The sequence below is a fragment of the Heteronotia binoei genome, chromosome 2 (genome assembly GCF_032191835.1).
Source record: "Heteronotia binoei isolate CCM8104 ecotype False Entrance Well chromosome 2, APGP_CSIRO_Hbin_v1, whole genome shotgun sequence".
Classification (NCBI taxonomy): Eukaryota; Metazoa; Chordata; class Lepidosauria; order Squamata; family Gekkonidae; genus Heteronotia; species Heteronotia binoei.
Genome location: NC_083224.1, coordinates 69,875,218 through 69,947,306, shown reverse-complemented (window position 1 = coordinate 69,947,306; position 72,089 = coordinate 69,875,218).

Here is a 72,089-nt window from a genome sequence, read left to right as displayed (position 1 = left end):
GAAACTAAGAAATGCAATCACATGAAGGCATCTTTTGAAGGCAGCATCCCCCTATTTGCACTGCAGCAGAACAAGCCTGTTCAGACCTGCAGGCCCTATTCCACCCTTCCCTCCAAGGTTCTCCCAACATCTGGAGAGGTTCTACTCTCTCCAGCAGGGCTTTTTCTGACCAGGAATACAGAGGAACACAGTTCCAGTTGGCTTGGCATCAGGAGGTGTGGCCTAATATACAAATGAGTTCCTGTTGGACTTCATCTTTAAAAAAAAGCCTTGTGTGAAACAATGATGGATGTGTCCTAATATTCAAATGAGTTACTGCTGGGCTTTTTCTACCAAAAACCCCCTGCTCTCCAGTAGCTGGCCACTACCACCTGACTATTGTATGAATTGCCCACTGGGAGGGTCAGGACTCCCAGCTTCCCTTCCAAATTCTGAGGCCTTGCCTCTGTGTCTCCCACTGCCCAATACCTGGTCACCATGGGGACAGTTTACTGCCTTGTGTGCCCTTGGAGGAATAGCTACTTGCCAATTGCCTGCCTTCCACCAGTGCTCCTTTTAAAATAGTGAGTTCAAGATGGTGGAATTCTATGTGGTACAGAGAACCACTCCCAGCATCAAAAGTTATATAGTATTTATTTAAAAGAAAATGTTCACAAGCATGCATTTAGAACAGCACTAGATTGAGCAACATGCTCAAAAGAAATGAGTAAAATGCAAGTCCTCTGTCCCTCTCCCTATACATGCCCTATCAGATGTTAAAATATAGGACAGGCTCTTTAGTTTAGAAGCTGCTACAGAATCCATTACCTTGACACTCTCTCCTGCTCTTCAGAAGATCACATGGTCAAATAGCTGTCTCAGTTAAGAGTTCTGTCTGCTTTGATGGCCTCAGCACAAAGAGGCCTCTTCCTTGCTCCTCTGAGTTTTATCACTTCTCTTTCCCACATACACTGACCGGGTCAAGCCAGGTCAAAGAAGCCTTTCCTTTTATTTGTCAGCTTCTTTGACCAATGGTCTTAAACTCAAGATAAAACAAGACAGTAAATAGAAAACAAATTACAAATAATTTAAAACCAAAATAGATTAACAACAGAAGGGAAAACCAATAATCATAATCACAAAACATTATTAAATAATCTGAAAGACTACCTAATATTAATATAAAATTCCATAAAACTCTTTAATATTATAAAACATTATAACAATATAAAATTAGAATTAAAATCTTAGTACATATTAGCAGCACAACCAGGGCTTCGTTTTAGAGAGAGCACTATTGACAAATATTCTGCAACTGAATGAGTTATTTCAGAGTCCACATCTGCCAGCAGTAGGGTTGTCACCCAAGATTCCACAAGTAGTCAATGTTTATGTAAAATAGGGATAATCCAAAAGGATCTGGGCATAGTCCACTGATGGCAGAACAACATAAGGTGACCTAGTGTCTCTATTATACCTGATGCACAGTCATACAATCGGTCTGAGTATGGAATTTTAGCAAAACATCCCCTTAGCTCTGCAGCTGGAAAAGTGGGAGGACAAAATGCAAAGGTAGCCTCCCAATTTTTATATGGGGCTGCCTTTTGGATAAAGGAAATATCTGAATCATTGGATCAGAGGTCAAAGAAGCATTTCCTGGAGCATCTTCCTGGAGATTATTCCTGGAACCTTTCTAGTCTAAAGTCCTCCAAATTTCTGTTCCCTGCTTGGAGATGGCCACTCAGTCAGTTGTCGCATTCCCTTCCAACCAGGTGTAACTGCAATTCCCAAACAGGTGTGGCTGCAACTGGACCACTGCTTCCATCCACTTTTGGAGTTAAGGAGAAAGTATGCTTTCTCTCTTTAACCATATCCTTACTCTCCTCTGTCACCTCAGGATCATGGAAGAGTAATGAGAATACATGTACATATTCACCCTTCCATATCTTTAGCTTAGTGGCTAGCAGGAGGTGATGCCCAAGTGGCAATGACCGCTTGGCATATGGGTAATGTTTGGATAGTTCTTGCTGTTTACTTAACTTAGAAAGTAGTCCTGTTAAGAGACTTGGCACAATGGACTTTGAATAAAAGCTGAGGCACAACTGGGACAGGGTGAGTATGGGAGGCAACTGTGCACGTTAGTCGTACTGTTTTGGTCCACCCGCATCCTGTCCCCATGCTGATGTAAAATGCTGATCTGGACCCAGCTGATAACAGGATAATCGAATACACAGACACACATCTTTTCATTTAACAACCAAGAGAGAAGCAAAGTTCCCTCTATGCTGTTCCATCTTGTGAGCAGAGATTCTGCCTCATGAGCTGAAAAATCTGCTACTAGCCTTAAAGTTGTGAGTGGGCATATATGATTCCCTAAATGCTAGAGGGAAAAAAGCAATACAGAGATCCAGACCAAGTATTGCCTTCAGAGTGTCCTAAAACAAGATTTACATGTTTTCCTTTTCTGTTTATCAAACCAGAGAACTCAAAGGTATGAATAACTCCGTGAAGGTTTTAACTAATACATATATTTAAAGCAAAATATCACCACAGTATTTTTCACATATCAATTTAGAGATATTTTACAGTCCATTTTACGAAGTGCAATGTTTTTTCTTTGTTTGTAGGACTTCCTAAGTCCAATAATTCCCAACCAGGTGTGACTGCAATTCCCAAACAGGTGTGGCTGCAACTGGACCACTGCTTCCATCCAGTTTTGGAGTTAATCCTTTCTCAGGCAGCTCACCAAGGGACTGGCATGTCATAAAATAAAATTTAATTTAACAGTATATTAAATTGCATTTTTATCAAGAGCAGGAGTGGCCAATAGTAGCTCTCCAGATGTTTTTTGCCTTTAACTCCCATCAGCCCCAGCTATTGGCCATGCTGGCTGATGGGAGTTGTAGGCAAAAAACATCTGGAGAGCTACCGTTGGCCACCCCTGATCTAGAGTCTTATTCAAGGTACTCCCATATGTACACTCATATATACTCACTACAGTATTTCAATTGGCACTGCTCTGTATCTCTAATGGATCTAGCACAGCTCCACATTTCTATTGTCCTAGGCTATCTTTCTTTGAAAGAGCAGCCAATTAGAGAAAATGAATTATAGCAACTACTCTAAGGCAATATCTAAGTTCCATTCTTGGGTCAATATGCAAGATCTACAAGAGAATATGCAATGGGTAAATCAAAACCATTTTTATTGGCAATCATATATGTAAATGTGTCTCTGTGTGTGTCATATCTACATTCTGATGTAACTACTGAATTACTCGAAGTTCGGGCTTGGATAGACATGCTGTGCTTTGCTAATGATGGGGAAATAGGGTGGTGTCCCCACAAGACATCTTTGAGGAACTTGATTCATTTGTTCCTACATTTAAGCATGCTGATTCATTTTCTTTGTACATCAATAGCCCTTTTCATTCAGCTAAGCAAACAATCTCTTTCCAAGTCCATCACGTGCCGAATGTCTTTGATAATCACTTCAAGAACTCCCAGTTAATAAATTACTACATTCAAATATGGCTCTCAAGAAAAATGTATGAGTTTCTATTCATCCCTCTCCCCTATTTGTCTTTATATATCTCACAGCATTTGCCAGTAATTATATCCCTCTTTATAATCTGTACTCCCCAGTTAAGGTAGGTAATTGATAGCTCCTGAAAAAAAATCATTAATCCCAGAATGGATCCAAAGTGTTTTTCCATGCTGGGCTATTTCATATACATATATTGTTGGATTTTTCCACCTATAGCCTGGGTTCTTAAATTATTATGAAGCTTCCCAGTTCACAGCAGATCTAACTACAGGATGAAGCAGAGAATTCAAATAAAACCCATCTACTTATATTGTCGCCAGAGGACACACAATAAGCAGAAGTGAACATTACCCAAGCCCAGCCTTCTACAATCTTGATGAATCCTTTGACTTTCACTGCTAAGCTGTTATGACAAGTGCCTGCTGTGATGGAAAATTAGTGGGGGTGGAAGAAGAAGAAAAGTGTTCCATGCTTGAAATTCAACCTTCACACCTACAGTGCTGTGTAGGTTAAGAACTGGCTTTCAAAGAAAAGTCATGGCCTCAGTTTTGCAAACTGCGTGGTGCTGCCCCTCTGCAAAATGTTACAGCTAATAAAGAACTAGCAACTGAGAGAATTTTTAAAAAATAAAATAAAATTGAAAAGGAAAAATGGTCAAAAAGCAAGTACAATATATAATAGTGTCGATACAGGAGTATTCAGGGACAATGGGCATAGGAGGTGGATGTAAGGAGAAATTCTAGGTTTCAGGAGAAGACTCACAGTCAAAGAGTGGAGACAGGTCCAGGGAGGGGGGGGGGATCCAGTATAGCTTCCACAAAACAAAAAATAGCTCTGATGGATCAGAGGAGTGGTCCATTTAGTTCAGCATTCTGTATCATGCAGTGGCCAACCAGTTATCCTGAATGGTCAACAGACTTTTCTGAGGTGGCATGGTGATATTAACATTTCTCATACCCAACAAAAGATTCATAATTGGCTCAGGTGTGACCACTCTGTTCTTTACTCTGTCCTGAGTTGTAGCATTTTGGGAAAGGGGGGAAAAGTTCTCCTTGTCAGATGTCTCCATCCCATGCATAATGTCTGGGGAAGGAATTCCAAAGTTTTGAAGCCATGATGGAAAAGATTCTTTCTCAGGTTGCCACTTGTCAAGCCTCATATGGCAGAAGCAACTGAAATATGGCCACCAAAGATGCCTGGAGTGAGCAGGTAGGTTTATATGGGAGAAGGTGGTCCTTAAGGTTCATATGGGAGAAGGTGGCCCCAGGCAGTATGGACCTTTAAAGTCAATACCAGCATCTTGAATTGAGGCCAGAAGTAAATTGGAAGCCAGCGTAGGTGCAGCAAGACTGGTCCCTATGAACCACTCCAGTCAATACTCTGGTTGCAGCATTCTGTATCAAACTATAACTTCTGGACAGTCTTCAAGGGCAGCCCCACACAGTGCATATTGCAATAATCTATTCTATATGTTTCCACTTTCTTTTCACTCCAGGGAAGAAGACCATAGCTAGCAAAGCTGATGGGAAAGGAAGTGGTACAGCAAGGCTTTATGATATTCTTTTTGTTCCTGCTAGTGTGGGTTTATTACTCTCCTTAGTAATTCCAGCCAGTTGCAGGCTTCCTGTTGGCTATAAGCCATTGGCACCTGGTCTGCCAGCACAACTTAGTAATGTCTAGAAAAGAACCCTCAACATTTGTAAAGTAACAGTTCAGATGAAGAAACAGTTTCTCCCCAAAATTCAGCCTAGGTCAGGTTTGGAGAAGAAGCTGGTGGTGTCCTGAACATAAAATGAGCAAGCCACATTGAATAGTAGAATTCTGAGCAGACCTGCTTAAAATGACTCTGAAAAGGAGCAAATGTAAAGAGATCTACTTAGAATTAAGTTCCACTGTATTCAGTAGGGCTGATTTCCAGGATAACCTCTGAAATTGTAGCCTATACAGGCTTTCCCTCCACACTTTGATAATATTCTAAGATTGCCTCCATAGGGGTTGTGATGTAATGACATGAAATGGAAAAATAAAAAAACATGCCCTATTTCTATCTCTTAACACTACCCCAGGTTAATAGTACCATGATCGAGAAAATTCTCTTGTACTTTCCAAAGAAGACAATCACTCTAGAGGTGATTGTTCTTACTGTGTTTATTAAGCAGCTGAGCATGCTTTAGCCATATGGTGGATATCCATGGATGCTCCTAGACTTTAATTTAACCTAGTAGAAGCACATTCCATTTGCATGTAGTTCTTTAATACACATTGATAGAGTTAATCCTTATGGCCACAATTATTGCTCCTATTCAAGAACTTTTGCTTTTACTATACCATAAAGATAGAGCAAATTCACTCTTAGAAGAAAATTCCCCATAATTCATTTTCCTGGTCCTAGCTATGTGCAATGCAAAGGCATTCCATGTTTCACTTAATGCCACTCTTGTCTCTGTTCTAATCTCTTCTCAAGGACTGACCCAAAATCTACAGAGTACACCATTCCCTCTGGCAATAGACCTCCACACTTGAAGGTAAGCTATTTCAATGATCGCCTATTCCTCAAGCTTCACTTGCAGCTCATTAACTGCTTCTTCTAAGCAGGAAAAAAAAATCACTGAACATAGATACCCCGAACTGTTCACATCCCAGATCTTGCTTTATATACAGTTGGGGGATCTTTTTAAATTAAGGCTTTGCGTCTTTAATGCAGCATCAAAAAACTGGGATTTCAGAAGAATGTTTTTTCTTATTATAGTATTTCTGGTTTTCAGAACTCATTCATGTTCCGCTCTTTTGTAAACATAGCTTAAGGTTACACAATAGGAACTGCCTGTGTGGATGGGTCCTTTCTGTTTGTGTTCCTGTGTTAGATACTATGTGTTTGAAATTTGGATTCAAACACCAAAATGCCATAAACACACTCATTGTGTGCTCAGACTCAGTAGGACTTATCTTTAAGTAAGCATACACAGGATGTATCAGACTATAAGAACCTAATCATGAAGGCCTAAGGTTCCCAAATACAATAAGTCCTTTGATACCTAACGGTGGCAATTGTTATTCAATTTCCAAGGATGAACACATTGGCCCTTAACATAAGTTCTTCAAAATGGTGACTAGTTGAACTGCCAGGGCTTGCAGGCAATATTCTCTCATACATTCACTACAGGACAGGGTGGTGGAAAGCATTTGCTTGTGCAGTGCTTCTGTTCCTCTGATGGGGTCATGACAGGCAGAAATTCAACAAATAAAGAGGCTCTGTGTCCACCTGATGTTTGTTCATTTCCATAAGTGCTATGTATAGTCTTGCTTCAGTTTTGAGGTAGTGCAGTTCAGTGTGCTGTCCATTTTCTATCACGCACACACCCACCCCGAGCTTTGCGCACCACTGCGATAATTCCCTGAAGCTATCAGAAATCCTGGTTACACATTTTCTTCCCCATCACCACTCCCACATGGTTGGGAAAAAAACAAAATTGTGCTTGCTGGTTCGTTCAAATATCCCCAAGTTCAATATCACTATTCCTTGTGAGAAGAAAACTTGTGACTATATCTGTACTACTTTTGGTTTCCTTACACTTAATTTTTCTCATTGAAATGTATTATTTATTTATTTATATCATATAAATGGAAGCCCTAGTTAATGTTTAAAGTGAGAAGTGCTGAACTTCAAGACACCCAGAAAGTCAACCCCTCTCTTCTGAAAAATCACCTGCTAATTTCAGATATTTGGAAAAAATGGGCTGTGATTACTCAGAAGTGAGGAGATGCACTTTGCACATACTCAGGGGCACTGTCCTTTGATTGTCACTTCATACTACCCAGGATTTCTGCCAATTCTCCCATCTGGGTGCAGATTCTGTCTCCTCCTCAAGCTGATCCTGGGCATCCCCTGTTCTTAGCAGCAATATTTTGGGCTGCAACCAATAGGGAAAATGAGAAAGTCCCTCTAAACTTCGAACAGCAGAGCTCTTCCATGGAATCCTGGTGCATGACAGTTTTCAGAAAGTGAGCCTAAACAGAAACATAACCCTTCCTTCCATCTACAAATATTCTCACCTAACAGCAATTTCAGCTATTTGTGATCTGGCTGAGATTGGTCAGAGGTGAAGGAAGTGCTTTCTGTACAATGTCAGGGATACTTTCTTTGATGATTACATCGTTTCATGCTGGAGCGTGCATTTGCAAATAGGAAGGCTAATTTCTATTGAGCCATAGTATTATTTTTGCTTTCCATGCATCCTGCTCTTCTCTCCCTCGCTCCCTCCCTTGCATCCTGCTCTTCCCTCCCTCTAATCATCTCAGCAATATTCCCACTCTCCACAGAAAGAAGTCTTGAAATCTTCAGAGTGCCAGTGTTCTTTCCTGTGCTATTTTTTTTTCTTTGCAAAGCTGTTAAATGCACAGAGGGGAGCTTCTGAGCGCAATAAACACAGACATCACACATTGCAGTATCAGACCGAGAGCTTGTCCAGTTGCTTTGCTGCTGCTTCTGGCAGGATTTCTGTGATTCCTCCCCCCCTTCATTTCTGAACTGACATTATTACTCTTGAGGATATATCTGAAACATTATCACGACCCTTTCAATCTTTGTGATGAAGTTGCTTTGAGGGGAAAGAGGCAAACTTAATGTACGTTTTTCTCCAGTCCCTTCCACCCCATAACTTTGAGCTGCTGTAATAAATTAAAGCAGGAGGTTTCTCACCCTTCTTGGCTGTCTAGAAGCATTCTGGACCACAGCCAGAAAACTGCATCCACTGGCTGAAAACTCAGATGACCTGACCTTTTCATATTTTGTTTCTTTATCTCAAATTTTACTGTATTGTTGAATAAATTGGATCGCTGCAAAAATACTTGCTCCCAGCAGCAATAGCGGGGCTCAGTTTTGATGGGACACCACAGCCAAAAAGGATTAGGCCTATCCATCTGGTAAACCTGTTGCCCCTAGTGTACAACAAAACAGTTTTTTTTTAAAAAAAAATGCAATGGCTACAAATAAGGAAGCCTCCTCATTGATCCATGTCTGCTTCATGAGTCATTTATGTGCACCAGCATATATTTAAATCCATAGTGCCATTAAAATGTGTTGAGTTGTGGCACATCCAATTAATAATTGGCTAGTTTAAAAACGATTCATTAAGAGGAAGTCCGTCTGCTGGTTGTCTATATTTAACAGATCTGTGACAAATACAGTAAAGATTTCAGACCGTCGTACATTCCTGATGAGATCATTGAAAGAATACTGGTACAGACAAACTTTTCAGAACTTTTAAGGCTTCTTTTGGAGTCCATAGTCCTCACATAGGCTGTAATCCTACAGACACTTTCCTGGGACCAAGCCCTATTGCATAATATGACACTTACTTCTGAAAAGGACTGCTTAGACATGAAATGAGCTCCCAAAAGAGCAGACTCTCAGATTTAGCTAGTGAATATGGAATGGGTTCAAATCTGTCTCATTGCAAGAGACAGCTGGACCATTTAAATCTCCTTGTGACAGCTGATGTGTAAATTGTTCCTGTGATGGATGTGAGAAGGATTATTTGCATGCATTCTTGACTTGAGCTAGTTTATGTGTTGCCTCACACTATTTCTTCTGTAAACATCTTGATGCACAGGTCTTTTCCTAGGACTCTCTGTGGCTTAACAGTATATATTTTTCCTACCTGTCCAGTAGTACTGTTTATATAATGTTATTGTTTGCTATATAATGTCTGTAGTTGTACAACTACTGTTTAAACTGGCACTTGCATCATGACGGGTTTGGAATTCACTTCTCAGTGAAAAGTCTCAGTGAAAAGTCAAACAGCCATCAGTGCAAGAAATACAAAAACAGAGCATGTTTGTGCGATATATATATATATATATATATGAGAGAGAGAAAGAGGTTGTATATAATTAGTATTCTCCAGAAAGGATTTATAAATCTGGGAGCCCATAATGAAGCTTAACACAGGTAGCATGGAAAAGCAGATTGGGGAAGTTATACTTGTCCAACAAAGCAGTATGCTTTAGATAAAACTAAAATGAATTATTTACATTTATATGTTAAATTCACTGTGGAGGATACTAAAGTTGATTGGAGTTAGCAGAGAATTTGATGTTAGATTATGGCTACCAACTCCAATTTGGGAAATTCCTGGAGATTTGGGGGTGAAGCCTAGGAGGGTAGAATTTGGGGAAGAGGGACATAACACATGAAGTCCACCATGAAGATTAGCTATTTTCTCCTGAGGAATTGAGCTCTGTAGTCTGGAGATCATTCCAGGAGACCTCCAGCCCTGCCTGGAGGTTAGCAACCCTGTTAGTTTTTGTTGCCAAAACTCAAATGTCATTTTTGACGATGACTGCAGGTTCATACCCTGCCCTTCTCTCAGAATCAGAGACTCAGAGTGACTTACTATCTCCTGTATCTTCTCCCCACACAACAGACACCCTGTGGGGTGGGTGGGGCTGAGAGAGCTCTCACAGCAGCTGCCCTTTCAAGGACAACTCCTGTGATAGCTACAGCTAACCGAAGGCCATTTCAGCAGCTGCAAGTGGAGGAGTGGGGAATCAAACCCGGTTCTCCCAGATAAGAGTCCGCACAGTTAACCACTACACCAAACTGACTTTCAGAAAGTAAGGCCTATTTTTGGAGCTGACATTTGATTCTCAAAATGGAAATATAGCTGTATTCCATGGGGATTGCAGTCAGATATAATTAAAATGCAAAAGTGCAATCTGTCCTTTAATATAGTCAGGGGTCATTTCATAGAAAAAGTTTTCCAGGAACTCATTAGCATAATGTATTTGCATAAATTATTTGCATATGCCACACCCCCTGACATCATCAGAAGTGTGTCAGAAGGCAACACCCACCACTCAGGCTCCAGGTATTTCCTAACTCAGAGCTGGCAATCTGGAGAAAAAATGCCTGAGCTACAGAAAGCATCTCAATCTTCAAAGTCCTCAATATCTCAGTGCCGTGATACAGCAGTGTGCATCACACAGAAAACAGCAAGAAAAGACTTCCATCAAAACTACATCCCACAGCAAAAATTCAACTTTCCCTTACTTTCCTGAAGTTTTTGAACCGTGTATGTTCCCGAGATCCTATTCTGACATACAAGATCCAGAAGCAGTCACTGGAAAACCAAAAACAGCTAACCTGTCACAAACAGTCTGGTTCCCATTGTATTCATTCAACAGCCACCACTACAAACTCTTTCACAGAGAGATGCATTTGACAAGCAATAGTTTCCTCATTTTGAGACAAATAGAGGAGGGGAGGGAGAGAGACAGATGGGAGGAAAGAGTGAAAGAGGTGGGAATAGAGAGAGAGAATAGATGGAGGAAGGAAGGAGAGACTTGAGGCAGCTTGAAGGGAGGGAGCCTTGGCCACAACTGACTGGCTCTTTGCCTCCTGTGGAGGGGGGTGGGGAGGAATTCCCATGAGAAGACAAAGGATGCATGTCAGCCAGAGGGCATGCATGGCCTATCAAGTTACTTTTGAGGGGGGTGAGATGGGGGACAGAAAGCAGGGAGGGATAGAGAAAGGAATGAGGGGGGGGGGGTGAGAGAGTCTTCTCCCTCTGCACTCCAAACTTTTGTGACCCGTCAGGGAGATTAAGTTTGCTGTTTGTAACAGCTCTTGAAAACAACCCTTTTCTGGAGAGTCTTTTAGAAGTCCAGAAAGTCAAGGCTGGTTTCTCTGAATGGGACTTGCCACTTCTTTCTGGCTTACACCCTTTTTCTTTCATGGTTAATTTTATTTTGCACTAATTTGATTGGTCCAGTAAAAGGCCTTACATTGATTTTGTTCTTGCCCCGGAGGCAAGTATAGGCACCCATGGTGCAGGAGGAGACCTTGGCAGGTAGAGAGGTCCCTGGCCAGGCTTTCTTGCACTTCCAGGAGGTGTTGCTGAGCCCAGGGGTCTTGGGCCTGGCTGACCTGGATGTCTGCAGCCAAGGTTGGGTGAGTCATGGTGGCAGCGAAGACCAAGGGTGCAAGGATGAGCCCAGTTGGGATCCCCTCCATTAGAGGCACAGTGTACTCCGGTTTTTGGGAGAAGTGTCTGCTTTCCAGTTCTGGTTCTGTGGGATGTAGGTGATCTGGAAGTCAAACCGGGAAAAGAAGAGAGCCCACCAAATCTGATGCTGGGTGGGTGTCGAGCAGTCTATAGATGCTCCAGGTTCCAGTGGTCAGTCAGGACCTGGTCGGGGTGGCGGGCCCCTTCAAGGTGATGCCTCCAAACCTCGAAGGCGGTCTTGTTGGCCAGGAGTTCCCACTCCCAGATGGTGTAGTTGCGCTCTGTGGGCATCGGCTGCTGCAAGTAGTGTGCACAGGGTTGTAGCTGCTGGGAGGGATTCTCCTGCTTGGATAGCACTGCACCGAGGGCCACGCTGGAGGCGTCGGTCTCTACTGTGAACAGCAGCTGCGGGTCTGAGTAATGCAGGAGCAGCTTGGTGGTGAAGCAGGTTTTCAGGATGGTGAAGGCATGGTCTGCCTCTGGAGTCCAGTGAAATGGCTCTTTGAGCCAGAGGAGCTTGGACAGAGATGTGGTTACGTCAGCATAGGCAGGGTTAATTGGAAAAGCCAAGGAACTGCTGTATGTCCTTGCAGTTCCACGGCGTCTGCCAGGTCAGGACTGCCTTGACTTTGTTCGGGTCCATCCAAGTCCCATGGGGTGAAACGATGTGGCCAAGGAACTCGACTGCTGTTTAGTCGAAGGCACACTTCACTAGCTTGGTGTAGAGACCATGCTTGCGCAGGCATTGCAGGACCTGGAGGATGTGCCCTGCGTGCTGGGCAGGGCTTTGGGAATAAATTAAAATGTCATCTAAATAAATGATCAGAAAGCGGTTGAGCAGGACGCGGAAGATGTCATTCATCAGCCTTTGGAAGACAGCGAGGGCATTGGTCAGGCCAAAGGGCATCATGAGATACTTGTACTGGCCATAGCAGGTCCCAAAAGCTGTCTTCCATTTGTCTCCTATGCGGATCCGCACCAAGTTGTACGCGTCCCAGAGGTCCAGCTTGGTATAGACCTGGGCCCCCTTAAGGCAATCCAGTAGTTCTGGGATCAGTGGCAAAGTGTAATGGTCCCGGACGGTGATTTTGTTCAGGGCCCGGTAGTCATTGCAGGGCCGGAGCTCACCACCTTTCTTCTTGACAAAGAGAACAGGGGTGGACAGCGGGGATGTATATGGCCAGACGTTTCCGGTTTTTGTCAAGGAAGACCCGCAGGGCTGCTAGCTCCGGTTCGGACATGGGGTAGAGCTGCCCGGGCCTGGTGAGGACAAGGGTCCTTGAAGCTCAGCTTTCCCTGTGCCCAGTCCACAAGGGAGTTGTGCTGTACGAGCCAGGAGAGTCCCAGAATGAGGGGAAAGCAGGGAATGCAAGCAAAATCAAATTGTACTTGCTTGTGATGGTGTTGGATCTGGAGCGTGACCAGGTGGGTCACCTGGGTTACCGGACCGGAGCGTAGGAGGTGCCTATTGATGGCTTCGACCAAAGTCGAGGTGTCTTTGTCCTGCACCGGGATCTGGTGTTGCTTCACAAAGGCCACATCAGCGAAGCAGCGGGCGGCCCCAGAGTTGACCATGGTGTAGACGAACAGCCAGCACCTGTCCAGCAAGCCGAGTGTGACTGGTACTAGAAATGGGCCCTGGCCAGTAACATAGGGTTCAGGGGACCTGGCTAGGTTCCCCAAGTCAGAGGATCCACTCAGACTCAGGGCTGGTCTTTTACTGGCAGCGGTGGCACGGTACTGGGCTGGGTGTGCTTGGCAGGACAGCTGGAGGAGAAGTGTCCCACCCCTCCACAGTACAGGAAGAGATTCTGTGAGTGACGCCATGCTTTTTCCTCAGGGGTGAGCCACGGCCATGCTGCCCCGAGTTCCATAGGCTTGGGGTTGTAGGTCCTGGGGCTGGTGTGCATCGGGGTTGGCACCGTCGCTGGGCAGCGAGGCAACTGAGAGGGACGGATGCTGCTGAGCTCTTGGCGGTGGCTTTCCAGGTGGCCGTCAATGCAGAGACACAGCGTGATTAGGCCTTGCAGCGTGGTCGATTGGTCTTCTCGTGCCAGCTCATCAAGGACTTCATCAGCCAGCCCCTCCATATACTGGTCCATGAGGGCAGCCTCGTTCCAGGACAGATCTTGGGCCAGAAGCTTGAACTCAGTGGAGTACTGACAATGAAGCATACCTTGGTCTTGTCGTTGGGGAAGTCTCTGGCATGTAATTCAATATACACTGTGCCAGGAATGCAGGAGACTCCTCCACCTTCCCAGTGAACTTCTCTGGGGGAAGCACCGGGCATTTGGGTGGGGCAGCAGCAGTGGCTTGCAGCTGCTGCTGCTGTTGCAGATGAACCACCATTTGGGTGAGGTGCTGCACCTGTGTAAGCAAGGCTGCTAGCTGCCCAGAGCCTCCGCTTGCCTCCTCATCCATCTTGTGGAGTGAGTGTGTAGGGGTGGAAGCAATCTGTCATGTTCTCAGGGTGCAGGCAAGCAGGAGCCCAAAGCCAGTCCAAGGTCAAAGTCCAGGAAGTCAAGCAGGAGCCAGGTCACCAATGCAGAATTACAAACCAAAATCAGAAGTCAATGTCCAAAAGCCAAAAGGTCAGGGTGCCAAGGAAATCAAGCAGATCAGGAAGGAGCATGGATGCAAACCAGAGAATAAACTTGTTGCTTCCACAAGGTTACCAGGTCCTGGGTGGGAGCTATATGGGAGTCTCAATCAGCCTGTTCCCTGGGTGGCAATAACTCTGCTAGAACTCAGGGTTGAGAGATCTGAAGCATTGCCATGCCTTGTGTCTTCGCTCTGAACGTTCTTTCTGCAGCCTGCTTCAAACTCTTGAGATGGGAGGAAGAGAGCTTGGAGGAGATTGATCGTCAACAGCTGACACTGGTGCCTGGAGAGTCATTGATGGGCCAGCTGCTGTTTGTTCAGCTAAGGAACTGGCTGGCAACTCTTCCAGGTTTGTTAACCCTTCCACCTCCTCCTTGTCAGGGCTCATGACACCCTTCTCATTTGGTGGCCAAAGTATTTGAGCTTCAGCTTCAGCATCTCACTTTACAAAAAAAACCCCAGAGATCACTACCTGAATAAATGTGTGGTTTCAATCAAATGTTCAGCTGAGTGCTTGTTGAATATAACATAAGAATTACTAAATGCATGTGTAAAGAAAAATTGCATGTGCAATTTACACAGATTGTACATGCTCATGGTAACATGAACAGGGCTCATGGGAACAGTCATAAAGGATCCTTTTCTAAACCAATTTGAGATACCTCCCCAAATCATGCTCAGCCACTTAATAACCAGCTAATTCAACATTTCTCCTTTGAAGGTAGGAAAAGTGTAGCTTCATCAGCAAAAACAAATACTGAAGAGCAGGTTATTACATTGACCTTCCACAGTTAGGTGCAGTGGCTAAGTGTGCAGACTCTTATCTGGGAGAACTAGGTTTGATTCCCCACTCCTCCACTTGCAGATGCTGGAATGGCCTTGGGTTAGCCATAGCTCTCATATGAGTTGTCTTTGAAAGGGCAGCTGCTGTAAGAGCTCTCTCAGCCCCACCTACTTCACAGGGTGTCTGTTATGGTGGGGAGGTAAAGGAGATTGTGACCGCTCTGAGACTCTGAGATTCAGAGTATAGGGTGGGATATAAATCCAATACATGGGGATTCAGGGGTCTGCCCTTCAATGGCTCACTTCTTTTCTTCAAAGCCGGGGACAAAGGGTGGCTATAGGAGAGCAATCATCCCAGAGACACCCACTTGTATGTGGTGTGTCTCAGGAGGCGGTTCTCTCCTTGATGTTTTTAATATCTACATGCATCCCCTTGCCCAGATTGTCCAGAGAAATGGGCTGGGTTGTCACCAGTATGCTGATGACACCCAGCTCTATCTATTGATGGGAGGCCAGTCCAGTTGCACCCTGGAAGATCTGGACCTGGAATTGCAAGCTGTAGTGAAATGGCTCAGGCAGAGTTGATTGAAATTGAATTCAGCGAAGACAGAGGTCCTGTGCCTAGGTCACGGCAGTCTGGGTAGAGAGATCCCTCTGCCAGTCTTTGATGGGACACCTATGGCACCAGCTCCAAAGGTCAAGAGCTGAGGGGTGTTCCTGGAGCCTTTGCTGACAATGGAGGCCCAGGTAGCAGCCACTGCCAAATCCACATTTTACAACCTTAGGCGGATAAGATAAGATAAGATAAGATAAATTTATTCTTATATCCCGCCCTCCCCTGCCAAAGGCGGGCTCAGGGAGGCTCACAGACATGGAAGACCATGATATAAATAAAATACAATATAAAACAAGCAATTTTAAAATACTATTCAGTTGCGATGCAATTACATAGTTAATTAAATAGATAAAACGGGTGCTATAAAGTGCTATTGATCACAATCATGCACAAGATGGCTGGATGGCTACAGATCCATTTAGCCAGGTTCTGTCCCAAAAGCAAGCTGAAACAGAGAGGTTTTGCAAGCCCTGTGGAACTGGCTCAGGTCCCGCAGGGCTCGCACCGTCTCTGGAAGTTGATTCCACCATCAAGGGGCCATTGCTGAAAAGGCTTGCTCTCTGGTTGTCTTCAGTCTAGCCTCTCTTGGCCCAGGGATTTTTAAAAGGTTTTGAGAGCTAGATCTCAGTGCTCTCTGGGGGACATATGGATTAATTAAGATTATGGATTATGGACATATGGATTAATAAAGATTAATAACCTGGATTAATAACTGGATTAATAAGGAAGATTAATAACTTGGATTAATAAGGAAGTTGGCTCTATACCTGGAGCACAACGACTTGGCAACAGTGATATATGAGATGGTAACCTCGAGATTAGACTACATGGGGCTGCCCTTGGTTCAAATTCAGAGGCTGCAACTGCTACAAAACACAACAGCCAGGTTGTTAATGGAGCTACCTGTATGGGAGCACATTCAACCTGTGCTGGAAATGTTATACTGGTTGCCTGTGGCATTCTGGATTCGCTTTAAGGTGCTGGTCATAACCTTTAAAGCCCTATATGGCCTGGGGCCTGACTACCTTTGGGACTGCCTCTCCCCATACATACCCCAGAGAGCACTACGTTCAGGTCCCAAAATTTTCTTAAGATTCCCAGACCAAAAGATGCTCAATTGTCCACCACCAGATCCAGAGAGTTCTCGGTAATAGCCTCCGCTCTGTGGAATGTCCTCCCCGAAAACATCAGGGCCCTGCAGGAGCTGCCACAGTTCCGCAGAGCCTATAAGATCGAACTGTTCAAACTTGCCTTCAATGGTTAAGTGAAGGTGGCTATTATTCCACAGCACTGACAATCTCACTGAACTAACATAATTGAAACCAGAAACATCAGAATAACCAGAACTGCAATCTTGGACTTTTAATGACTATGGAAATAATTTTATTGTATATTTTGTTTTTGTTTTTAATATTTTATGCTGTTTTTATTTATTAGCTGTCCTGAGCCCATCAAGGGAGGACAGGATATAAAACTGATTAAATAAATAAAGAAACATTTCTTCTTCTTCTTCTTCTTCTTCTTCTTCTTCTTCTTCTTCTTCTTCTTCTTCTTCTTCTTCTTCTTCTTCTTTCTCTGATTAGCTGGTTAGCACAGGGCAGCCAATCAGAGTCCTACTCTCCATTTCAAGCACATTCTTTCAAAAAGGAGGCATGTGGACAAAAGAGTCACCCTCTGCAAACAGAGTAGGAAACCATGTTTGTAATTAATTTGAACTGGGAAAAAAATAACAACAATTCAGATACTGCAAGGAAAGATTCCTAATCCTTGGCCATTCTTTAATTTTTTTTCCCCTTGCCATTCTTTAACTTTTCTAATGCTGTTTTAATTCAATGAAGGCAGAGGGTGAGGCAGCTGGTAATGAGAGTAACAGACAGGCACACTGACAAACCAGAAGAATGTATTATCAATCTCACCATGAAATAGAATTGTGCAGATAGGCTTCTGTGTGCAGTATTTCTGCCAATCATTGTTCTGACAGGGAGTGCCTATAAACACGGAGCCTTGTCCTGTTGGGTACATTCTTTTTGAAAGACTTTGAATATATGGATTCTCTGTCTTCTGCTTTGTATTGACATTCTCAGAAGGTTTCCAGCTGCTCTAGTTTCCCAAAACAATTCAGCTTAGATTCTGAACACTTTTGTATGTATGAATGATTAGGTCAGGTCTTGGATTAATAAAGATTAATAACTTGGATTAATAACTGTGCATCCCTCTTGCTTTGCAAAGATCTGTCACTTGTTCAAACAAGATTCAGGTGAGTAGCTATGTTGGACTGAAGCAGAAAAAGTTTGACTCCAGTGGCACCTTTAAGACCAACAAAGTTTTATTCAAGGTATAAGCTTTTGTGTGCATGCACACTTCTTCAGGTATATTGAAATGGAAGTTACTTGTTCATACATATAGGTAGAGGGTGAGCAGCAAATTAGTATATGGAATAATAAAGGCATTAACTGATGCAAGGATCAAAGTAGAATAAAATGCTGAGTTTATATGGTCACCATTTGTTTGGGTTCAAGCCAGGGCTTTTTTTTTTTTTTTTTTTAGAAATAGCCCAGCAGAAATTCATTGTATATTAGATCATACCCCCTGACACCAAGCCAGCCAGAACTGCTTTCCTGAGCATTCCTGCTTTTAAAAAAAGCCCTGGTTCAAACAAATGCACCACTGTTGAATACAGCAGGTTAAAAGAAGTTTACAGATATTTTCCAGGGCAAATATTGCAACATAGTCGCAAATGGTGGCAATGTTGAACATGTGTAATGTTTACCCTATGGCACTAGCCAGTCCCAAAGGATAAAATAACAGCTGGAAGCACAGGAGTGTAAAAAGGTTTCGTTCATGAAGCATTAGCTCCCAACATTTTAAAAGGGATTTTTTTTTACTTCCAAAGTGTATATTGCTTTGAATTTAAACTCAAAGTAATTAGTCAACAATTGTGATGCATGCCTGTCAAGTAAATAACCAAGTAAGATGTTTCCTCCCCCCATATTTCAGTCCTCCTTTCCACTTGACTTTTATAAAAATAGCAGGAGCCTGGAAGCCTTCCAATTATCTCTCACACTAATCTCTATCAGCAAACCCCAGGTGTGTATCTGTTTTCTTTATGGCAATGCTTGCAGAGAATCATGTGCCTCAGACAAATATTGCTCCCATCTCATTTGACACTGAACAAGAAGGAGAAATATGGTCCATCATGACAAATATCAGGATAATATTCCAATTTTCTACCATTTGACAGCAATCAAGTAGAGACTAATGGCTTTTCTCTGTGACTAAATCATTTAGAGACCAAGGTACTCTGTCTTCCTCTCATTAGAAAAAAAAAATACCCCAATAATCTCATTATCCCGGTGTGAATACCACTAAAAATGCTGCAAGACTAATGTATCCTTCAGCTCTCTCGCTTACTGATATCAGTGTTTTATGGATTTTGCCAGTGTAATGGGAGCTGTCATGCCACCCAACTCACATATCTGGAAGCAACCTGGTTTCTAGTGAGCTTTATGCTCATTTTGTATGCTAAGGACTTTTATGTACTATTTTTTGACTAAGTACAATAGAAAAAGACTGTGTCATGGAATGTTAAACTTTATGGAAATTCTTCTGGAGAATAACACTATTTCACAGTGCATTAGTCTAGTACAGATGGATATTTGAACAATTAATTTTTAAGGTGCAACCTTGCCATTCCTTGTTGTCTTTAGTTAACAACATTGAAATTCCATTCTCTATCATGTAACCTTTTTCCGATTCTCTGACCCCAAGAGGTATTTTAAAACACTCTTAGGACTGTATTACTTTTAAAACATATACTATAAAAGCACATAACACTACAGAATCTGTTTCCATTTTCCCAGCTTGGCTTATTTTCATCATTCAACTGTCTCCCATAATTCCCCAGAATATGTTTGAATTCAGAATAAAAGTGCTACTTACTGCTCGGTTTTCTGTTCATGTATATGCATTGGTTATCCAAGCTGGGTAGCTGTATTGGGTGTTATGGCTGAGGACATTCCCTCACTAAAACACACACTTTCCCATATGCCTGAAATAGGAAGTAGAGCTAGCCATCTCTGTGGAAAGGGTCTGCTTGGAATCTTCCTGAGAAGAAAACAGGAAACTGATCTCCTAATAGCAGAAATGTTTTGTATTCCATTAGAAGTCCAAATGAGAAAATACATGGAAATAAAGAACAGGCTGTGTCAAAGTGAATATGTTAGTGCCATTGCAGTGCGACACCTTTTCAGCTGAACTGACAGTCAACTATAGAAAACTGTAGTGCCTGACACACCACTGTGATGATCCAAAAGCTGAGCCATACAACATCTTCCCTTGTTAGTGGCAGGTCAACTCTTTATGCTGTAAAATGATGTGTTTTGTCAACTGTTTACAGCAAGCTTGCTGTTGTGAAGCTGGTTAACACGTTAATAAGGACCTGTTACATTCATAAAAAGGGGCTAGAAGCAATCTGAAGGTGGTTAATAATGTTTTCTTAGTATTGTACTGCTCTGGTTGTACTATCCCTAAAACTCTGCAAGTAACAGAGAATTCATTCTAGAGTTTCCCAAACACTCATTAGCTTGGTACATGTCCTGTTTGTCAGTTTCAAATAGAAAATCAATTTTTCAATAGACTGTTTGTCAATGCATATGTGGCCAGCATATTGCTTCACAGTGTAGTACAGTGCAGTCAGCTTTCCACATGCATGCTTTTCTCACACAGTCCAGTGAAGTTCTTCTTCCTTCCCTGCTTTCTGCTCCACTTACAGCAGACAACTATTTAAATAACCAATTTAATTAATCACAAATCATATCACAAATAAATGCTGTGTTTTTTTAAAAAAATGCTACAATTTGTTGTTTGAGTAGTCCTTCATGATATTAATGGCTGCTGATCTATTTGGATCAGCAGCATTTTTGTGCATGTATAGTTTTGTTGAAACCTGATGCAAAACTCTTCAACAAGCATTTGAGTGATTCACACCATTTCTGCAGTACAGTAAAACCTCTGCTTACCATTGAGTTGAATTCCCATCAGATGCTTTGAGTTTGCAGCACCCCTTCCACAATAGGGCCTTTCTTCATTTCTCCAGATCTGACCCATTGCATGCATTTTGCAATTACTTCAGAAGGTGGCCATGCTGCCTCCCCTCCCATCATGCACTTTGTTGCCAATAGAGCCTTTTAAATTTTTGCATGTGCAGTGACATAACAATGCAATTGCATTGTCAAAAAAAAGACTTGCAACATCAATAGATTGTTGAGAGAGTCATGTCTGCTAGCCTGGTCCTCTGTGCACAACTTCAACAAACTTCATCTTGAGATGCATGCTTGCATACTCATGTCATATGCGATCAAGCTGGTTGTAATATGGGCAAGTTGCTGAAGCATTCCCTGAATGGCTGTTGTGAGCAGCCACCCACTTGTACTCCTGTCTCATGGCCTTTGTCTTTGTCCTGCATTTTGTCATTGATCTTTTGTGGCCCAGAGAGTGCATCTGCCTAGAAATCTTTTCAAAAACATCTATGTTTCTGTGGCAGAAGGAAAGTACCTTCTGCACCTTTTCTCCCCCCCCCCCACACCCACCAGTTAGAGAAAAGATTATAGTGCAGGGGTGTCGAACTCATTTATTATGAGGGCCGGATTTGACATAAATGAGACCTTGTCGGCTGGCCCATGTGTATCGTAAAATGTAATGCCAGGTAGCAGACTTAAAATCTTTATAAAGGGCACAGACACACAATTAAAGATTTTTTAAACTTAAAATAAAACTGCTTAAAATATTAGCACACTTGCAATATTTTGTTTTACAGTCTCTGATAAATGCCACCTCTTGCTATGAATTATTGCATCAAAAACTTCAGACAATGTCTATGCTGTACCAGTCTTGAATATGTGCTGTTCAGGTGTGCTCATCTGTAAGTTGCAAACCTACTTTTGATTCATTGACATTCATTACAGATATCTCATGATCAGTAATTTGAGCCTTAAGACTCAGAGGAACATGAAGCAGCAGGACACTGTGAGCTTCTGTACAGAAGTTGCTTCATGCACTAGTCAGGAACATGTGAAGGCACCATGGCACAGACTGAGGGCTATGTGCTTGTCTACAAAACTATAATTTTCCCCAGAAAAATGACTACAACTAAAAAAAAATACAACTTCCCTCCAAAAAAACAACTACAAGAACAGAGAGATGGCCATGTACAGTGGTCAGTGTCAGCCTACTATCTGGGAAGTCTAAATTCAAGACCGCCAATCAAGGAAAATGTAAAAGAAAAATTAAGGAAAATTTGCTGGGTAAACCTGGGGTGGAACACACTCTCAGCCTAATTTTTATATTTCTCTTCTAAATAGTTCACATGCTTTCCTTTTGAGAAAGACCGGAGGGCATGAGTACAGTGAAAAAGAGGAGGGGAACTCAGTTACACCCATAACAAGCCCAACAAATCTCTCTCTCTTAGCAAGGCAAAAAGCTCATACCTTCACTAAAATGTTGCTAGTCTTAAAAGCACTCTTTGTAGCTCTCCTGATGGTGGGGACTGGCAAAGAAAGCTCTGGCTCTTTCTTTCCTTCCCTGGGGCATGAAGAGGGGGAGGATCCTCAGCCATTCATTAGAAGAAAGAGAGGCTTGTCTCAGTAGCTCTGCAGGGTGATTAATTGAGCCTGGCAAACTTAATCACTCAGCAGAGCTATAGAGCCAAGCTCCCTTATTCGCTGAGGCTGCTCCTCCCTTTGGAAAAAGGGAGGGGGAGAGGGAAAGGCTGCTTTGCTGCTCTGGCCTGTCCGAGGAGAAACACAAAATGGTGACTGAAAAAAGCAGGCAAAGGAAAATGAAGCAGATGGTAGCCAGTCGCTGGAGGGCCTGATCCGGTCCGCGGGCTGTATGTTTGACACCCCTGTTTTAGTGTTTCCAGGAAACCCTCCCTAACAATGCTAGCCTTGGAACTGGAAGCCATGTTGGCTCCTGTATAAACAAGCAAAACATGGAACTGATGCTGAGTGAAAGTGGTGGCTTACCTCTACCACCCAGTGCTCTTCAAACACCCCCCCCCCGGTTCTTTTTTTACAAATATTTTACAACGGTGTTTGTGACTGGTGGGAGCCTGAATTCTACCAGTGGATTGGAAATGTTCTGTGATGCTGAGATTCTCTGTTCTGTGCTTAGTTACCATACATGGCTGGACACTGAGGGGGATGGAATGACAGCTGCCATTGCCCCCCCCACACATACACACACCCTTTAGCACATAAGCACTAAATGACCTTGGAAGAGTCCCAGAAATTCCCATGGTTGTCATGCACAAAACCATAACAATGGAAAAAGTACAGGATTCAAATGAATAATGAAATGACTGCCTATAATGACAGAATGAATTTTTAATTCCTTCAAGTAATAGGAGGTCAAAATTGTAAATCATTTGCTTTGAATCTTGGAATATTTGAACATCCAACTTCTTGGCAAATCAAGGAGAACTGCACATTGCATCTGCCAATGAGGTGATTTTTATCTTGCAAACTGTACATAATTAATCCTTAGCATAAAGCCAATGGCTTCCTCAGATGAATTTGGCACACTTTGTATTGTATAATTGAACAGGTGTATTTAATCAATACTGTCCTTTCTCTGAAACAACAGTGGACCCTTGGGAACAATTGCAGTGTCTGTGGGGAAAAAGGTAACTAAGATGCTGCTGTTACCCTGAGATCATGGAAACAATAGTGTTTAATGGCTCCATCTGAGATCTTATGGTTGGTCTTGTCAATATATCCTCAGGGAGTCTTGATCTAAAGATGATTTACACTTTACACTGTATACATTGCCTTCAGAACTGTTATGGACATCTGTACTGCTAATGCATTGCTTTGGACTACTGCACTGGAGATGTAGCATTTCAACAAAATTAGTAATCATGTCATTGCCAACTAAAGCATTACACAATGAATCACACAAGCACTTCAGTGAATTCAGCTAAATGTCCTTGTATCCTGGCTGTGTTCCAGTTTAGATGACATTCATAATGCTTGTCTATTCACCTTCTGAACTCCCATCTCACAGCCACCTCCATTTCCATTTTCGTGTTGCAAATGTATGTGTAATTTTGCTGTTTCCTGTGTGCAAGTTGGGGATGAACTGCCATTTTGCTGGAGGTTGCAAGGAGGACCTCCATCTGGAATTTGGGTGCTTGCAAAGTGCTTTAGGCTGAAACAAATGTCACAAAGCTAAACTGACAATACAAATTTAAGTATTCAGTCTCAAAGATAAATACTTACATTAATATATAGATTTAAAAAATATTGTTTTAACTTAGCTTAAATTGACTGCATACAATACACATTTCCTTTTTCTAAGCAATTATTGTTATGTAATGCATCCAGAATACCCTATTAATTATGCCTTCTAAAAATGTGAGGAATTAGATTATTAGTCTTGCACATCCGCCATCACTACTGTAGTAGGCTGCCTTTTTCTTCTATATGCATTCACTTATTTCCATAATACATTTGTCCTTACTCTGAACCATACTGTCATAAGGCAACAGACACATGCACACAGACACCTGCAACCGCCTCTACAGCAGTTGAGTTCTGATTGTTGTATCTGCAGAAGGATATTGCTGAGCTGGAGGAAAAGTACACTTGAAGACAACCAATATGATTTTTGGGATTATGAGGAAAAGCTGAGGAGACTGGGGCTTTTCAGTTTAGATGGAGGGGGACATGCACTAAAGGAGACTGTGTTGCATCCAAATGATGTACTGCTAATGAAGAGAATGGGAAAGACTAGTCTTGCTTGATTCCCCTCCTAACCATGGCCCCACCCAATTTTTTTTTTAACCTACAAGGGTTCTACAGCTCACAACACCAGCTTGTGTGTGGGGAGGTGCAGATTTCACAGCATGTTGTTGGGGAATGAGGAAGGCAGAAACTAATTCACTTTCACCAATAAAAGCTGGTAGGATGGAACCAAGTGTTTGGGCTATCATTTACACACAAGGCAAGCCATCCATATAACTTTCTTCTGATTATTTGAATAAAAACTGATTAGAATTTAGAACAAAGTGAGTCCAGTGGCAACTTAAAGACCAACAAATTTTTTTTCAAGGTATAAGATTTCTGAAGAAGTAGTACCTTAAAAACTAACAAAATTTGTGGTAGGGTATGAGCTTTTATGAGTCACTGAATGTTGATAGTAAGTGCAAGCAGATTAGTAGTTGGCATCTGAAATCACTTGTTAATATATAGGATAGATGGACTCACATTCTAGCTATATCTGAAGAAGTGAGCAGTAACTCATGCGAGCTCATATCCTACCACAGGTTTTGATAGTCTTTAAGATGCTACTGGGCTCTTACACTTTTCTGCTGCTACAGACAAACACAGCTGCCCATATTGATCTTTCTGTAAATGTATGTTTGCACACAAAAGCTTATACTTTAAATAAAACTTTGTTAGTCTTAATAGTGTCACTGGACTCAAACTTTGTTCTGCTGCTTCAGTCCAACACAGCTACCTATCTGATTAAGATTTTATCAGTGTTAATACCCATTCATTAATATAGATGAAAATTACTGATCTGCTAGCACTTATTATCAACATTCAGTGATGATAAGAAACCTTTGGAGGTTAGTATTGTTCTGGTTTCTAACAGTCTGATTTCAGTTCACTAGGAAGCAAAGGGAGATAGGTGAATATGTGATAGGGTCATCAACAAATAAGAACAATTAGAAGAAGATGCTGCCACATAGGATCATCCCAGTTAACATTTCTGTGCACAGCGTTTCTACCAAACACTGTGCTGTCTCTGGCTTTAGGGCATTCCCAGTCAGCATCCATACCAACATATATATACTATTTTGCATAAGGTATTTTATTATGTGAATACATGACCTCAAGACAGGGCAAAGCTTCACAGCACAGCTAGCAGCAGGGACTGAGCACTTGCTGAGATTCATGGCTCAGCAGAAAGCATGTCACTGATACTTTCCCCATCTCCCAGTAGCAGAAAGTACCTTCAAGTAGTAAATGAAACAGAATACAAGGAGGGAGTATTCCCAGGGGTCATTTTATAGAAAAAATAGGTGGTGGAGCTCATCCAGGGATTGTTATGCAGCTGTACCTACTATTCAATGGACAAGGTAGGTAGGTGGGGAGAAAGAGGGGGAACCCTCAGAAAGGTTCAGGAGCTGTGCTCCTGTGAGCTCCTGCTGAATTAAAGGCCTGAGTATTCTACTTCTTTCTCCAAGAGTCCCTCCCATTCCTAAGACTCCTATACCATCATAGAGGCTTCTGGACTATATTGGTGATGTAGCAGCAATAATACCATCTCACCTGGATTGTAGAGTGGAAATCTGAGGCACTGGGTCACAGACTGTATGGGGAGACCCAAAAGTAGTCTGTAGTTTGCCATTTAAAACAGACAATACCATGTAAAGGGGCAAATGACCACTAAGTCCAGAAACTAAAATTACCCAATATGTAACAGTGTCAGACTCAAGGAGGAGCCAGGTAGTACCTTTAAGACCAACAAATGTAAGCGTTCATGTGCATGCACACTTCTTCAGACAAGGAATCAGGTAAAGTGAGCAGAGCTACATAAAACTCATTAGAATGCAAAATGGTACACATTTAAAATCCAATGAGAGTGTCAGACTCTTTTATTGTGAAAAGGAATTGGCACATAGAAGTCATTTCTTCCCTTCCATCTTTTGACTCCCCTAGCATTGGAGAGTATCATTGGTTTGGAAGAACTTGGCCTGATGTCCATGCTGCCTTTACACCCTGCCAGCACAACAACAGCTGAACTTTGATAATTGCAATGAAGTTACAACTGGAACTGCCATAAGACCAGGTGGGCTTCGACAGGCTCAGACATAACTGTTGCCAGAGGTACTGGACAATGAGCCAGAATTAACCATTGACAGTATACAGGAATTAAATTTGGAATCAGTAAGTAGCTGGGTATGCAAGGGAACTTGGTGGCTCATGAAGTTCCTTTCAGTATGGTTTTATGGTTCTGAAAAGTATAAAACTTATATTATAACCAATTTTCTGGCTATAGGGTTGCAAAATGGATTGATACTTCAATCCATCTATATATGATCCAGCATAAGTTGATTATATATGATCCAGCATAAGTTGATTCTTTACTGTCATCACAAAAACCTGTTAATAATTCTGCCTTTTCAATCTTCTGAGGTTTTGAAGTCTCTACTTAGTGCTAACAATAAAATAATTTTTATGTATGAATAAGAACAAAAAGCCAGCCTGATTACAAAGCAGGTCCAAGACCTTTGTGCTACAATTCACTATCAGCCGCTAGATAGCCCTTTTATGGCCTTATAATAACTGAAATTTTTGAACAATCATCAGCCAACAATAGAGCTGATCTTCAGGCAATTGAGCTTTGTACTACTGTATCCCTTTCAGGAAAAGCATTTTTCATTCTTAAAAATACATATAATAATCAGGATTTTCTCAGACAGTTATTACCAGCCTGAAGTAATTTTCACACCTCAGAAATGAAGACTTAATGAACAGGGAAATTAAAGACTGAAATTGGCTGGCATCTTCCTCCCTGGCTAAGCATATTCACAGGACAACTTTGGATCTTGATTCTACAGTAGAATTTTCAGGCTTTTCAGCTTAGCCTACAACAAGCTTTTCATTGTGCAAGTAATACTTAAAATTTTAGATTTACTTCATGTTAGGGTCACCAGCCAGTGGTTGTAATTCAGTGGGTGATGGGGAGATGGGACATGGGGCATCATCGTGTGAATGGCATGACATCATTTCCAGGGCAAACATAAGTGGTATCATGCCACTCTAGGAATCAATGGGAACTTTGTGGGTTTACTATAGAGTTTCCATTAAATCCCACAACAGCATATCACTTCTGGGGTTCACCCCCAAAATGGTGTCACAATGCCAATACAACAGCAATTTTTACCTTACTTTTTCCTCTGCCAGCCTCCTGAGCAGCAGTGGGAGTCAGGAGGCTTCTATAGGGGAAGAACTGGCAATTGTAGATCATGTATAAGCAGATCATTAAGCCTGCAATGCAATATTTAAAATAAAACATCAAGAAAAAGCACAAGGATCATAGCAGACTTTAAAATATAAACTAAAAATATAAAATGCTCCAAGCCTAGGAAAACATGAAATGGCTGGGCATTGCAAGTTTCTTCCACTGCCCCCCCCCCAATCTACTCAGATTGTCAATGGCTCCCCAGTGTAATATCCCTCTTTGGTTGTGGGTTCCCAGATAAGAGTACTCACTCAGATACCAGTTCTTAGGTCCATTCAGCAGAGGCAAGTTGGTGTTAACCAAACTGCCCTCTAGAGAGGTGTAGGGAATGTAATTAGGTGGGCAAAGGTGGCAAACCTATATGGGAGTAATAACCTATATATACAGGAGTCAGTCCTCCTTAGGAGCCCTTTTAAATAATGAGGAGATTTTTAACTAAAAATAGAATTTATTAGAAAACACTCAAATATACACCCCCCCCCCCCAGATTCTCATCACACATACAGATCTAGGAAAATGATAGGGACATTTGTATTAGCAGGAATTACATTGTCCTGTCTTGAAGAACAAAGAAGGGAGTTTCCTCAGTGAAGATGATGTAAGGGAAGGGGGGATCAAGAAACTACCAGCGTCGACCGCAATAAGGGACCAAAACTGATTGGGATTGGAGGTAACTCTGACAGCAAGGTAGGGGTACTGTCAAAGTCACACTTGAATGGCCAAAAAGCTGGCCTTATATAACCAATTTCATATCCCAAGACAGGGTCTCATGATGAGATTAGCCTGCTCGGAGATGGTTCCCAAGAGAGTTTAACAAAAGGTTTGATTGCTGATGATGTTCCGCCGAGTGCGCACCATATATTACACAAAAAGATTGGAGTGGTCAATTTAGGGTCTGATATTCATGTATTGTAACACCCCAGGTAGGAACAGTGGAAAGACAAATGAGAGGAGATGGGTGACAGGATGTAGCTGATGGTGGGTGATCATTCAAACAACATTCCATTGTTAGAGAGATTCTCCTTGATGGGTGGCAGGAAGATTCCTTTGTCTAGGGGAACAACTTACCATAGTTCTTTGTTGTCAATTAGCCAATCACATTTGCATTTCCAAAGCATAAGCACTACTTTGCAATGTGGTGCTTGAGGAAGAAACTTCTCTGCATGGCTGCTTGCAGGAGAGTGTGTTGTCTTCTTGAAACATCTCAGGAACATGGCTTCACTCAGGGCTGCTTCTTGTGCTGTCTTCTGAAGACAGAGGTGCAATTGCTGTTCTGCAGGGTTTGGGCAGCTGGTAGATGAAGCATGGTTCAGGGTGCACACAGTCTTAGAGGCATAGGCTACCCCTAATGCAGCAGGTTTAAGCTGGAACCTGTGAGGCCTGGCTTGGCTTAATAGCAGTATAGTCCATGAGGATTATGTGCCCCTAGCTGGTCTGGCATGGATGCCATTTAAACACAGTCCATAGCAGTTGGAGAGGGGGTCCAGGGCTAACACTAGCTCAAAGCATCAACCCTTTAATTGCAAGGAGACAACTCCAGCAAGCAACAGCCTCAACTGGCCATACAAACACTGGGATTGAGCTCCACTCCATTGAAATATATTGCAGAACATAAAAAGTTGCAAGGAAAACGAGGAATGGATTTTCCATTAAGATCTCTGGGCCCAGATAGACTACCCCCAGAGTAGTCTATTTGAGTGCAGAGACCTTAATGAAAAATCCATTCCACATTTTCTTTGCAGCTTTGCAAGCCCAGAAAACCTTCATGCTGAAGCAGGCAAAGACAAGGCAGAAGGAGCCAGTAACGTTGGCAGCCTCAGAGCTTCAAAGGATGAGGACAAGAGAGGGAGCAGGGGAGATAAGAACCACAGGCCTGACTAATGCCCTGAGTGGGCCAGCTGTGACCTGCGAGCTATAAGTTTGACGCTCCTGCTTTAGACACTCTCCATGCAGAAGGAGAAAGCTTCCCTCTACCATATCACCAAAATATTTCTTTTCAGGCTGGCTCATGTTTGAAAGATTGCATGTTTATTATTCCCACATTCCAGTGCCAACATACCATCCCCTCCTTAGTCTCAGCAAAAAGGTATAAAGATTTACTCTACAGCCATACTTTTTGTAGCTGGCTTGGAATGCAAACTGTTAGCCCAGAGTCTCAGTTGGCCTCTTGCTGCTTTGTTTCATGAACCTATTTCTGCATGTCCTTCCCTCCCCCCATCTGGTCAGTTTCACCTCACCACCACCACCACTGTTTTGTCGCTGCTGAGGACAACCTTCCCATCTTCTCTCCAGGATCATATGTCATTTCTCCCTTTTAGTTTTGTTCCCTGGTAGGTAGGCAGTTTTCTTTGGAAAGGTTTTTGTGTGTCCTTTACCACATTGTTTTAAAGTTTCATTTATTTAAGAGTCTTCCCCCCCCCTTGTTTTTCCAACTGTTGATCTGAATCTGGATCTCCAAAATGCATGTATTTGCTCCATGCAAGCAAGGGGACACCTTCACATGTTACAGCCTTGTCACATGTAGACCAATTTGGATAATGCTGCTCCCTCTCTATGTGCATTGATTTCAACACGTTGCGGAGGGCGGGGGCAACCATGCAAGGTCCAAGGCAACTGCACTGGTTGCTCTGTGGCTAAGACTGGCTCTAAACATAGAAAAAAGACAAGCACCTTTCAAAAATTTAAAATCTAACTATATGTGAGGGAAGATCCCTGTGTTTTTATAAGTTCTTCATAATCAAAGAAAATGGGGGAGGGATTGTTTTATGACACAGAGCATGTGAATAGCAGGAACTGAACTGTGTCTTGAACAATGGGAGGAGCCCTGGTTCAGTTGTAGAGCATCTGCTTGTCTTACAAAGATCCCAGTTTCAATCACCAACACCTCCAGTGAAAAGGATCAGATGGTAGATGATGAGAAAGACTTCTGCGTGAGACTTTGGGGAGCTGCTGCTAAGCTCAGAAGACAATACTTGATGGATCTAGAGTCTAATTCAGTAGTGGTGGAGTTGTGGGGCTTTTGTCTTCACTTTTTTCAGCATTTTCTCCAGTCAGGTTGACTTCCAGTATCAGATGTTATTTAACATCTAAATGCTCCCTCTCACCCAGCTGATCCATGAGTTTCGGCTTGGTTGCCACCAGTATGCAGATGACACCCAGCTGTTAATGGATGGATGACCAGATTCAATCCCAGATACTTCGGACAGGGCACTGGGGGCCATGGCTGGTTGGTTGAGGCAGAGTCAGCTGAAGCTAAATCCATCAAAAATGGAGGTCCTGTACCTGAGTCATGGGGACTTGGGCAGGGAAATCCAACTTCCTACTCTGAATGGGGTATCATTAGTTCTTGCTATCAGGGTTTAAAGCCTAGGTGTGATGCTAGATGCCTCTTTATCTATGGAGGCCCAGGTCACAATGGCTACCAAATCTGCCTTTTCCCATTTTTGGCAGGTTCAGCAGATAGTTCCCTACCTCTCTTCCCACAACTTGACTACAGTAATCCATGCAATGGTCACTTCCAAATTAGACTATTGTAACTCATCCTATGTGGGCCTGCCCTTACTTCTGATTCGTAAGCTGCAGCTGGGGCAAAACACAGTAGCACACTTACTATCTATGATGTTTTTATGGGTGCGTATTCAGCTTGTCCTCTGCAGGTTGCACTGGCTCCATTAATAGGGTTGCCAAGTCCCGACCAGCTGTGAGCGGGGGACTTTTTTCACATGTGCAGCGCAATGGCATCATCCGGTAGTTATGTCGTTGTACTGGGCACATTATGCAACGATGCTCTAGCAATTCAGGGAAAACTTTCTTTTCACAAAGGGATGCTCTGGCAATTTTGGGAAAAACTCAACGGCACCCATGAAAACCATAGAGTTTTCCCCAAATTGCTAGATAGTCCCCAAACTATATGCCCAGCACAACAATGTCACTTCTAGGTGACATCATTGCACCACACGCACTGTGCATGATGGGTTCTTTGGGGACAGGGATCCCCCGGTGGCCCACTCTGTGCTGGTGGGTTGGAGGCCCTGAAACCAGGGGAAACCCTGCCCCCAATGGGAGCTTGGGAAGCCTACCCAATAGAGTTCCAAATCAGATTCAAGTTTTTGGTTCCCAGCCTTTAAGAACCTGAATGGCCAGGGACCAACATACCTGTGGGACTGTTTCTCCTCATACATCCCACAAAGAGCCTTAAGATCGGCTGATCAATGTCAGCTGGTAGTCCTTGGCCCAAAAGAGGTCTTTTTGGCCTTGATGACAGCCAGAGCTTTTTTGGTCCTGGCCCTGACCTGATGGAATGAGCTCCCTGTCAAGAAACTGAGAGACACTTAAGTGTCTGTTTATTCAATGTCTATATGTGTTATAAGTGTTTCAGGATTTGCACCAGCAGTGTGTCAAAGGCACTTAAGTAGTCCCAGCTGGAGACTAACTGGATGCACCTGTGAAGTCAGAGGATAAATGACATAGATTGTTTAGATCTAGCCTTGACAGGTTAGATAGGGAATTAGCCAATTACTACACAGTCCAGTGTAGGGAGATAGGCAAATTGCCTGAAGGTTTTGTTTATGTGTTCCTTTGTGCACAGTATGTTTGTTTTATTAGTTTTTATCAACCCATTTTGTGTTTCCCTTTCCCCTCTTGTCTTATGAATAAAGGTTATATATTTTTCTATAAGTTTTGCCCTTTTACTTGGTATACCTGGGACCTGGTAACACCCTGACAAAAAAGAACTTACGTAACATTTTATTAAGTTTATTATTATAATTTAGCAGCTGGGCAATAACAACAGCTGTGGGTTCCCCTCTTGTGTGTGTCCTTGATACTCCCCATAGAGATCAGGGCCCTGTGGAACCTTCTTCAGTTCCACAGGGCCTATAAGATGGAGCTCTTCTGCCAGGCTTTTAGCGAAGATCATGGATACTTTATAGATTGGCCTCTCCTGCTGCAATTGGCCCTACTGCAATTGGCCCAGACTTGGTCTTTAACTGCTCATGAACTGAACTGCATTGGAATTAGAATATTAACAAGCAAATTTAGGAAGTTATCACCATCTTTCTATTTTAAACTCTTTAGCTTGGAGAAATGTTGACTGTGGGGTGACATGATAGAGGTTTACAAGATTATGCATGGGATGGAGAAGGTAGAGAAAGAAGTACTTTTCTCCCTTTCTCACAATACAAGAACTCATGGGCATTCAATGAAATTGCTGAGCAGTTCAGGTTAGAACGGATAAAAGGAGGTACTTCTTCACCCAAAGGGTGATTAACATGTGGAATTTACTGCCACAGGAGGTGGTAGAAGCTACAAGCATAGCCAGCTCCAAGAGGGGGTTAGATAAAAATATGGAGCAGAGGTCCATCAGTGGCTGTTTCCAGGCCTCACCCCTTACATCTCCAACCCTATCTCCTTCCCTTTATCTGCACCTCTGACTTCAGCTTTCCATTGCCTCAACCCTCCCTGCAGCCTCTACATAGGAAAAGGACAGTCTTTCTCCACAGGGGGCGGAGGCAAAGCAGCTAACATCATTCTCCTCTCACAACCCTGTGAGGTGGGATAGGCTGGAAGTCTGTGAGTGGTCCAAAATCATACAGTCAGTTTCCACAGCAAGAACCTGGGTCTGGCAGACCCACTCTGAAGCCCTAAATCCTATGCCACAGTGGCTGTCGTGGGGGGGAGGGGGAATGCTGTTGAACAGTAGCAAGCAGCCAGGCATACAGTAGCTAACCCCCGGGTGGAGCCTGAACTGAACTCCAAACAACAGATCTCTCTCCCTATCCTGGAGGAAATAACTGATTTGGAGGGTGGACTCTATGGCATTCTGTTAACCTGAGATCTCTCTCTCCCTGTACTGAGAAAAGAAGCCTGGGTTGTCTAGCAACAGCCTCTGGCTAGCACTTCCCAGGCAGCAACCATGACCTTTAAGAGACTAAGGAAACAATTGTAGCATGGCCTGGCCTCCCTGGCTATTTCTGTGGCCTTTAGAAGCTGCATGTGCTGGGAGGCCTTTCATGAGGCTGCAGTAGCTCCGCAGCCCCTTTCTGAGACTGGTTGACAGAGAGGATACAAAGAAGCATTAGAGATGTGTCTCTCTCTGAGGTAAGACTGCTTTTGGCAGTTTGTTCAACATTCTTGGGCCTGTGTAGGCAGGGGAGTCAGCCAATGGGAGGCCAGAGACACTGACTTAGCTGTGATAGGCCAATTATATGTTCCTGCAGATAATATTTAATGGCAGCACTGGATTTGGCCATGATGCAGGAGAATTATTATTATAGATGAGATGTTATATTATGCTTTGTTTGTAACTCACCCTGAGTCTGCTGTGGTAGGATGCGTGGGATAGAAATCCCATAAATAAATTAAATAAAATAAATCTTGGGGAGAAACATTTTTCACATGAGAGCGCAGTTCAATAAGGCACATGAGCAGTCAGGATTTGCTTCTCTCACCCACATGCTCGATTTTTTGCTTTTGAAAGGGATGGGTGGATTGAACCCAGACTGAACTGGCAAGTTTTGACCCCCCCCCCCCCTTTCCTGCTGCAGCATGCTTCAAGGTCCTTTATTCTCCAGGAGCAGAATTTTGTGGAGATCAGTGAGCCACAGTGGAAAGGAGGAGGAAATAAAGTTCCATTCTGCCATTAGGAAATTCAGACTGAGTCCAAACCATTGTATTCATTTATTTAGTTTCTCTGAATGCTGTTTTTATTATTATTACATACATTTGTGTGCCCAGTGCCTACTTCCTTATGTTGACAAACAACCCCCAAGGCTCATTCTGCATGAAATAAATTTAAAGGTTTAAATTTTAAACAGAACCATTTTATACTATCTGCCTGAAATTTGGCATTCAGTTGGATTGAAAGGAAGAGTCATAGTGAGAAATGTTTCCCACGGAAACTACTAGCAGTATAAAAAAATGTAGCATAAATTAAGGGAAAGATGGTTAAACAAAAATGAAAATGAAACATATTTTTATTCATGTCCCTAAGAAAAATGAAACTACTGCCAGTATGACCCATGGCAGAATTTGTTAGAAATTTAACTGATGGTAGAGAGGAAAGAAGGCTTAGTTAGAACATAAGAACATAAGAGAAGCCATGTTGGATCAGGCCAATGGCCCATCCAGTCCAACACTCTGTGTCACACAGTGGCCAAAAAATCTTTATATATATATATATATATATATATATATATATATATATATATATATATATATATATATATATTGAAGGTGTCCATGCTTGTGGCCGCCACCACCTCCTGTGGCAGTGAATTCCACATGTTAATCACCCTTTGGGTGAAGAAGTACTTCCTTTTATCTGTTTTAACCTGTCTGCTCAGCAATTTCATCAAATGCCCACAAGTTCTTGAATTGTGAGAGAGGGAGAAAAGTACCTCTTTCTCTACTTTCTCCATCCCATGCATTATCTTGTAAACCTCTATCATGTCACCCCACAGTCGACGCTTCTCCAAGCTAAAGAGTCCCAAGCGTTTCAACCTTTCTTCATAGGGAAAGTGTTCCAGCCCTTTAATCATTCTAGTTGCCCTTTTCTGGACTTTCTCCAATGCTATAATATCCTTTTTGAGATGCGGCGACCAGAACTGCACATAGTACTCCAAATGAGACCACACCATCGATTTATACAGGGGCATTATGATACTGGCTGATTTGTTTTCAATTCCCTTCCTAATAATTCCCAGCATGGCGTTGGCCTTTTTTATTGCAAACGCACACTGTCTTGACATTTTCAGTGAGTTATCTACCACGACCCCAAGATCTTTCTCTTGGTCAGTCTCTTTCAGTTCACACCCCATCAACTTGTATTTGTAGCTGGGATTCTTGGCCCCAATGTGCATTACTTTGCACTTGGCCACACTAAACTGCATCTGCCACATTGACGCCCACTCACCCAGCCTTAACGGGTCCCTTTGGAGTTCCTCACAATCCTCTCTGGTTCTCACCACCCTGAACAATTTAGTGTCATCTGCAAACTTGGCCACTTCACTGCTCACTCCCAACTCTAAATCATTTATGAACAAGTTAAAGAGCATGGGACCCAGTACCGAGCCCTGCGGCACCCCACTGCTTACCATCCTCCATTGCGAAGACTGCCCATTTATACTCACTCTCTGCTTCGTATTACTCAGCCAGTTTTTGATCCACAAGAGGACCTGTCCTTTTACTCCATGACTCTCAAGCTTTCTAAGGAGCCTTTGATGAGGAACTTTATCAAAAGCTTTCTGGAAGTCAAGGTAAACAACATCTATCAGGTCTCCTTTGTCCACATGTTTGTTCACCCCCTCAAAGAAATGTAACAGGTTAGTGAGGCAAGATCTTCCCTTTGTCAACTGGAGGTGAGTGTGTAGGAGGTATGACACAGGAGCTCACTCAACAGATTGTTAATCGCCATGTCTACCTCATCATGATAATTGTACTGCCTTCCAATTGAATGGCTATTCTAATTGTATGAGGTTTACAAATATTAAGTTTTTTTCCCAATTATGTAGTATTTTGATGTACTTACTACTTTACAGCATTTGCAACCTTGCAAAGTAGATTACCATTATTGCCATGTTATAGATGGAGGAACTGAGACTAAGGCAACGTACATTGACCATGGCCTTACAAGGAGTCTATGGCAGAGATGAGAACTGAATCCAGATCTCCTGAGTCAAACCCAACTCTAAATCATCAGTTATGGTGGCAAGATTTTTTAAATATAATTCCCCTTTTGTCTTGGCAAAACTGAGCTCCCTCATTGGTTAGGACTGGGTGGGACTCTGATGCATTAAGTCATCTATCTATCTATCTATCTATCTATCTATCTATCTATCTATCTATCTATCTATCTATCTATCTATCTACTATAATTTTTTTTTGGCCACTGTGTGACACAGAGTGTTGGACTGGATGGGCCATTGGCCTGATCCAACATGGCTTCTCTTATGTTCTTAATGGCCCATCAAACCATCAATCAACTGCTATTGTGTCACAATGGCTAACTCTGCTCTCCCCCACCCACTGCTGGTCCCAGGACAGACGAAGATTGGCCCTCTGGGGAAACTGCTAGGCAGTGGCTTCTGCTAGGGAACTAACATTGCTTCTCTCAGCAAACAGCAACCAGACTTGGTTCTCTCAGTAGAAGCTGGTGGGGGAGGCCCTTTTAAGTTCTATTTTGGCCTTTGAGGGAGAGTTCATTGGTTGACTCTGCTCCTCTCTCTCATCCGAGTGGCTATTGCTACCCAGCCAAGCTGATTCTGTCGGTAAAAGGCAACCAGCCTTGGTTCTGGCAGTTGCTGCCTCTTCCTACTCTCCCATTGGCTAAGCTGCCTGTCACACTGCTTTGCAGAAGAGAGAAAGAAAGCCTTTCCTTGGCTGACTGAGGGGGAAGGAGGAGGAAAAGAGCCATAGAGAAAGCCCTCCCTGATTGGTGGAGGGAGGGAGGAGGAGGGAAGGCTTTCTCTTGATCAGCTGAGGACTCCCTTGATTGGCTGAGGACTCCTTCCTATCCTTCTCTAGGAAGGAAATGCCTAGTGACAGTGGGAAAAAATGGTGTCCTGTCACAGTAGGCCAGATACAGAGAGAGGGAGAGAAAGTGAGACACAGAGAGATATTGAAGTCAGTGTTATCAGAGAGAAAGTATTGGTCTGAAAGGTATCACTAAAGACCTCTAAGGGAGAACTCATTGGGGCCAGTCCTGACTAGGGCTGACAGTTTCAGGTTGGTGGGAAATCCCTGGAGATTCTGTGGTAGAGTTTGAGGAGGGCATAGGAGTCAGGGCTTCAGAACAAGGTCTGCCAGATCCAGGATCTTGCTGTGGAAGCTGACTGGGTGATTTCAGACCAGTCACATACTTCCAGCCTCACCTGACTCTCAGAGTTGTGGTGCAGATCAAAGGGGGGAGAGGAGATTGATGTAAGCTTCTTTGTCCTCCCACCCCACTGTGGAGAAAGACTGTCCTTTTCCTATGTAGAAACTGCAGGGAGATGGGAGGCAATGGAAAGCTGAAGTCAGAGGGGCAGATAAATTTATTGTATTTATTTCTGTACATTTGTATCCCATACCTTCCAAAACAGCTCAGAGTGGCTGGAGGGAGATAGTGTTGCTAGCTCCTGGTTAGGAAATTCCTGGAGATTTAAGGTGTGGAGCCTGGTGGGGTTTGAAGAGGTGTGGGGTTTGAGGAGGGGTGGTATCTCAGACAGGTACAATGCCATGCACAGAACCCTCCAAGCCAGCCAGAACCACTGTTGCCAGGTGAGGGTTGAAGATCACTCAGAATTACAACTGCTCTCCAGATGGCAGAGATCAGTTCCCCTTGAGGTGGGGGGGGGAGTGAATGTGTGGGAAGACAGCAAGGGTGGAGGAGCACTCACCCAGAGCCTCTTTCTAGAGCCCATTGCGTTTTTCTTCACAACAGGCCTTATCCCTTGTCAAACATAATGCTGAACCATGTTCTGGCACCATATGAAGGAGTCCTGCCCTTGCACATTCTGTCCTCTCCTCCCCTCAAGCAATTGGAAATAATGGATGTCTTCCTCATTAGCCCAAACCATTGTTCAGTATTATATATGTAAAGCACTGGCCACAGTTTGCATAACAGTAGAAATAAAGTATTGAGTTTAAGAAAAGAAGCCCACCAGTGCATGCTGGTATGTTCACACAGCAGTGAACTAAGGTTTGAAATCACATCAGAACCATACCACTATCAAATCTCATGTTGGCAAAAACCTGCAATGTATCAAAATTCATGATATTGTCCAGCACCTCTTTTCCATTTAGAAACATAGTTCCTCTTTTGATAGAAAAAGCCATTTTCGTTTTTACATAAGCTTGTTAATGGAAGAAGTAGGTGTTGTACAAAGAGATGGAAACCATTTATTCTTGTAAGTGAAGCCCATTGGTAAGCAGGAGATCTTTGCTATTTATTGCTGTATGTTCCTCCAACATATAAAATGCTCAGAGTGTTAGGTCTGAACTGAGCATTATGCATAATGATTAGCAAACAACTAGGTTTATGCTGAAGTGAGCCTGGGGTCAAACCACTCTTTTGTACTCAAGGGATTTGTTTTCTTTGCCTTTTTGGGGGGAGGGGGGAGATTAGAATTAAACTATAGTTTATTGTCTCATAAAACTACAGTGGACAAATTACCCAGCTATGCTGTATTGGCTAGAATTGCTAGTTAAAAGTGACAAGCAAAGCTGTAATTTACGCTACAGCACTGGCATTTTCAGCCACATTGCTGGCATTAAATCTTGCACTGCAAAACCTTCTTTTGTATTTCTGACTTATTTTGTGTTGAGAATCATTTAGCCACAGACCCCAACTGCTAATATACTTCCATCAAATGCAAAGTATAAATCTAAATTACTGGATCACTCAAACTCAGACTGAGTCATTGTTTATATAGTGGTTTGCCATTTATTACATCTACATGGAGGTTGTTAAATTATGATATATGGCACATGTCTGACTGCCATCTTGGCAGACCTTTTTGCAAATAAAAAAGTAGTGCTTAACCAATTACTCCCTTAGTTATACAAAGAGTAACAATAGTAATATCTAAGGAGAGGTAGAGTGGAACAGAGGTCAACAGAACCAACTCATTGCTTATCTGTTCAGTTTTGATACATAGTGAAAGAAATGCACCGTTGTTCAAGAAACAAGCTCTGAAACTCTTATGTCTCTCCAAAACACCTTCCATAAACCATGAACAAAATTCTGTCCCCAATTTTTTTTTAATTTTTCTGTAGAACTCTCTCCCTGAGATCCCAAGAGAGGTCTTAGATGGAGAAAGTTCCAAGGAGCTGTCATGCAAGAGTCCAGAGATTTGGTCAAGTCCTGTATTTTCTTGTATGACTGAGCTGAAGCTAAGTGAGGGGGATACAGGGTGAATCTTTAGTCTCTGATAGCTCGTCAGCTTTGGTCTCTACAAAAGCCAGATCCTCCTTATAATGATTAGTGAAACTTGTTGAGGGAGTGGGGTGGTCATGGGAAAATGTACCCGAGTTCAAATTCATATTTGCACTGATTTTGTACTGTCTTAACTGGAATCAGTGTGGCAGGTGAAGGGCTCACCAGATACTAGAATGCCTCTCAGATCCACTATTCTTTACGAGGCAAAAATCAAGTATTTTTATAAAACAGCACAGGTTGACAATGGCTGCATTCAGAAACCTGTATTCTTGGTGCTTGGGGAAGCACAGTGGGAGGGCTTCTAGTGTCCTTGCCCCACTGATGGACCTCCTAATGGCACCTGATTTTTTTGAACACTGTGTGACACAGAGTGTTGGACTGGATGGGCCATTGGCCTGATCCAGCATGGCTTCTCTTATGTTCTTTTGTTCTTACATCCTAGGAACCGGATAATTTAATTGAGGCTTTAAATTCTAATTTGTGGGAAGCAAACTAACTCTACATACGACATGGGAACAAGCAGGTGTAACCCGAACTCGATGCAGAGAAAGGGAAATTAGCTTTAAAAGGTTTCCAGAAAAGAATAACACAAGACCTTGTAGATCTGTATACATCACGGTGGTTCTTGGTAGGTGTACTCCAAAATAAAATCATAAAGATATATGACACATGTCTGACTGCCATCTTGGCAGACTCTTTTGCAGTGAGTGATTTTAAATACAAAAAAATTAGCGTTATTGTATATAAAACAAAATAAAAGAAGTAAAAATGTAAAGAACGTACACTAAGCACCTGAAAACTGATTTCCTAAGTAATCACACACTCACACACTCTCTCTCACACACACACGAACAAGAGGGTACACTTATAAAAAATAGGAGGGAAGAAATTGGAAAATTTTAGGGAAGGGACATATGGGGAGGAAGCAAGATAACTGCCATCTGGATTTGCATCTGCAGTAACTGGAATTCATAATATTAGATAAGGTAGAGATTAATTTATAAGGTTATGGAGGGATAAGGCTTTATATACCCTGGGTTTTGAACAGAAGCTGCTGGCCTACATGAGATACAGGGGGTCTCTGCCAAGAAATTAACAACCTTTGTTTATTTCATTCTATATCCTGTTTGAAGCCTCAAACATAGAACATAAAGCATAACTCTAATATAAACTGGAATTTAGGATTTCATAGATTTAATTCTCTTTAAAGGTATTAGATTATAAAATAGGGTAAGCTTAGCTATGGGAGTTTGGGCAAGGTTCATCTGAATACTAAAATGCATAACCTTATATTGTATCTGGAAGCTGTACTACTGTTATCTTCTGTTTTTTCCTTCTGAGTTTATGTATCTTTAAGCCTTCTGATCGCAGTAAAAGTTTAAGTGGAATAAAGTTTATCTGTGTAAGTTCCTGGTTGTTTGGGTTACTGGAGGTACAGTGAGGTATACATAAAGTAATCCGGCATCAGTGACTACCTTGCTGGATCAGGGGAATGCTGTAGACATAGTTTATCTTGATTTCAGTAAGGCTTTTGATAAGGTTCCACATACTATCCTTGCTGACAAGTTGGTAAAATGTGGTTTGGAACCTGTTACCATTAGGTGGATCTGTAACTGGTTGACAGATTGCACCCAAAGAGTGCTTGTGAATGGTTCCTCATCCTCTTGGAGAAGAGTGACTAGTGGAGTGCCTCAAGGATCTGTCCTGGGACCTGTTTTGTTCAACATCTTTATAAACAATTTGGATGAAGGAATAGAGGGAATGCTCATTAAATCTGCCTATGATACTAAATTGGGAGGGGTTGCAAATACAGTAGAAGACAGACAAAGGATACAGGATGACCTTGACAGGTTGGAAAACTGAACTAAAACCAATAAAATGAATTTTAACAGGGATAAATGTAAAGTTCTGCATTTAGGTAGGAAAAATCCAATACATAGTTATAGGACTTGTCTTAGCAGTAGTATGTGCGAAAAGGATCTTGAGGTCTTAGTAGACCATATACTGAACATGAGTCAACAGTGTGATGTGGTGGCTAAAAAGGCAAATGCAATTTTGGGCTGTATCAACAGAAGTATAGTGTCCAGATCACATGAAGTGATGGTATTGCTTTACTCTGCTCTGGTAAGACCTCACCTGGAGTACTGTGTTCAGTTTTGGGCACCATATTTTAAGAAGGATACAGCCAAGCTGGAATGGGTCCAGAGGAAGGCGACGAAGATGGTGAGGGGTCTGGAGACCAGATCCTATGAGGAAAGGTTGAAGAAGCTGGGGATGTTTAGCCTGGAGAGGAGGCGGCTGAGAGGTGATATGATCACCATCTTCAAGTACTTAAAGGGCTGTCATATAGAGGATGGTGTGGAATTGTTTTCTGTGGTCCCAGGTGGTAGGACCAGAACCAACAGGTTGAAATTAAATCAGAAGAGTTTCCACCTCAACATTACGAAGAACTTCCTGACCATTAGAGCAGTTCCTCAGTGGAACAGGCTTCCTCAGGAGGTAGTGCGCTCTCCTTCCTTGGAGGTTTTTAAACAGAGGCTAGATGGCCATCTGACAGCAATGAAGATTCTGTGAATTTAGGGGGAGATATTTGTGAGTTTCCTACACTGTGCAGGGACTTGGACTGGATGACCCTTCCAACTCTATAGGTCTATGAACATGATTGATCCAATATTTAAAGTATAAAGCTCACTGGCTGCTTTAAAGTTAATCATTTTCTAACTCTCTGTGTTGATGGATGGTTGTTCAGATTCCACCTTGGATCATTTGGCTGAGGCATTAAGGGCTGTGGTTGACTGAAGCTTAATTCAATGAAGATGGGGATCCTGTACCTGATCCAAAGTGGAGTAACACAGGGTATCAGGTTACCAGATCAGTCAGTCAGTCAGTTTATTGCGGCTCTAAGCCAATCGACAGCAACAACACAACTCATCAATAACAGTACAACACAGCACCAAGTTGAAATATAACATAACAATATAAAACTTGTACATCCATCAAAGTGGTAATAAAATTAGCTGACGTAGGCAACACTTAACTAAAAGCATCTTCTTTCAAATACAGACAGCATTAAATTTCTTCCTGTCAAGGTCGGTAACATATAGAAACTTAGCAAGATCCAAAGAAAGTTGATCAATCCCATCCCCTAAGAGGAAGTAAATGGTTTGGGCCTGATTTAAAGATTCAGCTAGCATTAGATGGTTCCGCAAAAGTCTGTACCTTGCCTCTGTATGGAAAAGACAGTTCAGAATAAGGTGGGAAACCGTATCGACCTCCTCCAGGCCGCACGGACAGATCCTGTCTTCTAACGGGATCTTGTGGAAACGGCCCCTCAGTACTGCTGTGTCCAGAATGTTCAGGTTACCAGATCAGACAGCCCAGAAGGCAAAGGGCCTGGGAGTGATCCTGGATAGCTCACTTTCTCTGGAGGCCCAGATCACTGTGTTTGCCAAGTCAGCCTTTTACCATCTTCGACAGATTAGGCAGCTGGCACCCTACCTCTCCCCTCAGGACTTAGCTACAGTGACCCATGCAATGGTCACTTCCAGATTGGACTACATGGTCTTGCCCTTGGGACTAATCCAGAACCTCCAGGGGTGCAGTCAGACGTACCATTAGTGGCAACACAGCTCTGTCTCGCTGATGGATTAAATGTGTTTGTCCCACATCCGGCAATCGAGTGTCATCCAGGGTCATCCTGGCTTGCTGCGGGTCAATGCCGCATTAATTAGACAGCGCAGAAAGTCCGGCCCTTTTTCAAAAAAGCTGCACAAGATTGGCTTTTTCCTATTTAGACAGCTCACGCGCGATATTGCCCCTTGAAATGTTTACCACCACCACCCACCTTTAAAAAAAAAAAAAAAGCCCCAGCAGACATGCACATTGCCAGATCATCCGGGAATCTGAGGTGGCACTTCTGCTTCTCCAATCAACACAGGATCGGAGCGAGGGGGGGGGGGATGTTATCTCACTATTCAGAAGAGGAAAAAAAATCTTTTTTTTCCCCAATGTGGAGGATTTCCAGATATCATTGTCACTGCCAATTTCTAGGAAAGTAATTCCTGGCAGTTCCCTGGTTTGAATCCACAACGTTAATTCCGGAAACTTCCCCCCCTTCCCCCCGCCTCTGAAGCAATGTTTGATTTCCTACCTCCAAACAGTTGGGCGCATGTTCAATGGACCTCCCCCTCCCAGAAATCACCATCTGATCACTCAAGCTCCAAGAAAAGAGCATGATAGTATTGGATGTCTGATCGCTCAACAACAGAATGAGTCGCATTCTTGGATGTTCATCTGAATGGCCCTGCATCGAATTAATATTCAGCGGTTCAAATTTGAGCTTTTAATGTGATGTGTGACTGCACCCCAGCTCATTCAAAATGCAATGGTGTGCCTGTTGATAGCATTGCCTATATGGGTATGTATTCAACTGGCACTACTCCATTTGCACTGGTTACCTATTGAGTATTGGATGCACTTCAAGGTTCTGATATTGATCTTTAAAGTCCTGCACAGCCTGGTACCAACATATCTGAGGGACCATCTCTCCCCATATGTGCCCTGAGGGGCTTTACTCTCACAGAACCAACATCTGCTGGTTGTCCCTGGCCCTAAGGATATCCTTTTGGCTTTGACTAGGGCCAGGGCTTTTTTGGCCTTGGCCCCAGCCTGGTGTAACAGGCTTCCATTGGAAGTTATAGCCCTACCAGATATGTTACCATTTCACAGGGCTTGTAAGATGGAACTGTTCCTCTAGACCAGAGGTGTCAAACATGTGGCCCAGGGGCCAACACAGGCCCCCATAGAGCTCCTATCAGGTCCCCAAATAAATGGTTGTCATCTGCTTCCTTCTCCCTCTCTCTTGCTTCTTTCTGCAAAACAGCTTGCTTTGCAAGGCTTCCTCAATCATACAGGAGCAACAGAACAAAACCTCTGTTTTCTCCATTGGCTGAGGCTCCTCCCTTGTGGAGGTAGGGGGAAGGCAGAGCTTGCTTTGTCAGGCTCTCTCAATCACCCAGCAGACTACTGAGCCAAGCCTCTCTTCCTTCTGTTGGCTGAGGCTCTTTCCCCTCCTGGTCCTCTAGGGAAGAAAGGAAAGAGTCAGAGCTTCCTTTGCCCAGTTCCCTGGATCCCATGGGAGAAATACAAAGAAAACACCTTTAAGACCAATGAGTATAAATGTTTTATTTTATGTTTTTTTTTTTTAAAAAAAACTCTTTGTGTTTGTCTGTGTGCTTTATAAAGTTTATATCTCTGCCACCTAATCTTAAATAGGTACACACATGGCCTGGCCCAACAAGGTCTAATTTACATCTGATCCGGTCCTCCTAACAAATGAGTTCAACACTCCTGCTCTAGGCCTTCAACTGAGGCAGTGAGTGTCCATACTAAAGTAACCTTGCTGTGCAGTGTCCTTCATCAAAGTGCCCCCCCTTGCTCTAAGTCCGCAGACTCTAAGTGGCAGAGAACTCCCCGGCAGAACCCCGTGCTGTCCGTCCAGCCCTACCTAAAGGGTATGTGGAGCAGGACCAGCAGCCTATGTAGGAGGAGGGGCTGTGATTGGGTGCTGGACAGAGGGCTCGCCCCATCCAGGGCATGCAGGGATTGGTGCACCATCTAGTCAGCTCCCTGAGAGGTTCTGAGGTTGTTCCAGGAGCATCAGGAATCTTTGTTTTTGGGATACATGGGTATCTATGGGATCTGCCATGATTTACCTCACTGTAACTTTATACCTCTCACAGGGGTCATGCCCGGGCTGAAAGGTCTTAGGAAGCCGCCTAATGCCAGCCACACCCCTAGGCCCGCCCCCTCACACATGGGCATACCTTCCTATACCCCAGTTGCGCCACTGGCTGGGCGAGATGCCACTCCGCTGGCAGCCTGGGATGGATGCATGCTGTAGCATGCGCAGACTGGTGTAAGTCCCGTTTGTGCCACCAGGGAAGTGGTTAGAGTGGCATTACTCCCAGTTTCACTGGCATAATGGTTAGTTTGCTCCCAAAGCACTTTAAGCACACACCCCCTCCAGGATTGCTCTCCTCGTCACTCTTTTTGAACATCTTAACTTTTACCAAAGTGACTTTAGGCCACCTACATTTATATATAAAGTTATAAATATATATAATTATATCTTATAAATATTGAAGTTATAAAACAGAAATATAACAACCATCTTTCAATAGAGTAGTGACAACTGCTCAAACCTAAAGCTAAATTTTCACCTGGAAATCAACACAAACTCTTTAAAGATATCCTGAAACAAAGTTCAGTGGGGAAGGTACAGCTAATCAGGAATAAAGGGGTCTGGCATTTGTACACACTATGATGCATACCTGTATTTATGTACAAAAGATATATTATCTACACAAATACATGGAGTATAGCTATTGCCAAGCTCCATGTCAATACTCTAATTTTTCCATGTTTACATAATACTATCAAATGAAGACATAAAGCAAATATTTCAAGTCTGCTAATTTTGGAACACCATTTGTCTATTTTTTGGAAGAAAAAACCCCTCCATTATTCAGTATCATTGCAGAAGATCTACAGCTTTCTTAACTTTATGCATACCAGCAGAAAAAGGAAGGCACAATAAAAGCTACAAATCAGTGATCTCTTTAAATCAAGCCATCATGTTCATTAATCCCAAATTACCCCACTAAAATAAAACAGCAGCCGATTAATATCCATCCCTAAGTAATGACTCCAGTCAACTGAGAACTGATGCCAATATACATTTCATACAGAAAGTACATGCCTAAAGTAAATGTCTCACTATTCTAAGAATGCTGGAACAGATTGGAAATAAGAATGTTGTAGAAATAGGGAACTTTTAAAAAAAATTGAATGTTGTATGAATCTTTTCTTACTCCAGTCAGGAAGGTAATGGAAATATATAGATAACATTTACCACAGATTTTGTGGAGCAAAGATTATCCATGGCACCAGCCCCATTGTCCCACTCATATGATTATAGATGGGCACGAACTGGGTCACAAACAAAAGTTCATCATGAATTTTGGCCAGTTTGTGGTTTGTGAAGCAATGTTCATAATGGGGCAACCAGCACAAACATGTTCATGCTGTTCATGGAGGTTTATAGCAGTTCATGAATGGATACATTTCCTGACAAACTGTCTTTTCTCAATTAAACTGTTTACAAAATTTCAAAGCAACATCGAGGGCAGTCTTGGAAATATCAACAGGGGCCCTCCAAAGCTTAATAAGCACTGCTGACTGCCAATAACAGAACTCCCATTCTGCTCTACAGGATCAGAATGCTATATATACTATCAGCTCAGCTCTGCAGACTCAACTGTGTCAGCTGTTGGCAGTTAGGGAACTTATTAAAAGCAGAGCACATTCATTTATTTCTGGTTCCCTGTTGGGGTTTGGGAGTTAGGTGGACTCAGGGCTCTGAGCCATCCTGACTCTCCACTCATGCCAATCAGAGGGGCTTAGCTCCTGGATGCCTTGACTGACCCATATTTTATACCCTTCTAGTTATGAATTCATTTCCCTTAGTGAGGTTTGGGTGTTCGGTGGTGTCACAAACAGAAGACCAGGGAGGGCCTGTACAAGCTGCCACCACTTTGGTATGGGTCTGTCTGGAAGGGCCCAAAGCACCCACCCAACTCTTGAATCTCCTTTCTTAACAAACACCTATCTGTGATCTAAAAGACATGAAGACCCAGGCAATATAACAGCAACAGGTTTATTATAAGTGCTCAAGAAGAAACAATGGGTTGTAAAAACTTTCAGTGCAACAGTGACTATTAAAACAACAAAGGTGGTATAAAGCAAAATAACAGCCCTAATGCAACTAGCTATATATTCCTTTCCTCTAATACCAACAGACTCACCATTCCTTGGTGTCAGAGTTAGGTTTCTTTAAGAAACAAAACTGCTGAGTAAGCGTTATGTAACACATGCTATACAGGCTAATGCAAGTCACAAGAGTAACAGGTGCAGCTTGTTTAGCAATCAATGATGGGGATTGGCTGGCTGCACTATATTAGGAAAGGTCTACCTCTCAGCTTTTGTTGGGTGATACAAGGAGAGGAGAAACTGTGCGTGAGAGAGGAGCAACATCTAGACTATCTGACTGTTACTCTGAAGGATTGGATAAGACTGGCTATTGATATAATGTATGGACTGGCTTATTGACTATTCTAACTGGAAACTGATTTGGTACTGTATACTCGGCTGAACTGATAACTGTGAATGAACCTTGGACTGCCTAACACTGCTTCTATCTTCTTTGCCCAAATATATTTGTTTGACTGGCTGCTTGGAGTTTTGTCTTTCCTGCACAGCTACTGGAGTTGCACATATCAGGTTACTCAGACTGGTACATCTTCCCACGCACACTGTCACTTGGGTGAGGGAACCCTCCTGATGCCTTCTCTCCAGCCCCAGCTTTTCCTGAGAGAATCCTCCTGACTACTCCAGAGAGAGCATAACTTTATAGCTAGTCCTTTTATTGTTTCCTCCCAGGTCCCACCCCGGATGTCATCTCCTCCATGGCCTCTGTGGAGAGCCCCAGGAACAGATCAGGGGAAGGAGGCTCTGAGATCCCTGGTGATGCCCTTTTAGGGCCTGGCTCCAGTTGGCTAGCAGGATGGGTTTGGTGCCTAGGGGAGGGGGTTTCTAGTATGCAGGGGGTGGAGAACTTCCTCCCTCCATGATGAGCACTCTTTGCATCCTCCTTCACCCTTATGGCACACAGAGATGTCCACACAGGAGGGGTGGGATATGTTTAAATGTGGAAGAACTTGGGGGGGGGGGTCCATAACTGGAACCCCAGAAATGTAATCCACCTCCAAGTGGGAGAACTTTAGAGGAGAAGGTGGTGGGGTGAGGTCCCCTGTGTGTTTGGTGTTTGGTGATGTAGCTTGCAGAGGGTCCATTCTATACTCTTTTGAACGTTTCACTGATACTTCTTCCAAAAGCGTGTTCCTGGCTTGACCTTAGTCCTGTTTGGTTTGCACTGCCACAGTGACACTGGTTCTGTTGGACTTGCAAAAAGCCCCACTTCAGTTTCTACTGCAGAGATTCTCTGGCTTGACCATTGTCCTCTTGGGTTTGCAGTGTAACAGTGGCACTGGTTCTGTTGAACACATTGCACTGGTTCTGCTGAACTTGCAAATATGCCTCTCCCCCTTCTGTTTCTACTGCAGAGATATTTATTCTGTTCTGCTGGGCTTCTATTGTGTTTGCTTCCACCCCATATTGGAAACAAGGATAGGGACACCTGCTTCGAGGAGTGTAACTCAGACCCCTTAAATCCAATCCTCACCAAACTTGGAGGGAAGTTAGAAGACAGTTGGTGATCCCATGCAAGTTGGTTTCTCTAGCTTGCACAGGATCTGTTTTATACATTTCTGAACCTCCTGAACCTGCACCTGTCATTTCCTCAGAAAGCAGTTCCTTCACTGTTTCTCAGACCCCATAAATCCAATCCTCACCAAAAGTAGGTGGCAGGTAGAGAAGAGTCAGCCAGAGATTCCCAGTGAGTTTGGTGTCTCTGCCAGAAGGAGGATCATATCACAAATCTCAGAAATGGAACCAGTTTGTTTAGTGTCTAAAAGTTTGTGATGGTTCATGGTTTGTGAACCAGGCACCCTATAAACCACAAATTGAACCACATTTTTCTGGTCCATGCTCTTCCCTAGTGAGGAAGAAGTTCTCCAACCCAATGAAACCAGTTAAATTTTAAATTCTGCGCAAACAGAAGGGTCTTGGATACAAAATTAAAACTTTGGTTTGAATCCAATGGATGGAGGGATGCAGAGAAATCCCATGCTGCTGCTGAAAATTCCTTCAATCAGGAGAAATTTTGCAGAGGGTGCAATGTGCAACGACGCAAAGAAAAAACGTTGTAGGGCCCAGATGAAAGCCTATGAGGTGGCAGTGAGAGACCAAAGCAATAATATTTCTCTGCCTCCATCACATCTGCTAGATCATGTCCAGCTCAATTATTTAGAATGATTAGACAATTAACCACATCTCCAGTGACTTTTTAAAATGACAGAGATTCAGTCTTTAGCTGTGATTCATTTGTGACTTACTTTACCGATAAAATCTCCTCACTTCAACAAGGGATAGCAACCCATATTCAGGTCAGTAGTACAATGGACATTTTTTCTGCCATATCAGGTCCTTTTTTGGACTCCTTCAGCCCACATTCACTAGCTGATGTTGACAGAGTTCTGGCAGCTGTCAGACCTACTATTTGTTCTTTGGATCCCTGCCCTTTCTGGTTGGTGAAATCCTCCAGTGCAGTGGTGAGAACTGAAATCCTCCAGTTCTAGTTGATGAAATCCTCCAGTGAGTTTGGAGGCTGTTTTCTTAACTCCCTCAAAGCAGTAGTGACACCTCATCCCTCTATTGTGCATATAACATTATGTATAAAAGGGCTAAATTAGAATGATCTTTCCCTCTCCTAAAAGTGAGAGCTCTTTATATCCTGGCAGATGTTTTTACAATTAGGTTTTTTTTTTAAGCTGATGGAGTCATGCAACGTGAATTGCCCTTCATCCTTAAATAGTGTTTATAAAAGGATAATGGCACCATCCTAAACACTGCAAAGTTTCCTACCATTCTTCTAAGGCTTTGATTCAGTTTAGCACAGCATTATAAACTATCTTAACTAATTTAAAAAGAAACCTGTCACATATTGGCATTGATATAAAATATATTTCCTACATAACATAACAAATCAAAAACATTCTTTATTTAGATATTGGAAGATTCACCATGGTTAGGCTTCTGTCAGGGGATATATGATAAAAGCTAATTTGCATGATTAATACTGATTGGCTGCATGCTGGAAATTGTACTGTGTGATTAGAAATTATTCAGCATTACTTTCTTGCAAGTGGACCATTTTTTACTGATAGTGGACTGTGGAAACCTATGTATGATCCTGATATCAAAAGAACAAAGGTTGCATTGTCTTGTGGCGTAAATTAAAATTAAACTGGATGTGTGATTAATTAAACACTGACAAAACCAGAAAGTCTTAGCTCTAGTTGACATATGAGTTAGTTGGCTCCTATTCATTTAATTTCAAAATGAAACCACTTTCATGGACTGTTTAATTTCAGAGCAAACAACTGGGGAACCCACAAGGACTTGTGAAGGTCACTTTCTACACACCTCCTATCCCACATTATTTTCTATTTCTATCCTCATGTCACCCCCCATAACATCTCTCCTTCTCCTGTTCCCTTTATTTTCCACTCATCAGCCAACCTATCTTTACTTATCTCCCTAACTTCAGCTTCCCTTCCCTCCCACTATAACCTTTGTCTAGGAATACCATGGCCTGTTTCATGGTGGGGAATTTGCAAGGACTTGCAGGAAGCCTATTATTTTCTCATGCATTCCTTCCACACTATTTCCACTTTCTCACCTTTCCCTGTTTCCTTCTTTTCTTCCTATTCACCTACCAACCTATCTTTTATCTGTCCACATCTTAAGCTTTATTTCTTGTTTATTTTATTTATACTCCGCCTATCTCTATAATGGGAACACAAAACAACATCATTCTACTCTTCTCCATTTTATCCTCATAACCACAAATAGTGGATTAGGCTATCACGTCACCAGGTGGTTGCTACCAGGCCTGGCTTTAGTAAGTCCTTCCTCAAAGGCTGAAATAGGAGGGCCATTCCCTCCTCCTGGTTTTAATGACAGAAACCAAGGCTTGAAGGTTGGCAATAACTGTTGTGGTTGCCTAGTAACACTCACAATAGCCAGGGCTTTTTAATCCTCCCATTTTTAGATTTCAAATTCTTTTGCAAATCTGGAACTTTGTAGAAAGATCTGTCTTCTCTATTAATGACTCCAATATTCTCTGTCTGGTCCATGTTTTTTTCTCAGGAGTCTTTACTTTTTCCTCCTATTATCACATCCATCTTTTTCTTTCCCCACCATACTCCTCCCCCTTTAGTTCCAACACTGGCCCTTATTTCTCCCTTGCCTTCTTGCTGCCCCCACTTTCCTCAGACTGACCTCCCCATGCCCCATCCTCACTGTTCTTCGAGCCCAGCCCCTCACCGTTTTCCCAGCCACCCCTCTTTGCCCCTCTGCCTGTCTGTCAATCTGGATACCCATTCACCCACTCCTTGTTGTTCTGCCCACCCCTTCACTGTTCAGCCACCATTCACTTTGCTGCCACCCTCTCTTCACCACTCAGCCTACCCACTCACTCAGTCCTCTCCAGTCCTCTCCTGGCCATTCTGTCTGCCCATCCACCCAGTCCTCTCCTCAGCATGGTCCCCACACATGCAGACAACCCTCTACACCTGCCCTATACCACTTCCTTCATTGCCCTATGCCCATCATGGAGAAGGAGGAGGAAGAAGAAGCAACAATGCTGCTTCTTCTGTGCCCAACACATCTGATGCTTGACTCTCAGACTTGCAGTGAGCAGCTTGTTCCTCCTCAGGAAATGAGAAACAGTGTCTGTTCTAACAGAGGTTTGTGGTGTGTGCACACATGCAAATGTCCCTCTATTTTGGGTGATTACATCATATATACTGCTCTATTTTCCTTCAAGTTTACATTTTTCTGCAACACACATCTTCCACTAGGTCAGGTTGAGGACCTGAGATGTTCAATAGAGGCTAGGCTCTGCAACAGTATCTACTGATGTTTAAGAACATAAGAGAAGCCATGTTGGATCGGGCCAATGGCCCATCCAGTCCAACACTCTGTGTCACACAGTGGCCAATATATGTGTGTGTGTGTGTGTACACACACACACACACATATACATATACACACACACATATATATACATAAAAGCCACTGATGGACCTCTGCTCCATATTTTTATCCAATCCCCTCTTAAAGCTGGCTATGCTTGTAGCTGCCACCATCTCCTGTGGCAGTGAATTCCACATGTTAATCACCTTTTGGGTGAAGAAGTACTTCCTTTTATCCGTTTTAACCTGACTGCTCAGCAATTTCATTGAATGCCCATGAGTGCTTGTATTGTGAGAAAAGGAGAAAAGTACTTCTTTCTCTAGTTTCTCCATCCCATGCATAATCTTGTAAACCTCTATCATGTCACCCCGCAGTTGATGTTTCTCCAAGCTAAAGAGCCACAAGCGTTTTAACCTTTCTTCATAGGGAAAGTGTTCCAAAACTTTAATCATTCTAGTTGCCCTTTTCTGCAATTTTTCCAATGCTATAATATCCTTTTTGAGGTGACCAGAATTGTAATCAGTATTCCAAATGAGACTGCATCATCGATTTATACAGGGGCATTATGATACTGGCTGATTTGTTTTCAATTCCCTTCCTAATAATTCCCAGCATGGCGTTGGCCTTTTTTATTGCAATCGCACACTGTCTTGACATTTTCAGTGAGTTATCTACCATGACCCCAAGATCTCTCTCTTGGGCCGTGGTCAGACGTACATTTTTATCCGACACAGCAGCGCATGCTCATCAGATTAAACGTGCACGTCCATACGACAACATCTGGGAGTAGTCGGTGAGTTGTGGGTATCCCGTCATGCTGCGACTTACTGTCGGACTTTTTTGATAGCGGATAAAATCCGGTTCTAAATGCTTGACGACGGGTCAAAAACGGATTTCCCCTGTCTGATCATGCCAGCACTAGCGAGTCGTCTCAACTTGCATCCCAGATCAGCGCCATTTTTTTAAAATCTTAGCGATACAAAGGATCAGCAAAAGGCGGAAGGGCTCCTGGGTGCTTTAAGCACCACAAAAGATGAATTCCGAGCAACAGCAAATGTTTCTTTTTAATTTTGTGGGGTTGAATTTTGTGACACGATCATTGTTTAGTCTGTAGGCTGAGCCAATCAGTGGCATTGTTTATGCACATGCGCAAAGGCCGGGCCATCTGATCAGCCAACGACGGGACAGGCACTCGGCAAGGTGGAGGACGGGACAGGCACTCGGCAAAACCAGGAACGCCTTGCTGACGGATTTGATGGTGCGTCTGACCGCGGCCTTGGTCAGTCTTTGCCAGTTCACACCCCATCAACTTGTATTTGTAGCAGGGATTCTTGGCCCCAATGTGCATTACTTTGCACTTGGCCACATTGAACCTCATCTGCCACACTGATGCCCACTCACCCAGCCTCAACGGATCCCTTTGGAGTGCCTCACAATCCTCTCTGATTCTCACCACCCTGAATAATTTAGTGTCAGCTGCAAACTTGGCCACTTCACTGCTTACTCCAAACCCCAGATCATTAATGAACAAGTTAAAGAGCATGGGACCCAGTACTGAGCCCTGCGGCACCCCACTGCTTACCATCCTCCACTGTGAAGACTGCCCATTTATACTCACTCTCTGCTTCCTATTAGTTAGCCAGTTTTTGATCCACAAGAGGACCTGCCCTTTTACTCCATGACACTCGAGCTTACTAAGGAGCCTTTGATGAGGAACTTTATCAGAAGCTTTCTGGAAGTCAAGGTAAACAACATCTATTGGGTCCCCTTTGTCCACATGTTTGTTCACCCCCTCAAAGAACTGTAACAGGTTAGTGAGGCAAGATCTTTTTTTACAGAACCCATGCTGAGTCTTCCTCAATAACTTGTGTTCATCAATGTGCCTACTCATTCTGTCCTTGATAATGCTTTCTACCAACTTTCCCAGTATTGAAGTCAGACTGACTGGACTGTAATTTCCTGGATCTCCTCTGGAACCCTTTTTAAAGATGGGGTGACATTTGCTACCTTCCAGTCCTCAGGAATGGAGGCAGATTTCAATGAAATATTGCATATTTTTGTCAGAAGATTCACAAGTTCAACTTTGAGTTCTTTCAGAGCTCTTGGATGTATGCCATCCAGACCTGATGACTTATTAGTTTTTAATTCATCAATCAGTTTTAGGACCTCCTCTCTTGTCACCTCAATTTGACTCAGGTCTTTCAACACCCCTTCCAAAATTAGTGGTTTTGGAGCGGGCAAACACTCCTCATCTTCCACAGTGAAGACTGAGGCAAAAAAATGCATTCAGTTTCTCAGCCATTTCCCTATCCTCCTTCAGTAATCCTTTTACCCACTGTCTCCCTCGCTGGTTTCCTGCTTCTAATATATTTGAAGAAATTTTTATTCTTGGTCTTTATGTTTTTTGCAATATGCTCCTCATAGTCCCTTTTTGCCTGCCTGATCACAGTCTTGCATTTGATTTGCCATTGCTTGTGTTCCCTTTTATTAATTTCACTTGGACTAGCTTTCCACCGCTTAAAGGAGTCCTTCTTACCTTTTACAACTTCCGTTACTTTGTTTGTTAACCATGCAGGCCTTTTCTTTTGTGTTAAAACAATATTTATTGGTAACATATGGCAGTTATATCTAATACTAATAAAATATTAATAATCACTTAATGCCTCCCCCATACATTACCCTTTTCCCTCTTCCCTCCCCCCCCCAGTCTTAATTAAAAACATTGGTAACATAAGGTAACAATTTCTATTTCTACATCCTTAATCATTTTTCACCACCATTCACTATATTACTTTCTAATTACCCTCCCCCCGTTACTTGGCTCCCACTGATGATAATAATTCAAAATAATAATATTTAAAGGTACTCTATTCTAATCAAGAACCAATATTTATACTCTGTCTTCTTCTAAGACTGGCAGAACCAGCGCCAGAACAGTCTTATTGCTGCCAGATATATATATACATATAGTGTAACTTAAATTATGTATTTTAATTTAACTAACTGGTTTTTATATGTTTAATTTTAATTGTTAAATCCAAAGTTTTATTATTTATGTTAACGTATGAGCTGTTGTTAGCCGCACTGAGCCGCCTAGGCGGGGAGGGCGGGATAGAAATAAAAGCTATTATTATTATTATTATTATTATTATTATTATTATTATTCTAAAACTTAACCTTAATCTTAATCATTATCAAAAACTACTAACTTTTAAAGATTCACTTAACTACTAAAACCAAAAATTAATATTCTTCTTTCTTCTAAGACTTAATCATTTTCAAAAATTGTCCAATGTCATTTTACTTTCCACTCTTTTCTACATATCTTTTAAATTTTTTCCACTCCATCTTAAAAACCTCCAAATTGTAGTCTCTTAAAGTTCTTGTTAATTTGTCCATTTTACTCCATGTCATAACTTTAACTATCCAATCCCATTTTTCTGGTATTTTTTCTTGCTTCCACAACTGTGCATACAATGTCCTGGCAGCTGAGAGCATATACCATATTATAGTTCTATCTTCTTTTGGAAAATTTTCCATTTGTAATCCCAAGAGAAAAATCTCTGGCACTTTCTTGAATTTGTACCCCAAGATCCTAGAAATTTCTTGTTGAATAATTTGCTAATATTGTTTTGCTCTTTCACAAGTCCACCACATATGATAAAAAGAACTTTCATGTTTTTTTACATTTCCAACATCTATCTGACATCTTATTGTTCATCTTTGCCAATTTTTAGGAGTCATATACCACCTGTACATCATCTTGTAACAATTTTCTTTTATACTCTGACATGTTGAAATTTTCATAAAATTTTTCCATAAATACTCCCAAGTATCCATCTGTATTTCTCTATTTACATTAACTGCCCATTTAATCATTTGAGACTTCACTACTTCATCTTCTGTAGACCATTTTAACAATAATTTATATACTTTTGAGGTTAATTTTTCATTATCTCCAAGCAAGACATTCTCCATTTCAGTTTGTTCTCGTCTAATTCCTACAGTTTTGATTTCATTTTCCAACAAACTTTTTATTTGCTGCATCTCAAACCAATCGTATTTGTTATTCAGCTCTTCAGCAGTTTTTAATTCTATTTTCCACTTTGTATTTTCAATAGTTGATTGTATGACAGCCACTTTCCTTCATCTGTCTCAATTATTATTTTTATCACTTCTGCTGGTACTATCCATAATGGCTTTCTTTCATCACCATATCTCTTATATTTCACCCAAGTATTTAACAAATTGTTCCTTATGTAATGGTAAGAAAAAAGACCATCCAACTTTTTATTCTCATAATACATATACGCGTGCCAGCCAAATTTGTTTCCATAACTTTCCAACGTTATAAGTTTTTTATTCAACAGCGTCATCCAATCTTTTATCCACACTAAGCAAACTGCATCATGATACAGTCTTAAGTCTGGTAGTTGAAAACCACCTCTTTCTTTAGCATCCATTAATATTTTCATTTTGATCCTTGGTTCTTCCCAGCCCATACAAGTTCAGAAATCTTCCTTTGCCATTTACTAAATTGGTTACTATCCTTCACAATTGGAATAGTTTGAAACAAGTACATTATTCTCGGCAAAATATTCATCTTAATTGCAGCTATTCTTCCAAGCAATGACAAATTAAGTTTATTCCATTTCATGCAGGCCTTTTCTTATACCTGTTTGTGCCTTTCCTAACTTGTGGTATATATTTTATCTGAGCTTTTAGGATTGTAGTTTTAAATAGCTTCCACAAGGATTTTGACTGTATTTACCTTTCCTTTCAATTTCCTCTTCACATGCCCCCTCATTTCAGAGAATTTACTCCTTTTAAAGTTAAACGTGGTTGTGTTGGTCTTTTGGGGCAACTCCCTATTTATACAAATGTTTGCACTGCAAATGAGAAAGCTGGCAAGGCCTCTGTCTGTGATGAAAACTGGAAGGAAGAGAATGAGGTACATATGAATGTATTCCAAATCAGATATTTGGGGGTAAAGTTATATATATGAAAGATAATATACTTTGGCCCCAATCCAGGGAGGAGCAATCTATATGGAATTTACAAGGAACTTCTGACAAGAGGGAGGAATTGCTCACATCTAGCACCTCATTATATACATACAGCTATAGCCATAATTCACTGGTCTAAGGATACAGCAGTGCATTGTACACCTAAAACAACATTACTAGGGCACCCAATTTTCTCAGGTGTTCCTCTTTCTCTTGTCTTGCCAATCATTGGCCTTAGTTGGGAGACTAGGTGATGTCAGATCCCTTGATCAGGAGTATATTTTACCACATAATTCTGCAAAGAACTAGAAAATATTCTCATGATTACTGCGTGTTCAAGTGGCTAATTATTTTATTGTATACAGACTGCTCTGGGATTTTGACAAATCAGTCACTTGAAGAGTTCAGTTCTAACACAGACTACAGTTTGGTGTACTCCTTGACACTTTCCCAAATGGATTGCCAAATGGTGGCATGCCGAAATGTAATTGTGCTTGTGACAACTAGTTAAGACCAGTGGCTCATGATGAACATAAGGTTATTTCAGGTTTCTGGCCAAATGCATACTTATTGTGTGAATTGGCCCTAAGGTATACATTAATTGCTACCACTTGGCTATTTCATTTGACAACTGTAGACACCAGAAAGGGCAGTCACTAGGAAACAATAGTGTGAGCTTGAACACTCAAATAAGGTATATACTGGATAGCAAAACAGAATGTGACATATTTACGTTTGTGCCACTGGCTTTATTTCTTCATTTAGATTTTTGAGTGCCAATATACTGCTTTGGGCACATTAGATAAATTATGATGACAAAACTCAATACATAAATTAAGATCATTAACATACTAACCAACCTGCCAATACCACAGCAGGAAAATAATAATAACACTAGCTTGCCAAATTCCCATCATAATAATGACCTGCATCAGAATGTTTGTCCATTGCAGACAAATCCCTAGAATTATGTCTTTCCTCTGAAGCGTGAAGCATTGTCATCTGTCAGGCACTGGATATTAGAGTTTATGGATGAGTGGTTTGATTCTGGCAAGCAAATCCCATATCGTTATTCTCTAGACGTTGGGTCTTTTGTCATGTGACTCCCTGAATGTTTTGTAACATCATGCAGGATTCTTTGTCTTAGGGGAAATGTATTTACATAATAAACAATGATTCCTCAAGTGACATTCCTTTGGTGTTACTAAGAATCCTTTGAAATGTCTTATCTTTGATTAAAGTGATCTTTGTGCTAATCATTTGCTAGGTTTTTTTCAGAAATCCAATAATCCTTCACCTGATAAACGGAAGGAAAAATAGTCAATAAAAATATAGGTAGATAAATCTTATTGTAAGCACATGGAAAGCAGTAAATGATGGGCTGTCTAAATGCATTCCTTTTTTTTAACCTTCAGTGCTGTGTTTATTATTAAATAATAATAATGCCTATATACCTTAATAACAGAGGATGACACAAGTTCTTCATGTTTCTTATAGAATTTGAAATCTGAATGAGATTGCTTGTATTACTCAGAAGATTTGCGTAGAAATACATAGGTAAATATTACTGCTAACCTCATACTATTGGGGGGGACCCTTCAAAACAGTTTATGAATGATTGCTTTCTGTATATGTTAACAACATTATTCTGAAATTAATTTCAATTTTTAAAAAAATTAAAGCAAATTTTAGAATGAAGAATTAGATTATTGTTTTTAAAACAGAATGATTTCTCCCTAAGGCTTTTTTGGTTATCAGATTTATAGCCAAGGAGTCCATTTCCCTTGTTAAAAATAACTGTACTCTTCAGACAGTAATAATAGTGGATTAAAATGCAAACAGACAAGCTACTCTCCAGGCGAAGGCACGGATTTTACAAACACGTGTTCTCTCCTCTTCTGTTGGTGACATTTCTTCCAATGACAAAAGGTCACAGAACTAATTAATGGCAAATCAGAGCCATGAAAAATGGATATTAATGAAGTGTAACTTTGAGTAATAAAGCTATAAGTAACCCCTGATAACAAACACGTTTTCCTAATAACATCTTCAATTATCTTCATTAATGCCTCTCCATGTTGAGATGCACCAGCTAGACTCTCAGCACCATGGACAGCAGATTTGGTATGCACCCTTTGAGCACTTTCCCTTTAATACACTCAGGAAAGAGTTTGTTAATGGAAGGCTTGCATGGTGATAATGTGCATTTATCTTAATTTTTGAGGGATATATGCATTCTGTGTGTGCCATGAGGAACTGGAAATCTGAATAGGATTGCTTGAGTTACTCAGGAAGTTGGAGGGATTCAAGTAGATATGTGAAGCATTTATGCCTGTCAAATGTTTACAGTCCTGCTTTCATAATAATGTTACTGTTAGGTTTGCTGTCAATGCTTTCAGTCCATCACTTGTCTCAGTCATATGCTGGACTTCAGTTAAGCTCCAGTTGTTTCGGTGCATACATAAACATATTGTCACATTTCCTCACACCCCTCCCGCAGTGACTCTAGTGATGAAGAAAGATGTCAAAATGACATTCAAGGAAAATGAAGTTCTTTATCTACAGAAGATATGGACCATTGCACCAACAACTTTTTCTGAAATAATCTTTCTAGTGATAGTGATTCCAATTCAGGAAGAGCTATCTTTAAAAAGAAATCTTTGCTAAGTCTTCTCCAAAAAGGAAGATTTCAGGATTCATTCTAAAAATTCCTAGTAGTTAGTAGGGAAGCATTGCAAAAATAAGGAACAAATAATTTTGATTTTAAAGGACAATGTGAGCACCCCTTTTTGAGAGTTCATCCCTCACCCTCTCTGCTGTCAGGTTCTCCATGCTGGTTCTTCTTGAGCCTCAGAACTGGGGGTTGGTAGGATGCCAGGTATGCACTACAGGTCCATCCTCTTCTGCCCTGGAGCAGCAGGAATTATATCAACAACCCTTCTTCATTAACCCAGTTGTCCCTGCCCCTGGGTCCAGCCTGGCCTTGGGGGTTTTTTTCCCTTTGGGCCAGGTGGTTGCCAGCTCCAGATGAGTCTCTAGGCTGCCTTAAGCAAGAAGCCTGTTCCTTGGTAGCTGATAATAACATCATCAGCTGGAAGGTTCCCTTGAATTGCTGCCTTGTGAGATTTTCTTCCCACCTTCCTTCCAATGGCTGCAGATCAAGTAAATATCCCAGATCTGTGGCCTCAGTGAGGGAGGCTGAATCCATACTTGAGCCCATACCTAGACAGTCACAAAAGGAAAAATAAGGTTCATAGAAGTAGAAGTGCCCTTCTGTTTTTGATGGGTAGACCAGATATTTGAAAGCTCATTGTTAAGGCTAAAGTAGTATGTAGAATAAGCTGTTTTATATTGAATCAGGTGAACAATCTGTCTTGTTTAGTGCCATCGTCTATATGCCACTGATTTCTCATGAGTTCTTCTAATTTTCAGTCTTCCCAGTGGTCTTCCCAGATGCTTGCCCTTGGCATGTCGAAAACAAAGCATAACCTTAAGCAAGCTCAATGCTACTAAAATTCAAAGTCACCCCTAATTTCAATGGTGCCTGCTGAAAAGGCAATGTATTAAAATATAATACAATCCCTGCAGAGGCATGATTAAAATTATCTAAATGAAGAAATAACATGGCAATGGATTAATGACAAACACTTGCTAAATAGCAAATCCTGTTGCACTCAGACAATGAATGAAGATTCTGTTCCTCGCAGCCGGCAGCATCGCTGCCAAGCTGCAGGAACTCAATTTGCCTCCCTGGACGGTAAGGGAGGACTTTTATGGCCCATATGGGCGCACTTTGGAGGGGGCGGGGCTTGGTCGTAGTAACGGCCGCACCTCCGCCCCCTAGCTTCAGTCCCTCTTCAAAGCTCGGCTCGGTGGGAGCGTTTGCTAGCGCTCCAAGCCGTTTCTGAGGAATTTAGCCAGTGGAAGGGCTGAGCGAGCGTTTTCCTTTGCTCCTGCTCGGGCCCTGTTGGTTGGGCTTATCAGCAATTGGATCACTGATAAGCCAAGCTGAGTCAGCGTGGAGGAGGCAGCTGCGGAGCCAGGGCCAGCAGCATCGGCGTACTGATCGGGGCTTGCTTCATCATCAATCAATGCAGTGCTTTCATGGCCGGTTTTAACCAACTCCCCCCCCTTGTGACCAGTTTTATTCAGCCTCAACCCCCACCCCCCACCCCGGTTTGACAAAGCTTGTGCTAGGTGGGAGCTGGTTGTTTTCATGATCCATTCTTTTGGGGGTGAGGGTTTCTTTTTCAGCCTACCTTAGGCTGGTTGGGGCTGTCCTAGACAGAGGCTGCCATATTTGGTCCATCTTTTTGTTGGCTAGGTGGCAGCCATTTTTGCTTCCCCTTCTTCTTCATTAAACGGTGGCCATTATAGGGGTTGTTCTTCATGGGACAGTGGCCATTTTAGGGGTGGTTGGAAGGAGGCCATTTTGTAGGGGATATAGTACAAAACAGCTTGACATAAGGTGGCAATAGCTGCTTCCTGGGGCAGTTCTTCAATAGTGAGTGGCTGTTTTTTAAGTACGTCTTACAAGGGCAATTTTGGTGGAGTTTTGAGTAGTTTTATTTGTTATTGGTAAGATGTCTGGTCGAAAAGGGACAGGAAAATCCAAGGGTAAGCAGCCTGCGCCAAAAGCCCCTAAGGCCCTGCAAAAGCAACCACCGCCGCCTTTTTCCTCCTCAGATGAGGAGGGTGAAGACGAAGTTAATGCAGTTATTATGCAAAGGCTGCTGGCCCTGGAGCAAGCATCTGGTATTTCTCTTTTGCATGGTTTGGGATCTGGGAAGGTTTCTAAAATGGCACTTCAGGCAGATATTTTAACTAGGTTGTCTATTTTAGAGGGCAGGTCTGTGGAAATGTTGCAGGAGGAGCCATGGGTCTTGGTGATTCCAACGTGGGATCAGTTCCATCTCCGGAGACTGTTGGATCTGGATCAGCACTAGTGCCTATTGGAATGCTGGGTAAGGCTGGTGACATCCCACTGTCATATACCGGGCTTGTTTGGCCTTGGGGTACATGGGGTCCTGCTGCCCCTACTGTACCTGGCATTGCTGCTGGGAGTTCTGGTGTATCTCCCTCCCCAGGTATGGGTCTTCAGACAAATTGGGCTTGGCCACAGGGTCAGTTTGGCCCCTATGGAAATTGGCCAGCTGCTGGGCAGCAGGGGGTTGCAGGTTCCTTTTCGGGAGGATGGGGCTTTCCTTCTCCCTATGGGGTGCTCCCTTTTGCTGCCCTTCCTTTTGGAGATGTAGCATTACCTTTAGATGATCATTTGTTGCCTGCAACAAAGAATAAGATCCTAAAGGGAGAGTATGTTGATATTTTCTCCCTCCTGTTCCATGAGCTGGAGAAAAAAGATAAAGAGGATTTGGATGACAAAAGAAAGAGAAGCTGAAGAAGTGGAAGGTGGACTGGACTTGGGCCAATTGGCTGCCGGGGTTTTTAATATATGCTGGTGTGATTGCACGCGCCCAGCCTTGGCGGGCTGCTGCGCTTATCCAGTATATGGATATCATTTTTAAGGGGTACACGATGTTTAGTGGGCCAGCCTGGATTCAATATGATGAGAAATTCAGGATGAGGGCAGCTTTGTACCCTTCCCTTCAGTGGGATTGCATTCACCAGCAGCTGTGGCTCCAAGTCATGTCTCCTGCACGTTCAAATTTGGGTGACCACTCGGATAGTGGTAATTTAGTGGCCAGGTCAGTGGGAACTTCTTCATCTTCATAATCCTCTTCCCACAGTTCTGTGGGGCAGGTGGTTCAACCCCACCTGCTTTGCTGGGAGTTTGGCTCTCAAGGAGTGTGTAGTAGGAAAGCTTGTCAGTTCAGGCATGAATGCCCCATGTGTGGCGGCTCTCACTCCTTTAGTAACTGTCCCAAAGCTCAACTACATAAGATCCAAAAGAAACGGGTCTGAGGTGAAAGTAATTACCAGGCTGAAAAAGGGGCCCAGTCCAATAAAGGTGAGACCTCTTGAGCACTGGCTGTCCAGGTATCCGCAAAGGCCCATTTTCTAATCCCCCTGTGCCTAACCTTAGGGTTTTCCCTTTGGGGGTGATGCCAAAAAAGGCGCCTGGTGAATTTTGTTTGATTCATCATTTCTCTTTCTCCAAAGGGAGGTCGGTTAATGATGGGATTCCTGAGCATTTATGCTCTGTTAGGTATACCAGCTTTGATCAGGCCGTGGGTGTGGTATGATGCTCCGGTAAGGCAAAATGTGATATTACATCTGTGTTTCGCCTTCTACCTGTCCATCCGGCTGATTTTGAGCTTTTAGGATTTTCCTTTGCAGGGCAATTTTATATGGACAAACATTGCCAATGGGCTGCTCCGTTTCATGTGCAGCTTTTGAGTGTTTCAGCTCATTCCTGGAATGGGCTGTTCAGAAGAAAGTTGGTCTGCAGGATGTTGTTCATTATTTGGATGACTACTCTTTGTGGGTCCTGCAGGGACTGGGTGTTATGCACAGTTGTTGTCTGGCTTCACTGAGCTGGCTGCAGAACTGGGGGTTCCGTTGGCTAAAGAAAAAACAGAAGGTCTGGCCCAAAAACTTATCTTTTTGAGGATTGAGCTGGACACCCTGGCGCAATTGTCCAGAATACCTATCCAGAAAGTGGCAGACTTGAGGAGTAGGATTAATGGCTTCCTTCTTAAGCAAAAAGCATTACTTGAGCTCCAGCAACTGGTTGGGCATCTTAACTTTGCTTGCAAAGTGGATGCTCCTGTACGGGCTTTTCTTCATAGACTATGTGATGCTATGGCAGACCTGCACTTGCCTCAGCATAGGGCGAGGGTTACCAGCAGCATGCAGGAGGATTTGAGGGTATGGCAGGAATTTTTGGAATCCTTTAATGGGATTTCTTTTTGGAGAGATGACATGAGGCTTGAGGTGGAGCTTCAGGTCATGTCTGATGCTGCTGGGTCTTTAGGTTTGGGGGTTTATTGGGCCGGACATTGGTGCATGGACGCATGGTCAGATTCATGGGTTCAAGCAGGGGTGAACCGAGATCTCACGTTTCTCTAGTTCTTTCCCATTCTTGTTGCAGTTTGGCTGTGGGAGAGTTGCATGGCCAATCGCATAATTCATTTTTGATGTAATAACATGGCTGTGGTCCATGTCATTAATTCCCTTTCATCCAAATCTCAATGGGATATGAGACTGGTGAGGGCCTTTACTCTGTGCTGTCTGCGCCTTAACATACTGTTTTTGGCCAAGCATGTTCCTGGGGTAAATAACGGGGTGGCTGATGCTCTCTCTTGTAAACAGATGGAGAGGTTCTATCAGCTGGCCCCAGATGCTGATCACAAGCCAGCGACAATGTTCCAGGAGCTGTGACTGATTGGAGAGCCAAGGCCTGCAGATCAATAGGCCTTGCCATTGTGCCTAGCACCAGGAAGTCTTACGAATGTGCTGTGCGGCAGTTTGAGGACTTTAGAGCTGAGGTATGGTATCACATTGTTTGGCCCCTCCCAGTGGAGCAATTGCTCCTCTACTGTGTTTCTCTAAAAGGTAAGGGATTGGCCGTGCAATCCATTAGGGGACGCCTGTCTGCTTTGGCTTTTGCTAGCAAGGCGTTGGGACATAACGAGGAAACAACAGACTTTCGTCTTCACAAGATGCTCGAGGGGTGGTCCAGAGAGGCCATGCCTAGTCCTGACATGGGGAATCCTATTTTCCCTTTGATTCTTAGGGGCCTGAAAGGGGGTTGGGGTACAGTGTGTGCTTCTTATTTTGAATCCACACTGTTTCATGCTGCTTCCTTGGTTGGTGAGTTAGTAGCAAGCTCCAGAAATGATGTTTCTGGTAATGCTTTGTTGCTAGGGGACCTGAGATTAGTAGAGGGTAAGGTGGTTCTTACCGTTCAACATGATTAGCATAGCAAAAGCACCGTGTTGGAGCTGGGCACGTTCTCTGAGCTTGAGTTGTGCCCAGTTTCCACTTTGGCTGCCTATTTGGCAGTGCAGGGGAACAATGAGGGGTTTTTATTTTGTCACCTTAATGGCAGCCCACTGACAAAGCATCAGTTTTGGGCCATGATTTCTTGGACTTTAACTAAGCTGGGGTTGTCTGGGGTGCGGTTTGGTACCCACTTCTTTAGAATTGGGACAGCTTCTACGGCCACTGCTCTGGGATATCCTTCTTCCTCTATTCAGTGCCTGGCCCATTGGCAGTCATCAGCCTATAAATCTTATGTTCACTCTCTGCTCAGTTCTTAGCTTTATTTGTTTTTAGTTGGAATGTTATGGTTCTTGTTTCTAGTTTGATTGTTTTTTCTTTTTAGATGCTGTTGTTCCTGGCCAGAGGAGCCAAGTTCTCATCTGTGGACACAGCTATGTGTTTTGGGCCACACATCAGGCTCGAAGAACTTCGGTCGGCTCTCAGCTGGGACTCAGTCGATATGTTACTATTGAATGGCGGGGGCGCCGGGGTCTTCAGTGGCCCAGCCTGCTGCCATTGTTATTTTGTGGGAATGCGGGCCCTCCTCTTCAGGTTTTAATCATTCACCTGGGAGGGAATGATCTCAGGCTGGTAAAAGGCAAGGCCTTGGTCCTGCAGGCACGAGAGGATTTTGGGCACATTAGGGACAGGTGGCCTGGGACCATTATAATTTGGTCAGCCATGATTCCCTGCCTTGTTTGGCATAGTGCTTGGGACCCTGCAGGTTTAGAGAAGGCCCGTTATAAAGCTGACAAAGAAATTAGGAAGGCATTGGATGGGGGGTTGGGCCACTTTTTGCCCCACCCGGATATTTCTACGAAATTTCCTGACCTCTACAGAGGGGATGGGGTGCATCTCTCTGAAAAAGGTAACATACTTTTCTTGAGAGATCTCCGGCAAGGGCTGCGGGTGGCCTTGGGCCTCCCGGTGGGTGCTAAGGCCTAAGTAGAGACTTGGTGTTAGTAGTGGCAGGTTTTACTGGGTTTATGGCACTATGCAGCTAGGGGAGGACTGGAAAGCATCCCCCTTTTGGGGAGTTAGGGGTCTGGCAGGATCAACCTTTGGGTTTCCATGACCCATGGTGGGTGAATGCAGACCGTCCTAGAGGCTTGACTAGAGGGTGCCTTCCATTGAGATGTGCGTCTGGTGATTGGGCCCTTTGGGGTGTGCCTCCTTGCTGGGCCAGCCTGGCAGGAACTGTGCCACAAGCTCTGGCTGGGGGCTGGGTCTCTCACCCGCTAATGGCAGGGGAGCAGTCTGTTGAGACCGCTGGTCCTGACCATGCCACAGTTCTAGTTGCCCTTGCCGTTTTTTATTATTATATTTAATAAAGTGGCCCTTAGTTATACCAATACCTTGTGTCCGACTCTTCATTCCAACTTGGGGGGCAAATGAATGATACATGAATAAATACCTACACTATTAGCCAATATTAGGAAAGTGGGTAATATAGATGAGGATTGGGATGTTCAAGATTCCATGATACTCCCAATGACATTACATGTGATTCCACATGTTTCTGAAAGTCAGTGGTATTTGTTAATTTATTGTGTCAGTGTATTAGCAAATTGCTCAAATTGTCAAAGTCTGATTCCAAGATGAGGAGCTTGCTGATAAAATCAATCAGTGTTCCTTCCAAAGCTGATGTAATGAGCAGTGGGAAGTGAAAACACTGAAGCCAAAAAATGCCTGTCAGGATGATCTTGGCTGGCACAAACTCTTTCAGTTGGACAAAGTTCCTATCACAAATATAGCTGCATATGCTTAGTCACTGTCAACTCTTGCTACTTCTACTCCTCACCTTACTAAGGAAAATGAAAGCAAAAAATGAAAGGTCAGAATAACCTATCACTGAATGTGTTAAGACAGGCCTGAAATGTTATAAATATATTAATTTTATTTAGATACTTATATCCTGCTTTCCTCTCCAATGGCAATCCAAAGCAGTTTACAACATCATTCTTCTGTCCTCCATCTTATTCTCACAGCAGCCCTATCATTTGCCCAATGACACTTTTGCATAAAGAGTTTATATAGCAGATTAAGGATTCAAACCGGGACCTCCCAGTTCCTAGCCTGACATTAACAATTGCACTATGCAGTAGCAAATGACCCAGGAATTACCCATTTGCAAACAGCCATTGTTTGTGTTCAGTCTTATTACTTACTTTATTTACAGTGCATCCCTGAGAAAGTTTTCCACAGTAACTTCTCTAACTTAGAAGACATTAGTATGACTCAGCTTTTAAAAGCTTGTTGTGAGATTTAAAAAAAAACACCCAGAAGTTATAAGGCAATATATTAAAGTGCTGGGTTTTGTTTCTTATTTTACATTTCTTTTGAAGTTAATGGAATGATGTCTGCTAAATGCAGGTTCCCTGACTTAGTTTATTAGAAGATCACAGTCATACAGATAAATTTCCTTTTAATGGTGGCTTTCAACAAGGAAAGGTTTTGTTTTGTTTTTATACTTGGAAACTACCATTTGATTCCTCTGCATTTAAAAAAAATGTACTTTTTTTTGTTGAACTTACTCTGAGATTGTAATTCTGTCTTCCAGAGTTTGGCCTGATATTGTGAAGCACAGCATCCATTCTTTTCTTTTTTAAAACAACCCGGAGATGGATAGTTTTAGCACTCTTCTAGGTCTCCTATAACTCCAACAAATGGAGTAATCTGTACAGTCATTCACAGAAACTTCCATGTTGTTTCAGTTGGTTTTCAGTACCGATAACAGCAAGGCAAGTTTTCAAACTGTGATATTGATGAGCCTGAAACACCCATGCTAATAATTCCACAAGTATCAACTTTGACTCTTGTCTGCTGAGTTATGAGTAGCAGGCAGTAAGTGATCAACAAGGTGTAAGGAATGGTAAAAATAAAATAGTGTCTGGCCATTTGGCACCCATATGATGCCTGACTCATGAAGAGTTCCTTTTAGGAAAGTTTCAATGGAGGCATTAGAGAAGTAGCCAGTATATGCTGGGAGCCAGAATTAGGTTAAGCAACTGGCTTTCACTAGTGCTCAGTCCTCTTCCCAGGAACTGCAGCTCTGTTGGCAATATGGGCTTTATGTCCCAGAGAAGATATAAGGAAGATACCTTATACTTATACTGCATCAGGATTTTTTTAACTGATCTATCAGTTGCTGCCTCAGTCCAGTAGCTCATTAGATTTGTTCATTTATAGATAATAATTATCTCCATTCAAAAAGAAAGAAAGCATAATCATTTCCAGTGGCATACTTTTCTAGACTGCAGCACTCTTGTTTTTGTCTGCAGTTCCTTTTGATCCCTGTCAAATACTTTGATCATTCTGTGGAGTCTGTGGCATATGCTCTCTATATTGCTTATTGGATCGATTTTTCTTTATAATATTGTAAGGTTGTACTTCTTTATAATGTGACAAAAGATCCTTCCCTCCCTCCCTCCCTCCCTCCCTCCCTCCCTCCCTCCTTCCTTCCTTCCTTCCTTCCTTCCTTCCTTCCTTCCTTCCTTCCTTCCTTCCTTCCTTCCTTCCTTCCTTCCTTCCTTCCTTCCCTCCCTCCCCTCCCTCCTCCCTTCCCTCCCTCCTTCCCTTCTTCCTCCCTCCCTCCCTCCTTCCTTCCTTTCTTCCTTCCTTCCCTCCCTCCCTCCTCCCTTCCTTCCTTCCCTCCTTCCTTCCCTCCCTCCCTCCTCCCTCCCTCTGGCCACCCCTGGAGTAGACAATACTGACTTTGGTGGACCCAAGCACTGATTCAGTGTAAGGGAGCTTTGTGTTTGTGACTGGACTAGACAATATTAGACTAAAGTGGAGAGCCAGTTTGGTGTAGTGGTTAAGTGTGCGGACTCTTATCTGGGAGAACCGGGTTTGATTCCCCACTCCTTCACTTGCACCTGCTGGAATGGCCTTGGGTCAGCCATAGCTCTGGCAGAGGTTGTCCTTGAAAGGGCAGCTGCTGTGAGAGCCCTCTCCAGCCCCACCCACCTCACAGGGTGTCTGTTGTGGGGGAGGAAGGTAAAGGAGATTGTGAGCCGCTCTGAGACTCTTCGGAGTGGAGGGCGGGATATAAATCCAATATCTTCTTCTTCTTCTTCTTCCCTTCCTTTCTTCCTTCCCTCCTTCCCTCCCTCCCTCTCTCCTTCCTTCCTTCCTTTCTTCCTTCCCTCATTCCCTCCCTCCCTCCCTCCTTCCTCCCTCCCTCCCTCCCTCTGGCCACCCCTGGAGTAGACAATACTGACTTTGGTGGACCCAAGCACTGATTCAGTGTAAGGGAGCTTTGTGTTTGTGACTGGACTAGACAATACTGACTTTGGTGGACCCAAGCACTGATTCAGTGTAAGGGAGCTTTGTGTTTGTGACTGGACTAGACAATACTGACTTTGGTGGACCCAAGCACTGATTCAGTGTAAGGGAGCTTTGTGTTTGTGACTGGACTAGACAATACTGACTTTGGTGGACCCAAGCACTGATTCAGTGTAAGGGAGCTTTGTGTTTGTGACTGGACTAGACAATACTGACTTTGGTGGACCCAAGCACTGATTCAGTGTAAGGGAGCTTTGTGTTTGTGACTGGACTAGACAATACTGACTTTCGTGGACCCAAGCACTGATTCAGTGTAAGGGAGCTTTGTGTTTGTGACTGGACTAGACAATACTGACTTTGGTGGACCCAAGCACTGATTCAGTGTAAGGGAGCTTTGTGTTTGTGACTGGACTAGACAATACTGACTTTCGTGGACCCAAGCACTGATTCAGTGTAAGGGAGCTTTGTGTTTGTGTCTTCTGGTGCAATTTTGTTCTCAGATCCTGTATTTACTTCATCAGTATATGGGATAAGGCACTTTCTCAACTGTGCTGCATAATGCAGCCTATTTATTTTGTCCTGTTTGCTCTGTTGGCTCTATCTGCGCCACCTTCATCACTTTCGGGGTGCGGATCCCCCAGTGGGGTGGTCTCCCGACTCCCTCTGCCGGCTGTTTCTGATAGCCCTGCGCCCCCTCTTTCATTTGATATGTGTCCCGTGCAGGTGCCACCCTCCCGCCGGGAGATGCCGCAAAATGAGCCCCCTTGAGGCTTATGGCGGCAGGGCTCGGGGGAAGCGAGCTAGACTGCTGTTCTTTTGAGGGGTTATAGAGAGTTTCGAGCCCGTCCCTGTGGCATTGGTCCCATCGTTGTGGGGCCCAGGGGGCCGGCGCAGCGGCACACTGAAGCAGCCTGTTGGTCACTTCCGGGTTCCTGTCCTGCATCTCGACCTGTGTTATTAGTGACAGTGTCCCTGGCTGACCTTCAGACATTATGGCCACCCTAGTGAAGAAGTACCTCCTTTTATCCGTTCTAACCCGACTGCTCAGCAATTTCATTGAATGCCCATGAGTTCTTGTATTGTGAGAAAGGGAGAAAAGTACTTCTTTCTCTACCTTCTCCATCCCATGCATAATCTTGTAAACCTCTATCATGTCACCCCGCGGTTGGCGTTTCTCCAAGCTAAAGAGTCCCAAGCATTTTAACCTTTCTTCATAGGGAAAGTGTTCCAAACCTGTAATCATTCTAGTTGCCCTTTTCTGCACTTTTTCCAATGCTATTATATCCTTTTTGAGGTGCGGTGACCAGAATTACACACAGTATTCCAAATGAGACTGCACCATCGATTTATACAGGGGCATTATGATACTGGCTGATTTGTTTTCAATTCCCTTCCTAATAATACCCAGCATGGTGTTGGCCTTTTTATTGCAATCGCACACTGTCTTGACATTTTCAGTGAGTTATCTACCACGACCCCAAGATCTCTCTCTTGGTCAGTCTCTGCCAGTTCACACCCCAACAACTTGTATTTGTAGCTGGGATTCTTGGCCCCAATGTGCATTACTTTGCACTTGGCCACATTGAACCTCATCTGCCATGTTGACGCCCACTCACCCAGCCTCAACAGATCCCTTTGGAGTTCCTCACAATCCTCTCTGGTTCTTACCACCCTGAACAATTTAGTGTCATCCACAAACTTGGCCACTTCACTGCTTATTCTCAACTCCAAATCAGTTTTGAACAAGTTAAAGAGCATGGGACCCAGTACTGAGCCCTGTGGCACTCCACTGCTTACTGTCCTCCATTGCGAAGACTGCCCATTTATACTCACTCTCTTCTTCCTATTAATTAGCCAGTTTTTGATCCACAAGAGGACTTGTCCTTTTACTCCATGACTCTCGAGCTTACTAAGGAGCCTTTGATGAGGAACTTTATCAAAAGCTTTCTGGAAGTCAAGGTAAACAATATCTATCGGGTCTCTTTTGTCCACATGTTTGTTCACCCCCTCAAAGAAATGTAACAGGTTAGTGAGGCAAGATCTTCCCTTACAGAACCCATGCTGAGTCTTCCTCAATAACTCGTGTTCATCAATGTGCCTACTCATTCTGTCCTTGATAATGGTTTCTACCAAATTTCCCAGTATTGAAGTCAGACTGACTGGCCTGTAGTTACTCGGATCTCCTCTGGAACCCTTTTTAAAGATGGGGGTGGCATTTGCTACCTTCCAGTCCTCAAGAACGGAGGCAGATTTCAATGAAAGATTACACATTTTTGTCAAAAGATCCAGAAGTTCAACTTTAAGTTCTTTCAGAACTCTTGGATGTATGCCATCTGGACCTGGTGACTTATTAGTTTTTAATTTGTTCATCAGTTGTAGGATCTCCTCTCTTGTCACCTCAATCTGGCTCAGGTCTTTCAACACTCCTTCCAATAGAAGTGGTTCCAGAGCAGGCAAACACTTCTCATCTTCCACAGTGAAGATGGAGGCAAAAAATTCATTTAGATTCTCAGCCATTTCCTTATCCTCCTTCAGTAATCCTTTGACCCATTGGTCATCCAAGGGCCCCACTGCCTCCCTGGCTGGTTTCCTGCTTCTAATATATTTGAAGAAATTTTTATTCTTGGTCTTTATGTTTTTTGCAATATGCTCCTCATAGT